Below are 70,218 nucleotides of genomic sequence, written 5' to 3' on the forward strand. Positions count from 1 at the left end.
TATTTTATTGCTTAAATCGAATTCTCTCGACGAGCTGAGCACGTTTTCTGAAATGTGCTCCTCCCGTCGCTCTGGTTGGGTGCGCGTAGTAAAAAGTGCTCCTGGCAGCTAGAGAGTGCCGCGTTGACCGCTGCGCATGAAGAAATAAGCACCTGCAACGTTTGGTTTAGGTTTTAGGTGCATTTTTAATCTTATTGCTTAAATCGCATTTTCTCGACGAGCTGAGCACGTTTTCTGAAATGTGCTCCTCCCGTCACTCTGGTTGGGTGCGCACAGTAAAAAGTGCTCTTGGCAGCTAGAGAGTGCCGCGTTGACCACTGCGCATGAAGAAATAAGCACCTGCAACGTTTGGTTTAGGTTTTAGGTGCATTTTTAATTTTATTGCTTAAATCGCATTTTCTCGACGAGCTGAGCACGTTTTCTGAAATGTGCTCCTCCCGTCGCTCTGGTTGGGTGCGCACAGTAAAAAGAGCTCCTGGCAGCTAGGGAGTTCCGCGTTGACCACTGCGCACGAAGAAATAAGCACCTGCAACGTTTGGTTTAGGTTTTAGGTGCATTTTTTATTTTATTGCTTAAATCACATTCTCTCGACGAGCTGAGCACGTTTTCTGAAATGTGCTCCTCCCGTCGCTCTGGTTGGGTGCGCGAGGTAAAAAGTGCTCCTGGCAGCTAGAGAGTGCCGCGTTGACCACTGCGCATGAAGAAATAAGCACCTGCAACGTTCGGTTTAGGTTTTAGGTGCATTTTTAATCTTATTGCTTAAATCGCATTTTCTCGACGAGCTGAGCACGTTTTCTGAAATGTGCTCCTCCCGTCACTCTGGTTGGGTGCGCACAGTAAAAACTGCTCCTGGCAGCTAGAGAGTGCCGCGTTGACCACTGCGCATGAAGAAATAAGCACCTGCAACGTTTGATTTAGGTTTTAGGTGCATTTTTAATCTTATTGCTTAAATCGCATTTTCTCGACGAGCTGAGCACGTTTTCTGAAATGTGCTCCTCCCGTCGCTCTGGTTGGGCGCGCGTAGTAAAAAGTGCTCCTGGCAGCTAGAGAGTGCCGCGTTGACCACTGCGCATGAAGAAATAAGCACCTGCAACGTTCGGTTTAGGTTTTAGGTGCATTTTTAATCTTATTGCTTAAATCGCATTTTCTCGACGAGCTGAGCACGTTTTCTGAAATGTGCTCCTCCCGTCACTCTGGTTGGGTGCGCACGGTAAAAAGTGCTCTTGGCAGCTAGAGAGTGCCGCGTTGACCACTGCGCATGAAGAAATAAGCACCTGCAACGTTTGGTTTAGGTTTTAGGTGCATTTTTAATTTTATTGCTTAAATCGCATTTTCTCGACGAGCTGAGCACGTTTTCTGAAATGTGCTCCTCCCGTCACTCTGGTTGGGTGCACACAGTAAAAAGTGCTCCTGGCAGCTAGAGAGTGCCGCGTTGACCACTGCGCATGAAGAAATAAGCACCTGCAACGTTTGGTTTAGGTTTTAGGTGCATTTTTAATCTTATTGCTTAAATCGCATTTTCTCGACGAGCTGAGCACGTTTTCTGAAATGTGCTCCTCCCGTCACTCTGGTTGGGTGCGCACAGTAAAAAGTGCTCTTGGCAGCTAGAGAGTGCCGCGTTGACCACTGCGCATGAAGAAATAAGCAGCTGCAACGTTTGGTTTAGGTTTTAGCTGCATTTTTAATTTTATTGCTTAAATCGCATTTCCTCGACGAGCTGAGCACGTTTTCTGAAATGTGCTCCTCCCGTCACTCTGGTTGGGTGCGCACAGTAAAAAGAGCTCCTGGCAGCTAGGGAGTTCCGCGTTGACCACTGCGCACGAAGAAATAAGCACCTGCAACGTTTGGTTTAGGTTTTAGGTGCATTTTCAATTTTATTGCTTAAATCGCATTCTCTCGACGAGCTGAGCACGTTTTCTGAAATGTGCTCCTCCCGTCGCTCTGGTTGGGTCCGCGTAGTAAAAAGTGCTCCTGGCAGCTAGAGAGTGCCGCGTTGACCACTGCGCATGAAGAAATAAGCACCTGCAACGTTTGGTTTAGGTTTTAGGTGCATCTTTAATCTTATTGCTTAAATCGCATTTTCTCGACGAGCTGAGCACGTTTTCTGAAATGTGCTCCTCCCGTCACTCTGGTTGGGTGCGCACAGTAAAAAGTGCTCTTGGCAGCTAGAGAGTGCCGCGTTGACCACTGCGCATGAAGAAATAAGCACCTGCAACGTTTGGTTTAGGTTTTAGGTGCATTTTTAATCTTATTGCTTAAATCGCATTTTCTCGACGAGCTGAGCACGTTTTCTGAAATGTGCTCCTCCCGTCACTCTGGTTGGGTGCGCACAGTAAAAAGTGCTCCTGGCAGCTAGAGAGTGCCGCGTTGACCACTGCGCATGAAGAAATAAGCACCTGCAACGTTTGATTTAGGTTTTAGGTGCATTTTTAATCTTATTGCTTAAATCGCGTTTTCTCGACGAGCTGCGCACGTTTTCTGAAATGTGCTCCTCCCGTCACTCTGGTTGGGTGCGCACAGTAAAAAGTGCTCTTGGCAGCTAGAGAGTGCCGCGTTGACCACTGCGCATGAAGAAATAAGCACCTGCAACGTTTGGTTTAGGTTTTAGGTGCATTTTTAACTTTATTGCTTAAATCGCATTTTCTCGACGAGCTGAGCACGTTTTCTGAAATGTGCTCCTCCCGTCACTCTGGTTGGGTGCGCACAGTAAAAAGTACTCCTAGCAGCTAGAGAGTGCCGCGTTGACCACTGCGCATGAAGAAATAAGCACCTGCAACGTTTGATTTAGGTTTTAGGTGCATTTTTAATCTTATTGCTTAAATCACGTTTTCTCGACGAGCTGAGCACGTTTTCTGAAATGTGCTCCTCCCGTCGCTCTGGTTGGGTGCACACAGTAAAAAGAGCTCCTGGCAGCTAGGGAGTGCCGCGTTGACCACTGCGCACGAAGAAATAAGCACCTGCAACGTTTGGTTTAGGTTTTAGGTGCATTTTTAATTTTATTGTTTAAATCGCATTTTCTCGACGAGCTGAGCACGTTTTCTGAAATGTGCTCCTCCCGTCGCTCTGGTTGGGTGCGCACAGTAAAAAGAGCTCCTGTCAGCTAGGGAGTGCCGCGTTGACCACTGCGCACGAAGAAATAAGCACCTGCAACGTTTGGTTTAGGTTTTAGGTGCATTTTTTATTTTATTGCTTAAATCGCATTCTCTCGACGAGCTGAGCACGTTTTCTGAAATATGCTCCTCCCGTCGCTCTGGTTGGGTGCACACAGTAAAAAGAGCTCCTGGCAGCTAGGGAGTGCCGCGTTGACCACTGCGCACGAAGAAATAAGCACCTGCAACGTTTGGTTTAGGTTTTAGGTGCATTTTTTATTTTATTGCTCAAATCGCATTCTCTCGACGAGCTGAGCACGTTTTCTGAAATGTGCTCCTCCCGTCGCTCTGGTTGGGTGCGCGTAGTAAAAAGTGCTCCTGGCAGCTAGAGAGTGCCGCGTTGACCACTGCGCATGAAAAAATAAGCACCTGCAACGTTTGGTTTAGGTTTTAGGTGCATTTTTAATTTTATTGCTTAAATCGCATTTTCTCGACGAGCTGAGCACGTTTTCTGAAATGTGCTCCTTCCGTCGCTCTGGTTGGATGCGCACAGTAAAAAGAGCTCCTGGCAGCTAGGGAGTGCCGCGTTGACCACTGCGCATGAAGAAATAAGCACCTGCAACGTTTGGTTTAGGTTTTAGGTGCATTTTTAATCTTATTGCTTTAATCGCATTTTCTCGACGAGCTGAGCACGTTTTCTGAAATGTGCTCCTCCCGTCACTCTGGTTGGGTGCGCACAGTAAAAAGTGCTCTTGGCAGCTAGAGAGTGCCGCGTTGACCACTGCGCATGAAGAAATAAGCACCTGCAACGTTTGGTTTAGGTTTTAGGTGCATTTTTAATTTTATTGCTTAAATCGCATTTTCTCGACGAGCTGAGCACGTTTTCTGAAATGTGCTCCTCCCGTCGCTCTGGTTGGGTGCGCACAGTAAAAAGAGCTCCTGGCAGCTAGGGAGTACCGCGTTGACCACTGCGCATGAAGAAATAAGCACCTGCAACGTTTGGTTTAGGTTTTAGGTGCATTTTTTATTTTATTGCTTAAATCACATTCTCTCGACGAGCTGAGCACGTTTTCTGAAATGTGCTCCTCCCGTCGCTCTGGTTGGGTGCGCGTAGTAAAAAGTGCTCCTGGCAGCTAGAGAGTGCCGCGTTGACCACTGCGCATGAAGAAATAAGCACCTGCAACGTTTGATTTAGGTTTTAGGTGCATGTTTAATCTTATTGCTTAAATCGCGTTTTCTCGACGAGCTGCGCACGTTTTCTGAAATGTGCTCCTCCCGTCACTCTGGTTGGGTGCGCACAGTAAAAAGTGCTCTTGGCAGCTAGAGAGTGCCGCGTTGACCACTGCGCATGAAGAAATAAGCACCTGCAACGTTTGGTTTAGGTTTTAGGTGCATTTTTAATTTTATTGCTTAAATCGCATTTTCTCGACGAGCTGAGCACGTTTTCTGAAATGTGCTCCTCCCGTCACTCTGGTTGGGTGCGCACAGTAAAAAGTGCTCCTGGCAGCTAGAGAGTGCCGCGTTGACCACTGCGCACGAAGAAATAAGCACCTGCAACGTTTGGTTTAGGTTTTAGGTGCATTATTAATTTTATTGCTTAAATCGCATTTTCTCGACGAGCTGAGCACGTTTTCTGAAATGTGCTCCTCCCGTCGCTCTGGTTGGGTGCGCGTAGTAAAAAGTGCTCCTGGCAGCTAGAGAGTGCCGCGTTGACCACTGCGCATGAAGAAATAAGCACCTGCAACGTTTGGTTTAGGTTTTAGGAGCATTTTTAATTTTATTGCTTAAATCGCATTTTCTCGACGAGCTGAGCGCGTTTTCTGAAATGTGCTCCTCCCGTCACTCTGGTTGGGTGCGCATAGTAAAAAGTGCTCTTGGCAGCTAGAGAGTGCCGCGTTGACCACTGCGCTTGAAGAAATAACCACCTGCAACGTTTGGTTTAGGTTTTGGGTGCATTTTAAATTTTATTGCTTAAATCGCATTTTCTCGAGGAGCTGAGCACGTTTTCTGAAATGTGCTCCTCCCGTCGCTCTGGTTGGGTGCGCGTAGTAAAAAGTGCTCCTGGCAGCTAGAGAGTGCCGCGTTGACCACTGCGCATGAAGAAATAAGCACCTGCAACGTTTGGTTTAGGTTTTAGGTGCATTTTTAATTTTATTGCTTAAATCGCATTTTCTCGACGAGCTGAGCACGTTTTCTGAAATGTGCTCCTCCCGTCGCTCTGGTTGGGTGCGCACAGTAAAAAGAGCTCCTGGCAGCTAGGGAGTTCCGCGTTGACCACTGCGCACGAAGAAATAAGCACCTGCAACGTTTGGTTTAGGTTTTAGGTGCATTTTTTATTTTATTGCTTAAATAGCATTCTCTCGACGAGCTGAGCACGTTTTCTGAAATGTGCTCCTCCCGTCGCTCTGGTTGGGTGCGCGTAGTAAAAAGTGCTCCTGGCAGCTAGAGAGTGCCGCGTTGACCACTGCGCATGAAGAAATAAGGACCTGCAACGTCCGGTTTAGGTTTTAGGTGCATTTTTAATCTTATTGCTTAAATCGCATTTTCTCGACGAGCTGAGCACGTTTTCTGAAATGTGCTCCTCCCGTCACTCTGGTTGGGTGCGCACAGTAAAAAGTGCTCTTGGCAGCTAGAGAGTGCCGCGTTGACCACTGCGCATGAAGAAATAAGCACCTGCAACGTTTGGTTTAGGTTTTAGGTGCATTTTTAATTTTATTGCTTAAATCGCATTTTCTCGACGAGCTGAGCACGTTTTCTGAAATGTGCTCCTCCCGTCACTCTGGTTGGGTGCGCACAGTAAAAAGACCTCCTGGCAGCTAGGGAGTGCCGCGTTGACCACTGCGCACGAAGAAATAAGCACCTGCAACGTTTGGTTTAGGTTTTAGGTGCATTTTTTATTTTATTGCTTAAATCGCATTCTCTCGACGAGCTGAGCACGTTTTCTGAAATGTGCTCCTCCCGTCGCTCTGGTTGGGTGCGCGTAGTAAAAAGTGCTCCTGGCAGCTAGAGAGTGTCGCGTTGACCACTGCGCACGAAGAAATAAGCACCTGCAACGTTTGGTTTAGGTTTTAGGTGCATTATTAATTTTATTGCTTAAATCGCATTTTCTCGACGAGCTGAGCACGTTTTCTGAAATGTGCTCCTCCCGTTGCTCTGGTTGGGTGCGCGTAGTAAAAAGTGCTCCTGGCAGCTAGAGAGTGCCGCGTTGACCACTGCGCATGAAGAAATAAGCACCTGCAACGTTTGGTTTAGGTTTTAGGAGCATTTTTAATTTTATTGCTTAAATCGCATTTTCTCGACGAGCTGAGCACGTTTTCTGAAATGTGCTCCTCCCGTCACTCTGGTTGGGTGCGCATAGTAAAAAGTGCTCTTGGCAGCTAGAGAGTGCCGCGTTGACCACTGCGCTTGAAGAAATAACCACCTGCAACGTTTGGTTTAGGTTTTGGGTGCATTTTTAATTTTATTGCTTAAATCGCATTTTCTCGAGGAGCTGAGCACGTTTTCTGAAATGTGCTCCTCCCGTCGCTCTGGTTGGGTGCGCGTAGTAAAAAGTGCTCCTGGCAGCTAGAGAGTGCCGCGTTGACCACTGCGCATGAAGAAATAAGGACCTGCAACGTCCGGTTTAGGTTTTAGGTGCATTTTTAATCTTATTGCTTAAATCGCATTTTCTCGACGAGCTGAGCACGTTTTCTGAAATGTGCTCCTCCCGTCACTCTGGTTGGGTGCGCACAGTAAAAAGTGCTCTTGGCAGCTAGAGAGTGCCGCGTTGACCACTGCGCATGAAGAAATAAGCACCTGCAACGTTTGGTTTAGGTTTTAGGTGCATTTTTAATTTTATTGCTTAAATCGCATTTTCTCGACGAGCTGAGCACGTTTTCTGAAATGTGCTCCTCCCGTCACTCTGGTTGGGTGCACACAGTAAAAAGTGCTCCTGGCAGCTAGAGAGTGCCGCGTTGACCACTGCGCATGAAGAAATAAGCACCTGCAACGTTTGGTTTAGGTTTTAGGTGCATTTTTAATCTTATTGCTTAAATCGCGTTTTCTCGACGAGCTGAGCACGTTTTCTGAAATGTGCTCCTCCCGTCACTCTGGTTGGGTGCGCACAGTAAAAAGTGCTCTTGGCAGCTAGAGAGTGCCGCGTTGATCACTGCGCATGAAGAAATAAGCACCTGCAACGTTTGGTTTAGGTTTTAGGTGCATTTTTAATTTTATTGCTTAAATCGCATCCTCTCGACGAGCTGAGTACGTTTTCTGAAATGTGCTCCTTCCGTCACTCTGGTTGGGTGCGCACAGTAAAAAGTGCTCCTGGGGGCTAGGGAGTGCCGCGTTGACCACTGCGCACGAAGAAATAAGCACCTGCAACGTTTGGTTTAGGTTTTAGGTGCATTTTTATTTTATTGCTTAAATCGCATTCTCTCGACGAGCTGAGCACGTTTTCTGAAATGTGCTCCTCCCGTCGCTCTGGTTGGGTGCACACAGTAAAAATAGCTCCTGGCAGCTAGGGAGTGCCGCGTTGACCACTGCGCACGAAGAAATAAGCACCTGCAACGTTTGGTTTAGGTTTTAGGTGCATTTTTTATTTTATTGCTTAAATCGCATTCTCTCGACGAGCTGAGCACGTTTTCTGAAATGTGCTCCTCCCGTCGCTCTGGTTGGGTGCGCGTAGTAAAAAGTGCTCCTGGCAGCTAGAGAGTGCCGCGTTGACCACTGCTCATGAAGAAATAAGCACCTGCAACGTTTGGTTTAGGTTTTAGGTGCATTTTTAATTTTATTGCTTAAATCGCATTTTCTCGACGAGCTGATCACGTTTTCTGAAATGTGCTCCTCCCGTCGCTCTGGTTGGGTGCGCACAGTAAAAAGAGCTCCTGGCAGCTAGGGAGTGCCGCGTTGACCACTGCGCACGAAGAAATAAGCACCTGCATCGTTTGGTTTAGGTTTTAGGTGCATTTTTTATTTTATTGCTTAAATCGCATTCTCTCGACGAGCTGAGCACGTTTTCTGAAATGTGCTCCTCCCGTCGCTCTGGTTGGGTGCGCGTAGTAAAAAGTGCTCCTGGCAGCTAGAGAGTGCCGCGTTGACCACTGCGCATGAAGAAATAAGCACCTGCAACGTTTGGTTTAGGTTTTAGGTGCATTTTTAATCTTATTGCTTAAATCGCATTTTCTCGACGAGCTGAGCACGTTTTCTGAAATGTGCTCCTCCCGTCACTCTGGTTGGGTGCGCACAGTAAAAAGTGCTCTTGGCAGCTAGAGAGTGCCGCGTTGACCACTGCGCATGAAGAAATAAGCACCTGCAACGTTTGGTTTAGGTTTTAGGTGCATTTTTAATTTTATTGCTTAAATCGCATTTTCTCGACGAGCTGAGCACGTTTTCTAAAATGTGCTCCTCCCGTCACTCTGGTTGGGTGCGCACAGTAAAAAGTGCTCCTGGCAGCTAGGGAGTGCCGCGTTGAGCACTGCGCACGAAGAAATAAGCACCTGCAACGTTTGGTTTAGGTTTTAGGTGGATTTTTAATTTTATTGCTTAAATCGCATTTTCTCGACGAGCTGAGCACGTTTTCTGAAATGTGCTCCTCCCGTCGCTCTGGTTGGGTGCGCACAGTAAAAATAGCTCCTGGCAGCTAGGGAGTTCCGCGTTGACCACTGCGCACGAAGAAATAAGCACCTGCAACGTTTTGTTTAGGTTTTAGGTGCATTTTTTATTTTATTGCTTAAATCGCATTCTCTCGACGAGCTGAGCACGTTTTCTGAAATGTGCTCCTCCCGTCGCTCTGGTTGGGTGCGCGTAGTAAAAAGTGCTCCTGGCAGCTAGAGAGTGCCGCGTTGACCACTGCTCATGAAGAAATAAGCACCTGCAACGTTTGGTTTAGGTTTTAGGTGCATTTTTAATTTTATTGCTTAAATCGCATTCTCTCGACGAGCTGAGCACGTTTTCTGAAATGTGCTCTTCCCGTCGCTCTGGTTGGGTGCGCGTAGTAAAAAGTGCTCCTGGCAGCTAGAGAGTGCCGCGTTGACCACTGCGCATGAAGAAATAAGCACCTGCAACGTTTGGTTTAGGTTTTAGCTGCATTTTTAATTTTATTGCTTAAATCGCATTTTCTCGACGAGCTGAGCACGTTTTCTGAAATGTGCTCCTCCCGTCGCTCTGGTTGGGTGCGCACAGTAAAAAGAGCTCCTGGCAGCTAGGGAGTTCCGCGTTGACCACTGCGCACGAAGAAATAAGCACCTGCAACGTTTGGTTTAGGTTTTAGGTGCATTTTTAATCTTATTGCTTAAATCGCATTTTCTCGACGAGCTGAGCACGTTTTCTGAAATGTGTCCTCCCGTCACTCTGGTTTTGTGCGCACAGTAAAAAGTGCTCCTGGCAGCTAGGGAGTGCCGCGTTGACCACTGCGCACGAAGAAATAAGCACCTGCAACGTTTGGTTTAGGTTTTAGGTGCATTTTTTATTTTATTGCTTAAATCGCATTCTCTCGACGAGCTGAGCACGTTTTCTGAAATGTGCTCCTCCCGTCGCTCTGGTTGGGTGCGCGTAGTAAAAAGTGCTCCTGGCAGCTAGAGAGTGCCGCGTTGACCACTGCGCATGAAGAAATAAGCACCTGCAACGTTTGGTTTAGGTTTTAGGTGCATTTTTAATCTTATTGCTTAAATCGCATTTTCTCGACGAGCTGAGCACGTTTTGTGAAATGTGCTCCTCCCGTCACTCTGGTTAGGTGCGCACAGTAAAAAGTGCTCTTGGCAGCTAGAGAGTGCCGCGTTGACCACTGCGCATGAAGAAATAAGCACCTGCAACGTTTGGTTTAGGTTTTAGGTGCATTTTTAATTTTATTGTTTAAATCGCATTTTCTCGACGAGCTGAGCACGTTTTCTGAAATGTGCTCCTCCCGTCACTCTGGTTGGGTGCGCACAGTAAAAAGTGCTCCTGGCAGCTAGAGAGTGCCGCGTTGACCACTGCGCATGAAGAAATAAGCACCTGCAACGTTTGGTTTAGGTTTTAGGTGCATTTTTTATTTTATTGCTTAAATCGCATTCTCTCGACGAGCTGAGCACGTTTTCTGAAATGTGCTCCTCCCGTCGCTCTGGTTGGGTGCACACAGTAAAAAGAGCTCCTGGCAGCTAGGGAGTGCCGCGTTGACCATTGCGCACGAAGAAATAAGCACCTGCAACGTTTGGTTTAGGTTTTAGGTGCATTTTTTATTTTATTGCTCAAATCGCATTCTCTCGACGAGCTGAGCACGTTTTCTGAAATGTGCTCCTCCCGTCGCTCTGGTTGGGTGCGCGTAGTAAAAAGTGCTCCTGGCAGCTAGAGAGTGCCGCGTTGACCACTGCGCATGAAAAAATAAGCACCTGCAACGTTTGGTTTAGGTTTTAGGTGCATTTTTAATTTTATTGCTTAAATCGCATTTTCTCGACGAGCTGAGCACGTTTTCTGAAATGTGCTCCTCCCGTCGCTCTGGTTGGATGCGCACAGAAAAAGAGCTCCTGGCAGCTAGGGAGTGCCGCGTTGACCACTGCGCACGAAGAAATAAGCACCTGCAACGTTTGGTTTAGGTTTTAGGTGCATTTTTTATTTTATTGCTTAAATCGCATTTTCTCGACGAGCTAAGCACGTTTTCTGAAAGGTGCTCCTCCCGTCGCTCTGGTTGGGTGCGCGTAGTAAAAAGTGCTCCTGGCAGCTAGAGAGTGCCGCGTTGACCACTGCGCATGAAGAAATAAGCACCTGCAACGTTTGGTTTAGGTTTTAGGTGCATTTTTAATCTTATTGCTTTAATCGCATTTTCTCGACGAGCTGAGCACGTTTTCTGAAATGTGCTCCTCCCGTCACTCTGGTTGGGTGCGCACAGTAAAAAGTGCTCTTGGCAGCTAGAGAGTGCCGCGTTGACCACTGCGCATGAAGAAATAAGCACCTGCAACGTTTGGTTTAGGTTTTAGGTGCATTTTTAATTTTATTGCTTAAATCGCATTTTCTCGACGAGCTGAGCACGTTTTCTGAAATGTGCTCCTCCCGTCGCTCTGGTTGGGTGCACACAGTAAAAATAGCTCCTGGCAGCTAGGGAGTGCCGCGTTGACCACTGCGCACGAAGAAATAAGCACCTGCAACGTTTGGTTTAGGTTTTAGGTGCATTTTTCATTTTATTGCTTAAATCGCATTCTCTCGACGAGCTGAGCACGTTTTCTGAAATGTGCTCCTCCCGTCGCTCTGGTTGGGTGCGCGTAGTAAAAAGTGCTCCTGGCAGCTAGAGAGTGCCGCGTTGACCACTGCGCATGAAGAAATAAGCACCTGCAACGTTTGGTTTAGGTTTTAGGCGCATTTTTAATTTTATTGCTTAAATCGCATTTTCTCGACGAGCTGATCACGTTTTCTGAAATCTGCTCCTCCCGTCGCTCTGGTTGGGTGCGCACAGTAAAAAGAGCTCCTGGCAGCTAGGGAGTGCCGCGTTGACCACTGCGCACGAAGAAATAAGCACCTGCAACGTTTGGTTTAGGTTTTAGGTGCATTTTTTATTTTATTGCTTAAATCGCATTCTCTCGACGAGCTGAGCACGTTTTCTGAAATGTGCTCCTCCCGTCGCTCTGGTTGGGTGCGCGTAGTAAAAAGTGCTCCTGGCAGCTAGAGAGTGCCGCGTTGACCACTGCGCATGAAGAAATAAGCACCTGCAACGTTTGGTTTAGGTTTTAGGTGCATTTTTAATCTTATTGCTTAAATCGCATTTTCTCGACGACCTGAGCACGTTTTCTGAAATGTGCTCCTCCCGTCACTCTGGTTGGGTGCGCACAGTAAAAAGTGCTCTTGGCAGCTAGAGAGTGCCGCGTTGACCACTGCGCATGAAGAAATAAGCACCTGCAACGTTTGGTTTAGGTTTTAGGTGCATTTTTAATTTTATTGCTTAAATCGCATTTTCTCGACGAGCTGAGCACGTTTTCTGAAATGTGCTCCTCCCGTCGCTCTGGTTGGGCGCGCATAGTAAAAAGTGCTCCTGGCAGCTAAAGAGTGCCGCGTTGACCACTGCGCATGAAGAAATAAGCACCTGCAACGTTTGGTTTAGGTTTTAGGTGCATTTTTAATTTTATTGCTTAAATCGCATTTTCTCGACGAGCTGAGCACGTTTTCTGAAATGTGTCCTCCCGTCACTCTGGTTTTGTGCGCACAGTAAAAAGTGCTCTTGGCAGCTAGAGAGTGCCGCGTTGACCACTGCGCATGAAGAAATAAGCACCTGCAACGCTTGGTTTAGGTTTTAGGTGCATTTTTAATCTTATTGCATTTTCTTATTTTATTGCTTAAATCGCATTCTCTCGACGAGCTGAGCACGTTTTCTGAAATGTGCTCCTCCCGTCGCTCTGGTTGGGTGCGCGTAGTAAAAAGTGCTCCTGGCAGCTAGAGAGTGCCGCGTTGACCACTGCGCATGAAGAAATAAGCACCTGCAACGTTTGGTTTAGGTTTTAGGTGCATCTTTAATCTTATTGCTTAAATCGCATTTTCTCGACGAGCTGAGCACGTTTTCTGAAATGTGCTCCTCCCGTCACTCTGGTTGGGTGCGCACAGTAAAAAGTGCTCTTGGCAGCTAGAGAGTGCCGCGTTGACCACTGCGCATGAAGAAATAAGCACCTGCAACGTTTGGTTTAGGTTTTAGGTGCATTTTTAATCTTATTGCTTAAATCGCATTTTCTCGACGACCTGAGCACGTTTTCTGAAATGTGCTCCTCCCGTCACTCTGGTTGGGTGCGCACAGTAAAAAGTGCTCCTGGCAGCTAGAGAGTGCAGCGTTGACCACTGCGCATGAAGAAATAAGCACCTGCAACGTTTGATTTAGGTTTTAGGTGCATTTTTAATCTTATTGCTTAAATCGCGTTTTCTCGACGAGCTGAGCACGTTTTCTGAAATGTGCTCCTCCCGTCACTCTGGTTGGGTGCGCACAGTAAAAAGTGCTCTTGGCAGCTAGAGAGTGCCGCGTTGACCACTGCGCATGAAGAAATAAGCACCTGCAACGTTTGGTTTAGGTTTTAGGTGCATTTTTAATTTTATTGCTTAAATCGCATTTTCTCGACGAGCTGAGCACGTTTTCTGAAATGTGCTCCTCCCGTCTCTCTGGTTGGGTGCGCACAGTAAAAAGTGCTCTTGGCAGCTAGGGAGTGCCGCGTTGACCACTGTGCATGAAGAAATAAGCACCTGCAATGTTTGGGTTAGGTTTTAGGTGCATTTTTAATTTTATTGCTTAAATCGCATCCTCTCGACGAGCTGAGCACGTTTTCTGAAATATGCTCCTCCCGTCGCTCTGGTTGGTCGCGCGTAGTAAAAAGTGCTCTTGGCAGCTAGAGAGTGCCGCGTTGACCACTGCGCATGAAGAAATAACCACCTGCAACGTTTGGTTTAGGTTTTAGGTGCATTTTTAATTTTATTGCTTAAATCGCATTTTCTCGACGAGCTGAGCACGTTTTCTGAAATGTGCTCCTCCCGTCACTCTGGTTGGGTGCGCATAGTAAAAAGTGCTCTTGGCAGCTAGAGAGTGCCGCGTTGACCACTGCGCACAAAGAAATAAGCACCTGCAACGTTTGGTTTAGGTTTTAGGTGCATTTTTAATTTTATTGCTTAAATCGCATTTTCTCGACGAGCTGAGTACGTTTTCTGAAATGTGCTCCTTCCGTCACTCTGGTTGGGTGCGCACAGTAAAAAGTGCTGCTGGCAGCTAGGGAGTGCCGCGTTGACCACTGCGCACGAAGAAATAAGCACCTGCAACGTTTGGTTTAGGTTTTAGGTGCATTTTTAATTTTATTGCTTAAATCGCATTTTCTCGACGAGCTGAGCACGTTTTCTGAAATGTGCTCCTCCCGTCGCTCTGGTTGGGTGCGCACAGTAAAAAGAGCTCCTGGCAGCTAGGGAGTGCCGCGTTGACCACTGCGCACGAAGAAATAAGCACCTGCAACGTTTGGTTTAGGTTTTAGGTGCATTTTAATTTTATTGCTTAAATCGCTTTTTCTCGACGAGCTGAGCACGTTTTCTGAAATGTGTCCTCCCGTCACTCTGGTTTTGTGCGCACAGTAAAAAGTGCTCCTGGCAGCTAGGGAGTGCCGCGTTGACCACTGCGCACGAAGAAATAAGCACCTGCAACGTTTGGTTTAGGTTTTACGTGCATTTTTTATTTTATTGCTTAAATCGCATTCTCTCGACGAGCTGAGCACGTTTTCTGAAATGTGCTCCTCCCGTCGCTCTGGTTGGGTGCGCGTAGTAAAAAGTGCTCCTGGCAGCTAGAGAGTGCCGCGTTGACCACTGCGCATGAAGAAATAAGCACCTGCAACGTTTGGTTTAGGTTTTAGGTGCATTTTTAATCTTATTGCTTAAATCGCATTTTCTCGACGAGCTGAGCACGTTTTCTGAAATGTGCTCCTCCCGTCACTCTGGTTAGGTGCGCACAGTAAAAAGTGCTCTTGGCAGCTCGGGAGTGCCGCGTTGACCACTGCGCATGAAGAAATAAGCACCTGCAACGTTTGGTTTAGGTTTTAGGTGCATTTTTAATTTTATTGCTTAAATCGCATTTTCTCGACGAGCTGAGCACGTTTTCTGAAATGTGCTCCTCCCGTCGCTCTGGTTGGGTGCGCATAGTAAAAAGTGCTCCTGGCAGCTAGAGAGTGCCGCGTTGACCACTGCGCATGAAGAAATAAGCACCTGCAACGTTTGGTTTAGGTTTTAGGTGCATTTTTAATTTTATTGCTTAAATCGCATTTTCTCGACGAGCTGAGCACGTTTTCTGAAATGTGCTCCTCCCGTCACTCTGGTTGGGTGCGCACAGTAAAAAGTGCTCCTGGCAGCTAGGGAGTGCCGCGTTGACCACTGCGCACGAAGAAATAAGCACCTGCAACGTTTGGTTTAGGTTTTAGGTGCATTTTTTTATTTTATTGCTTAAATCGCATTCTCTCGACGAGCTGAGCACGTTTTCTGAAATGTGCTCCTCCCGTCGCTCTGGTTGGGTGCGCGTAGTAAAAAGTGCTCCTGGCAGCTAGAGAGTGCCGCGTTGACCACTGCGCATGAAGAAATAAGCACCTGCAACGTTTGGTTTAGGTTTTAGGTGCATCTTTAATCTTATTGCTTAAATCGCATTTTCTCGACGAGCTGAGCACGTTTTCTGAAATGTGCTCCTCCCGTCACTCTGGATGGGTGCGCACAGTAAAAAGTGCTCTTGGCAGCTAGAGAGTGCCGCGTTGACCACTGCGCATGAAGAAATAAGCACCTGCAACGTTTGGTTTAGGTTTTAGGTGCATTTTTAATTTTATTGCTTAAATCGGATTTTCTCGACGAGCTGAGCACGTTTTCTGAAATGTGCTCCTCCCGTCACTCTGGTTGGGTGCGCACAGTAAAAAGTGCTCCTGGCAGCTAGAGAGTGCCGCGTTGACCACTGCGCATGAAGAAATAAGCACCTGCAACGTTTGATTTAGGTTTTAGGTGTATTTTTAATCTTATTGCTTAAATCGCGTTTTCTCGACGAGCTGAGCACGTTTTCTGAAATGTGCTCCTCCCGTCACTCTGGTTGGGTGCGCACAGTAAAAGGTGCTCTTGGCAGCTAGAGAGTGCCGCGTTGACCACTGCGCATGAAGAAATAACCACCTGCAACGTTTGGTTTAGGTTTTAGGTGCATTTTTAATTTTATTGCTTAAATCGCATTTTCTCGACGAGCTGAGCACGTTTTCTGAAATGTGCTCCTCCCGTCACTCTGGTTGGGTGCGCATAGTAAAAAGTGCTCTTGGCAGCTAGAGAGTGCCGCGTTGACCACTGCGCACAAAGAAATAAGCACCTGCAACGTTTGGTTTAGGTTTTAGGTGCATTTTTAATTTTATTGCTTAAATCGCATTTTCTCGACGAGCTGAGTACGTTTTCTGAAATGTGCTCCTTCCGTCACTCTGGTTGGGTGCGCACAGTAAAAAGTGCTCCTGGCAGCTAGGGAGTGCCGCGTTGACCACTGCGCACGAAGAAATAAGCACCTGCAACGTTTGGTTTAGGTTTTACGTGCATTTTTTATTTTATTGCTTAAATCGCATTCTCTCGACGAGCTGAGCACGTTTTCTGAAATGTGCTCCTCCCGTCTCTCTGGTTGGGTGCGCACAGTAAAAAGTGCTCTTGGCAGCTCGGGAGTGCCGCGTTGACCACTGCGCACGAAGAAATAAGCACCTGCAACGTTTGGTTTAGGTTTTAGGTGCATTTTTATTTTATTGCTTAAATCGCATTCTCTCGACGAGCTGAGCACGTTTTCTGAAATGTGCTCCTCCCGTCGCTCTGGTTGGGTGCACACAGTAAAAATAGCTCCTGGCAGCTAGGGAGTGCCGCGTTGACCACTGCGCACGAAGAAATAAGCACCTGCAACGTTTGGTTTAGGTTTTAGGTGCATTTTTTATTTTATTGCTTAAATCGCATTCTCTCGACGAGCTGAGCACGTTTTCTGAAATGTGCTCCTCCCGTCGCTCTGGTTGGGTGCGCGTAGTAAAAAGTGCTCCTGGCAGCTAGAGAGTGCCGCGTTGACCACTGCGCATGAAGAAATAAGCACCTGCAACGTTTGGTTTAGGTTTTAGGCGCATTTTTAATTTTATTGCTTAAATCGCATTTTCTCGACGAGCTGATCACGTTTTCTGAAATCTGCTCCTCCCGTCGCTCTGGTTGGGTGCGCACAGTAAAAAGAGCTCCTGGCAGCTAGGGAGTGCCGCGTTGACCACTGCGCACGAAGAAATAAGCACCTGCAACGTTTGCTTTAGGTTTTAGGTGCATTTTTTATTTTATTGCTTAAATCGCATTCTCTCGACGAGCTGAGCACGTTTTCTGAAATGTGCTCCTCCCGTCGCTCTGGTTGGGTGCGCGTAGTAAAAAGTGCTCCTGGCAGCTAGAGAGTGCCGCGTTGACCACTGCGCATGAAGAAATAAGCACCTGCAACGTTTGGTTTAGGTTTTAGGTGCATTTTTAATCTTATTGCTTAAATCGCATTTTCTCGACGACCTGAGCACGTTTTCTGAAATGTGCTCCTCCCGTCACTCTGGTTGGGTGCGCACAGTAAAAAGTGCTCTTGGCAGCTAGAGAGTGCCGCGTTGACCACTGCGCATGAAGAAATAAGCACCTGCAACGTTTGGTTTAGGTTTTAGGTGCATTTTTAATTTTATTGCTTAAATCGCATTTTCTCGACGAGCTGAGCACGTTTTCTGAAATGTGCTCCTCCCGTCGCTCTGGTTGGGCGCGCGTAGTAAAAAGTGCTCCTGGCAGCTAAAGAGTGCCGCGTTGACCACTGCGCATGAAGAAATAAGCACCTGCAACGTTTGGTTTAGGTTTTAGGTGCATTTTTAATTTTATTGCTTAAATCGCATTTTCTCGACGAGCTGAGCACGTTTTCTGAAATGTGTCCTCCCGTCACTCTGGTTTTGTGCGCACAGTAAAAAGTGCTCTTGGCAGCTAGAGAGTGCCGCGTTGACCACTGCGCATGAAGAAATAAGCACCTGCAACGTTTGGTTTAGGTTTTAGGTGCATTTTTAATCTTATTGCATTTTCTTATTTTATTGCTTAAATCGCATTCTCTCGACGAGCTGAGCACGTTTTCTGAAATGTGCTCCTCCCGTCGCTCTGGTTGGGTGCGCGTAGTAAAAAGTGCTCCTGGCAGCTAGAGAGTGCCGCGTTGACCACTGCGCATGAAGAAATAAGCACCTGCAACGTTTGGTTTAGGTTTTAGGTGCATCTTTAATCTTATTGCTTAAATCGCATTTTCTCGACGAGCTGAGCACGTTTTCTGAAATGTGCTCCTCCCGTCACTCTGGTTGGGTGCGCACAGTAAAAAGTGCTCTTGGCAGCTAGAGAGTGCCGTGTTGACCACTGCGCATGAAGAAATAAGCACCTGCAACGTTTGGTTTAGGTTTTAGGTGCATTTTTAATCTTATTGCTTAAATCGCATTTTCTCGACGACCTGAGCACGTTTTCTGAAATGTGCTCCTCCCGTCACTCTGGTTGGGTGCGCACAGTAAAAAGTGCTCCTGGCAGCTAGAGAGTGCAGCGTTGACCACTGCGCATGAAGAAATAAGCACCTGCAACGTTTGATTTAGGTTTTAGGTGCATTTTTAATCTTATTGCTTAAATCGCGTTTTCTCGACGAGCTGAGCACGTTTTCTGAAATGTGCTCCTCCCGTCACTCTGGTTGGGTGCGCACAGTAAAAAGTGCTCTTGGCAGCTAGAGAGTGCCGCGTTGACCACTGCGCATGAAGAAATAAGCACCTGCAACGTTTGGTTTAGGTTTTAGGTGCATTTTTAATTTTATTGCTTAAATCGCATTTTCTCGACGAGCTGAGCACGTTTTCTGAAATGTGCTCCTCCCGTCTCTCTGGTTGGGTGCGCACAGTAAAAAGTGCTCTTGGCAGCTAGGGAGTGCCGCGTTGACCACTGTGCATGAAGAAATAAGCACCTGCAATGTTTGGGTTAGGTTTTAGGTGCATTTTTAATTTTATTGCTTAAATCGCATCCTCTCGACGAGCTGAGCACGTTTTCTGAAATATGCTCCTCCCGTCGCTCTGGTTGGTCGCGCGTAGTAAAAAGTGCTCTTGGCAGCTAGAGAGTGCCGCGTTGACCACTGCGCATGAAGAAATAACCACCTGCAACGTTTGGTTTAGGTTTTAGGTGCATTTTTAATTTTATTGCTTAAATCGCATTTTCTCGACGAGCTGAGCACGTTTTCTGAAATGTGCTCCTCCCGTCACTCTGGTTGGGTGCGCATAGTAAAAAGTGCTCTTGGCAGCTAGAGAGTGCCGCGTTGACCACTGCGCACAAAGAAATAAGCACCTGCAACGTTTGGTTTAGGTTTTAGGTGCATTTTTAATTTTATTGCTTAAATCGCATTTTCTCGACGAGCTGAGTACGTTTTCTGAAATGTGCTCCTTCCGTCACTCTGGTTGGGTGCGCACAGTAAAAAGTGCTCCTGGCAGCCAGGGAGTGCCGCGTTGACCACTGCGCACGAAGAAATAAGCACCTGCAACGTTTGGTTTAGGTTTTAGGTGCATTTTTTATTTTATTGCTTAAATCGCATTCTCTCGACGAGCTGAGCACGTTTTCTGAAATGTGCTCCTCCCGTCGCTTTGGTTGGGTGCGCGTAGTAAAAAGTGCTCCTGGCAGCTAGAGAGTGCCGCGTTGACCACTGCGCATGAAGAAATAAGCACCTGCAACGTTTGGTTTAGGTTTTAGGTGCATTTTTAATTTTATTGCTTAAATCGCATTTTCTCGACGAGCTGATCACGTTTTCTGAAATGTGCTCCTCCCGTCGCTCTGGTTGGGTGCGCACAGTAAAAAGAGCTCCTGGCAGCTAGGGAGTGCCGCGTTGACCACTGCGCATGAAGAAATAAGCACCTGCAACGTTTGGTTTAGGTTTTAGGTGCATTTTTAATTTTATTGCTTAAATCGCATTTTCTCGACGAGCTGAGCACGTTTTCTGAAATGTGTCCTCCCGTCACTCTGGTTTTGTGCGCACAGTAAAAAGTGCTCCTGGCAGCTAGGGAGTGCCGCGTTGACCACTGCGCACGAAGAAATAAGCACCTGCAACGTTTGGTTTAGGTTTTAGGTGCATTTTTAATTTTATTGCTTAAATCGCATTTTCTCGACGAGCTGAGCACGTTTTCTGAAATGTGCTCCTCCCGTCGCTCTGGTTGGGCGCGCGTAGTAAAAAGTGCTCCTGGCAGCTAAAGAGTGCCGCGTTGACCACTGCGCACGAAGAAATAAGCACCTGCAACGTTTGGTTTAGGTTTTAGGTGCATTTTTTTATTTTATTGCTTAAATCGCATTCTCTCGACGAGCTGAGCACGTTTTCTGAAATGTGCTCCTCCCGTCGCTCTGGTTGGGTGCGCGTAGTAAAAAGTGCTCCTGGCAGCTAGAGAGTGCCGCGTTGACCACTGCGCATGAAGAAATAAGCACCTGCAACGTTTGATTTAGGTTTTAGGTGCATTTTTAATTTTATTGCTTAAATCGCATTTTCTCGACGAGCTGAGCACGTTTTCTGAAATGTGCTCCTCCCGTCTCTCTGGTTGGGTGCGCACAGTAAAAAGTGCTCTTGGCAGCTAGGGAGTTCCGCGTTGACCACTGCGCACGAAGAAATAAGCACCTGCAACGTTTGGTTTAGGTTTTAGGTGCATTTTTAATTTTATTGCTTAAATCGCATTCTCTCGACGAGCTGAGCACGTTTTCTGAAATGTGCTCCTCCCGTCGCTCTGGTTGTGCGCGCATAGTAAAAAGTGCTCCTGGCAGCTAGAGAGTGCCGCGTTGACCACTGCACATGAAGAAATAGGCACCTGCAACGTTTGGTTTAGGTTTTAGGTGCATTTTTAATTTTATTGCTTAAATCGCATTTTCTCGACGAGCTGAGTACGTTTTCTGAAATGTGCTCCTTCCGTCACTCTGGTTGGGTGCACACAGTAAAAAGTGCTCCTGGCAGCTAGGGAGTGCCGCGTTGACCACTGCGCACGAAGAAATAAGCACCTGCAACGTTTGGTTTAGGTTTTAGGTGGATTTTTAATTTTATTGCTTAAATCGCATTTTCTCGACGAGCTGAGCACGTTTTCTGAAATGTGCTCATCCCGTCACTCTGGTTGGGTGCGCATAGTAAAAAGTGCTCTTGGCAGCTAGAGAGTGCCGCGTTGACCACTGCGCACAAAGAAATAAGCACCTGCAACGTTTTGTTTAGGTTTTAGGTGCATCTTTAATCTTATTGCTTAAATCGCATTTTCTCGACGAGCTGAGCACGTTTTCTGAAATGTGCTCCTCCCGTCACTCTGGTTGGGTGCGCACAGTAAAAAGTGCTCTTGGCAGCTAGAGAGTGCCGCGTTGACCACTGCGCATGAAGAAATAAGCACCTGCAACGTTTGGTTTAGGTTTTAGGTGCATTTTTAATTTTATTGCTTAAATCGCATTTTCTCGACGAGCTGAGCACGTTTTCTGAAATGTGCTCCTCCCGTCACTCTGGTTGGGTGCGCACAGTAAAAAGTGCTCCTGGCAGCTAGAGAGTGCCGCGTTGACCACTGCGCATGAAGAAATAAGCACCTGCAACGTTTGATTTAGGTTTTAGGTGCATTTTCTCGACGAGCTGAGCACGTTTTCTGAAATGTGCTCCTCCCGTCACTCTGGTTGGGTGCGCACAGTAAAAAGTGCTCTTGGCAGCTAGAGAGTGCCGCGTTGACCACTGCGCATGAAGAAATAAGCAGCTGCAACGTTTGGTTTAGGTTTTAGGTGCATTTTTAATTTTATTGCTTAAATCGCATTTTCTCGACGAGCTGAGCACGTTTTCTGAAATGTGCTCCTCCCGTCACTCTGGTTGGGTGCGCACAGTAAAAAGTGCTCCTGGCAGCTAGGGAGTGCCGCGTTGACCACTGCGCACGAAGAAATAAGCACCTGCAACGTTTGGTTTAGGTTTTAGGTGCATTTTTTTATTTTATTGCTTGAATCGCATTCTCTCGACGAGCTGAGCACGTTTTCTGAAATGTGCTCCTCCCGTCGCTCTGGTTGGGTGCGCGTAGTAAAAAGTGCTCCTGGCAGCTAGAGAGTGCCGCGTTGACCACTGCGCATGAAGAAATAAGCACCTGCAACGTTTGGTTTAGGTTTTAGGTGCATCTTTAATCTTATTGCTTAAATCGCATTTTCTCGACGAGCTGAGCACGTTTTCTGAAATGTGCTCCTCCCGTCACTCTGGTTGGGTGCGCACAGTAAAAAGTGCTCTTGGCAGCTAGAGAGTGCCGCGTTGACCACTGCGCATGAAGAAATAAGCACCTGCAACGTTTGGTTTAGGTTTTAGGTGCATTTTTAATTTTATTGCTTAAATCGCATTTTCTCGACGAGCTGAGCACGTTTTCTGAAATGTGCTCCTCCCGTCACTCTGGTTGGGTGCGCACAGTAAAAAGTGCTCCTGGCAGCTAGAGAGTGCCGCGTTGACCACTGCGCATGAAGAAATAAGCACCTGCAACGTTTGATTTAGGTTTTAGGTGCATTTTTAATCTTATTGCTTAAATCACGTTTTCTCGACGAGCTGAGCACGTTTTCTGAAATGTGCTCCTCCCGTCGCTCTGGTTGGGTGCACACAGTAAAAAGAGCTCCTGGCAGCTAGGGAGTGCCGCGTTGACCACTGCGCACGAAGAAATAAGCACCTGCAACGTTTGGTTTAGGTTTTAGGTGCATTTTTAATTTTATTGTTTAAATCGCATTTTCTCGACGAGCTGAGCACGTTTTCTGAAATGTGCTCCTCCCGTCGCTCTGGTTGGGTGCGCACAGTAAAAAGAGCTCCTGTCAGCTAGGGAGTGCCGCGTTGACCACTGCGCACGAAGAAATAAGCACCTGCAACGTTTGGTTTAGGTTTTAGGTGCATTTTTTATTTTATTGCTTAAATCGCATTCTCTCGACGAGCTGAGCACGTTTTCTGAAATATGCTCCTCCCGTCGCTCTGGTTGGGTGCACACAGTAAAAAGAGCTCCTGGCAGCTAGGGAGTGCCGCGTTGACCACTGCGCACGAAGAAATAAGCACCTGCAACGTTTGGTTTAGGTTTTAGGTGCATTTTTTATTTTATTGCTCAAATCGCATTCTCTCGACGAGCTGAGCACGTTTTCTGAAATGTGCTCCTCCCGTCGCTCTGGTTGGGGGCGCGTAGTAAAAAGTGCTCCTGGCAGCTAGAGAGTGCCGCGTTGACCACTGCGCATGAAAAAATAAGCACCTGCAACGTTTGGTTTAGGTTTTAGGTGCAGTTTTAATTTTATTGCTTAAATCGCATTTTCTCGACGAGCTGAGCACGTTTTCTGAAATGTGCTCCTCCCGTCGCTCCTGTTGGGTGCGCACAGTAAAAAGAGCTCCTGGCAGCTAGGGAGTGCCGCGTTGACCACTGCGCACGAAGAAATAAGCACCTGCAACGTTTGGTTTAGGTTTTAGGTGCATTTTTTATTTTATTGCTTAAATCGAATTCTCTCGACGAGCTGAGCACGTTTTCTGAAATGTGCTCCTCCCGTCGCTCTGGTTGGGTGCGCGTAGTAAAAAGTGCTCCTGGCAGCTAGAGAGTGCCGCGTTGACCGCTGCGCATGAAGAAATAAGCACCTGCAACGTTTGGTTTAGGTTTTAGGTGCATTTTTAATCTTATTGCTTAAATCGCATTTTCTCGACGAGCTGAGCACGTTTTCTGAAATGTGCTCCTCCCGTCACTCTGGTTGGGTGCGCACAGTAAAAAGTGCTCTTGGCAGCTAGAGAGTGCCGCGTTGACCACTGCGCATGAAGAAATAAGCACCTGCAACGTTTGGTTTAGGTTTTAGGTGCATTTTTAATTTTATTGCTTAAATCGCATTTTCTCGACGAGCTGAGCACGTTTTCTGAAATGTGCTCCTCCCGTCGCTCTGGTTGGGTGCGCACAGTAAAAAGAGCTCCTGGCAGCTAGGGAGTTCCGCGTTGACCACTGCGCACGAAGAAATAAGCACCTGCAACGTTTGGTTTAGGTTTTAGGTGCATTTTTTATTTTATTGCTTAAATCACATTCTCTCGACGAGCTGAGCACGTTTTCTGAAATGTGCTCCTCCCGTCGCTCTGGTTGGGTGCGCGAGGTAAAAAGTGCTCCTGGCAGCTAGAGAGTGCCGCGTTGACCACTGCGCATGAAGAAATAAGCACCTGCAACGTTCGGTTTAGGTTTTAGGTGCATTTTTAATCTTATTGCTTAAATCGCATTTTCTCGACGAGCTGAGCACGTTTTCTGAAATGTGCTCCTCCCGTCACTCTGGTTGGGTGCGCACAGTAAAAACTGCTCCTGGCAGCTAGAGAGTGCCGCGTTGACCACTGCGCATGAAGAAATAAGCACCTGCAACGTTTGATTTAGGTTTTAGGTGCATTTTTAATCTTATTGCTTAAATCGCATTTTCTCGACGAGCTGAGCACGTTTTCTGAAATGTGCTCCTCCCGTCGCTCTGGTTGGGCGCGCGTAGTAAAAAGTGCTCCTGGCAGCTAGAGAGTGCCGCGTTGACCACTGCGCATGAAGAAATAAGCACCTGCAACGTTCGGTTTAGGTTTTAGGTGCATTTTTAATCTTATTGCTTAAATCGCATTTTCTCGACGAGCTGAGCACGTTTTCTGAAATGTGCTCCTCCCGTCACTCTGGTTGGGTGCGCACGGTAAAAAGTGCTCTTGGCAGCTAGAGAGTGCCGCGTTGACCACTGCGCATGAAGAAATAAGCACCTGCAACGTTTGGTTTAGGTTTTAGGTGCATTTTTAATTTTATTGCTTAAATCGCATTTTCTCGACGAGCTGAGCACGTTTTCTGAAATGTGCTCCTCCCGTCACTCTGGTTGGGTGCACACAGTAAAAAGTGCTCCTGGCAGCTAGAGAGTGCCGCGTTGACCACTGCGCATGAAGAAATAAGCACCTGCAACGTTTGGTTTAGGTTTTAGGTGCATTTTTAATCTTATTGCTTAAATCGCATTTTCTCGACGAGCTGAGCACGTTTTCTGAAATGTGCTCCTCCCGTCACTCTGGTTGGGTGCGCACAGTAAAAAGTGCTCTTGGCAGCTAGAGAGTGCCGCGTTGACCACTGCGCATGAAGAAATAAGCAGCTGCAACGTTTGGTTTAGGTTTTAGCTGCATTTTTAATTTTATTGCTTAAATCGCATTTCCTCGACGAGCTGAGCACGTTTTCTGAAATGTGCTCCTCCCGTCACTCTGGTTGGGTGCGCACAGTAAAAAGAGCTCCTGGCAGCTAGGGAGTTCCGCGTTGACCACTGCGCACGAAGAAATAAGCACCTGCAACGTTTGGTTTAGGTTTTAGGTGCATTTTCAATTTTATTGCTTAAATCGCATTCTCTCGACGAGCTGAGCACGTTTTCTGAAATGTGCTCCTCCCGTCGCTCTGGTTGGGTCCGCGTAGTAAAAAGTGCTCCTGGCAGCTAGAGAGTGCCGCGTTGACCACTGCGCATGAAGAAATAAGCACCTGCAACGTTTGGTTTAGGTTTTAGGTGCATCTTTAATCTTATTGCTTAAATCGCATTTTCTCGACGAGCTGAGCACGTTTTCTGAAATGTGCTCCTCCCGTCACTCTGGTTGGGTGCGCACAGTAAAAAGTGCTCTTGGCAGCTAGAGAGTGCCGCGTTGACCACTGCGCATGAAGAAATAAGCACCTGCAACGTTTGGTTTAGGTTTTAGGTGCATTTTTAATCTTATTGCTTAAATCGCATTTTCTCGACGAGCTGAGCACGTTTTCTGAAATGTGCTCCTCCCGTCACTCTGGTTGGGTGCGCACAGTAAAAAGTGCTCCTGGCAGCTAGAGAGTGCCGCGTTGACCACTGCGCATGAAGAAATAAGCACCTGCAACGTTTGATTTAGGTTTTAGGTGCATTTTTAATCTTATTGCTTAAATCGCGTTTTCTCGACGAGCTGCGCACGTTTTCTGAAATGTGCTCCTCCCGTCACTCTGGTTGGGTGCGCACAGTAAAAAGTGCTCTTGGCAGCTAGAGAGTGCCGCGTTGACCACTGCGCATGAAGAAATAAGCACCTGCAACGTTTGGTTTAGGTTTTAGGTGCATTTTTAACTTTATTGCTTAAATCGCATTTTCTCGACGAGCTGAGCACGTTTTCTGAAATGTGCTCCTCCCGTCACTCTGGTTGGGTGCGCACAGTAAAAAGTACTCCTAGCAGCTAGAGAGTGCCGCGTTGACCACTGCGCATGAAGAAATAAGCACCTGCAACGTTTGATTTAGGTTTTAGGTGCATTTTTAATCTTATTGCTTAAATCACGTTTTCTCGACGAGCTGAGCACGTTTTCTGAAATGTGCTCCTCCCGTCGCTCTGGTTGGGTGCACACAGTAAAAAGAGCTCCTGGCAGCTAGGGAGTGCCGCGTTGACCACTGCGCACGAAGAAATAAGCACCTGCAACGTTTGGTTTAGGTTTTAGGTGCATTTTTAATTTTATTGTTTAAATCGCATTTTCTCGACGAGCTGAGCACGTTTTCTGAAATGTGCTCCTCCCGTCGCTCTGGTTGGGTGCGCACAGTAAAAAGAGCTCCTGTCAGCTAGGGAGTGCCGCGTTGACCACTGCGCACGAAGAAATAAGCACCTGCAACGTTTGGTTTAGGTTTTAGGTGCATTTTTTATTTTATTGCTTAAATCGCATTCTCTCGACGAGCTGAGCACGTTTTCTGAAATATGCTCCTCCCGTCGCTCTGGTTGGGTGCACACAGTAAAAAGAGCTCCTGGCAGCTAGGGAGTGCCGCGTTGACCACTGCGCACGAAGAAATAAGCACCTGCAACGTTTGGTTTAGGTTTTAGGTGCATTTTTTATTTTATTGCTCAAATCGCATTCTCTCGACGAGCTGAGCACGTTTTCTGAAATGTGCTCCTCCCGTCGCTCTGGTTGGGTGCGCGTAGTAAAAAGTGCTCCTGGCAGCTAGAGAGTGCCGCGTTGACCACTGCGCATGAAAAAATAAGCACCTGCAACGTTTGGTTTAGGTTTTAGGTGCATTTTTAATTTTATTGCTTAAATCGCATTTTCTCGACGAGCTGAGCACGTTTTCTGAAATGTGCTCCTTCCGTCGCTCTGGTTGGATGCGCACAGTAAAAAGAGCTCCTGGCAGCTAGGGAGTGCCGCGTTGACCACTGCGCATGAAGAAATAAGCACCTGCAACGTTTGGTTTAGGTTTTAGGTGCATTTTTAATCTTATTGCTTTAATCGCATTTTCTCGACGAGCTGAGCACGTTTTCTGAAATGTGCTCCTCCCGTCACTCTGGTTGGGTGCGCACAGTAAAAAGTGCTCTTGGCAGCTAGAGAGTGCCGCGTTGACCACTGCGCATGAAGAAATAAGCACCTGCAACGTTTGGTTTAGGTTTTAGGTGCATTTTTAATTTTATTGCTTAAATCGCATTTTCTCGACGAGCTGAGCACGTTTTCTGAAATGTGCTCCTCCCGTCGCTCTGGTTGGGTGCGCACAGTAAAAAGAGCTCCTGGCAGCTAGGGAGTACCGCGTTGACCACTGCGCACGAAGAAATAAGCACCTGCAACGTTTGGTTTAGGTTTTAGGTGCATTTTTTATTTTATTGCTTAAATCACATTCTCTCGACGAGCTGAGCACGTTTTCTGAAATGTGCTCCTCCCGTCGCTCTGGTTGGGTGCGCGTAGTAAAAAGTGCTCCTGGCAGCTAGAGAGTGCCGCGTTGACCACTGCGCATGAAGAAATAAGCACCTGCAACGTTTGATTTAGGTTTTAGGTGCATGTTTAATCTTATTGCTTAAATCGCGTTTTCTCGACGAGCTGCGCACGTTTTCTGAAATGTGCTCCTCCCGTCACTCTGGTTGGGTGCGCACAGTAAAAAGTGCTCTTGGCAGCTAGAGAGTGCCGCGTTGACCACTGCGCATGAAGAAATAAGCACCTGCAACGTTTGGTTTAGGTTTTAGGTGCATTTTTAATTTTATTGCTTAAATCGCATTTTCTCGACGAGCTGAGCACGTTTTCTGAAATGTGCTCCTCCCGTCACTCTGGTTGGGTGCGCACAGTAAAAAGTGCTCCTGGCAGCTAGAGAGTGCCGCGTTGACCACTGCGCACGAAGAAATAAGCACCTGCAACGTTTGGTTTAGGTTTTAGGTGCATTATTAATTTTATTGCTTAAATCGCATTTTCTCGACGAGCTGAGCACGTTTTCTGAAATGTGCTCCTCCCGTCGCTCTGGTTGGGTGCGCGTAGTAAAAAGTGCTCCTGGCAGCTAGAGAGTGCCGCGTTGACCACTGCGCATGAAGAAATAAGCACCTGCAACGTTTGGTTTAGGTTTTAGGAGCATTTTTAATTTTATTGCTTAAATCGCATTTTCTCGACGAGCTGAGCGCGTTTTCTGAAATGTGCTCCTCCCGTCACTCTGGTTGGGTGCGCATAGTAAAAAGTGCTCTTGGCAGCTAGAGAGTGCCGCGTTGACCACTGCGCTTGAAGAAATAACCACCTGCAACGTTTGGTTTAGGTTTTGGGTGCATTTTAAATTTTATTGCTTAAATCGCATTTTCTCGAGGAGCTGAGCACGTTTTCTGAAATGTGCTCCTCCCGTCGCTCTGGTTGGGTGCGCGTAGTAAAAAGTGCTCCTGGCAGCTAGAGAGTGCCGCGTTGACCACTGCGCATGAAGAAATAAGCACCTGCAACGTTTGGTTTAGGTTTTAGGTGCATTTTTAATTTTATTGCTTAAATCGCATTTTCTCGACGAGCTGAGCACGTTTTCTGAAATGTGCTCCTCCCGTCGCTCTGGTTGGGTGCGCACAGTAAAAAGAGCTCCTGGCAGCTAGGGAGTTCCGCGTTGACCACTGCGCACGAAGAAATAAGCACCTGCAACGTTTGGTTTAGGTTTTAGGTGCATTTTTTATTTTATTGCTTAAATAGCATTCTCTCGACGAGCTGAGCACGTTTTCTGAAATGTGCTCCTCCCGTCGCTCTGGTTGGGTGCGCGTAGTAAAAAGTGCTCCTGGCAGCTAGAGAGTGCCGCGTTGACCACTGCGCATGAAGAAATAAGGACCTGCAACGTCCGGTTTAGGTTTTAGGTGCATTTTTAATCTTATTGCTTAAATCGCATTTTCTCGACGAGCTGAGCACGTTTTCTGAAATGTGCTCCTCCCGTCACTCTGGTTGGGTGCGCACAGTAAAAAGTGCTCTTGGCAGCTAGAGAGTGCCGCGTTGACCACTGCGCATGAAGAAATAAGCACCTGCAACGTTTGGTTTAGGTTTTAGGTGCATTTTTAATTTTATTGCTTAAATCGCATTTTCTCGACGAGCTGAGCACGTTTTCTGAAATGTGCTCCTCCCGTCACTCTGGTTGGGTGCGCACAGTAAAAAGACCTCCTGGCAGCTAGGGAGTGCCGCGTTGACCACTGCGCACGAAGAAATAAGCACCTGCAACGTTTGGTTTAGGTTTTAGGTGCATTTTTTATTTTATTGCTTAAATCGCATTCTCTCGACGAGCTGAGCACGTTTTCTGAAATGTGCTCCTCCCGTCGCTCTGGTTGGGTGCGCGTAGTAAAAAGTGCTCCTGGCAGCTAGAGAGTGTCGCGTTGACCACTGCGCACGAAGAAATAAGCACCTGCAACGTTTGGTTTAGGTTTTAGGTGCATTATTAATTTTATTGCTTAAATCGCATTTTCTCGACGAGCTGAGCACGTTTTCTGAAATGTGCTCCTCCCGTTGCTCTGGTTGGGTGCGCGTAGTAAAAAGTGCTCCTGGCAGCTAGAGAGTGCCGCGTTGACCACTGCGCATGAAGAAATAAGCACCTGCAACGTTTGGTTTAGGTTTTAGGAGCATTTTTAATTTTATTGCTTAAATCGCATTTTCTCGACGAGCTGAGCACGTTTTCTGAAATGTGCTCCTCCCGTCACTCTGGTTGGGTGCGCATAGTAAAAAGTGCTCTTGGCAGCTAGAGAGTGCCGCGTTGACCACTGCGCTTGAAGAAATAACCACCTGCAACGTTTGGTTTAGGTTTTGGGTGCATTTTTAATTTTATTGCTTAAATCGCATTTTCTCGAGGAGCTGAGCACGTTTTCTGAAATGTGCTCCTCCCGTCGCTCTGGTTGGGTGCGCGTAGTAAAAAGTGCTCCTGGCAGCTAGAGAGTGCCGCGTTGACCACTGCGCATGAAGAAATAAGGACCTGCAACGTCCGGTTTAGGTTTTAGGTGCATTTTTAATCTTATTGCTTAAATCGCATTTTCTCGACGAGCTGAGCACGTTTTCTGAAATGTGCTCCTCCCGTCACTCTGGTTGGGTGCGCACAGTAAAAAGTGCTCTTGGCAGCTAGAGAGTGCCGCGTTGACCACTGCGCATGAAGAAATAAGCACCTGCAACGTTTGGTTTAGGTTTTAGGTGCATTTTTAATTTTATTGCTTAAATCGCATTTTCTCGACGAGCTGAGCACGTTTTCTGAAATGTGCTCCTCCCGTCACTCTGGTTGGGTGCACACAGTAAAAAGTGCTCCTGGCAGCTAGAGAGTGCCGCGTTGACCACTGCGCATGAAGAAATAAGCACCTGCAACGTTTGGTTTAGGTTTTAGGTGCATTTTTAATCTTATTGCTTAAATCGCGTTTTCTCGACGAGCTGAGCACGTTTTCTGAAATGTGCTCCTCCCGTCACTCTGGTTGGGTGCGCACAGTAAAAAGTGCTCTTGGCAGCTAGAGAGTGCCGCGTTGATCACTGCGCATGAAGAAATAAGCACCTGCAACGTTTGGTTTAGGTTTTAGGTGCATTTTTAATTTTATTGCTTAAATCGCATCCTCTCGACGAGCTGAGTACGTTTTCTGAAATGTGCTCCTTCCGTCACTCTGGTTGGGTGCGCACAGTAAAAAGTGCTCCTGGGGGCTAGGGAGTGCCGCGTTGACCACTGCGCACGAAGAAATAAGCACCTGCAACGTTTGGTTTAGGTTTTAGGTGCATTTTTATTTTATTGCTTAAATCGCATTCTCTCGACGAGCTGAGCACGTTTTCTGAAATGTGCTCCTCCCGTCGCTCTGGTTGGGTGCACACAGTAAAAATAGCTCCTGGCAGCTAGGGAGTGCCGCGTTGACCACTGCGCACGAAGAAATAAGCACCTGCAACGTTTGGTTTAGGTTTTAGGTGCATTTTTTATTTTATTGCTTAAATCGCATTCTCTCGACGAGCTGAGCACGTTTTCTGAAATGTGCTCCTCCCGTCGCTCTGGTTGGGTGCGCGTAGTAAAAAGTGCTCCTGGCAGCTAGAGAGTGCCGCGTTGACCACTGCTCATGAAGAAATAAGCACCTGCAACGTTTGGTTTAGGTTTTAGGTGCATTTTTAATTTTATTGCTTAAATCGCATTTTCTCGACGAGCTGATCACGTTTTCTGAAATGTGCTCCTCCCGTCGCTCTGGTTGGGTGCGCACAGTAAAAAGAGCTCCTGGCAGCTAGGGAGTGCCGCGTTGACCACTGCGCACGAAGAAATAAGCACCTGCATCGTTTGGTTTAGGTTTTAGGTGCATTTTTTATTTTATTGCTTAAATCGCATTCTCTCGACGAGCTGAGCACGTTTTCTGAAATGTGCTCCTCCCGTCGCTCTGGTTGGGTGCGCGTAGTAAAAAGTGCTCCTGGCAGCTAGAGAGTGCCGCGTTGACCACTGCGCATGAAGAAATAAGCACCTGCAACGTTTGGTTTAGGTTTTAGGTGCATTTTTAATCTTATTGCTTAAATCGCATTTTCTCGACGAGCTGAGCACGTTTTCTGAAATGTGCTCCTCCCGTCACTCTGGTTGGGTGCGCACAGTAAAAAGTGCTCTTGGCAGCTAGAGAGTGCCGCGTTGACCACTGCGCATGAAGAAATAAGCACCTGCAACGTTTGGTTTAGGTTTTAGGTGCATTTTTAATTTTATTGCTTAAATCGCATTTTCTCGACGAGCTGAGCACGTTTTCTAAAATGTGCTCCTCCCGTCACTCTGGTTGGGTGCGCACAGTAAAAAGTGCTCCTGGCAGCTAGGGAGTGCCGCGTTGAGCACTGCGCACGAAGAAATAAGCACCTGCAACGTTTGGTTTAGGTTTTAGGTGGATTTTTAATTTTATTGCTTAAATCGCATTTTCTCGACGAGCTGAGCACGTTTTCTGAAATGTGCTCCTCCCGTCGCTCTGGTTGGGTGCGCACAGTAAAAATAGCTCCTGGCAGCTAGGGAGTTCCGCGTTGACCACTGCGCACGAAGAAATAAGCACCTGCAACGTTTTGTTTAGGTTTTAGGTGCATTTTTTATTTTATTGCTTAAATCGCATTCTCTCGACGAGCTGAGCACGTTTTCTGAAATGTGCTCCTCCCGTCGCTCTGGTTGGGTGCGCGTAGTAAAAAGTGCTCCTGGCAGCTAGAGAGTGCCGCGTTGACCACTGCTCATGAAGAAATAAGCACCTGCAACGTTTGGTTTAGGTTTTAGGTGCATTTTTAATTTTATTGCTTAAATCGCATTCTCTCGACGAGCTGAGCACGTTTTCTGAAATGTGCTCTTCCCGTCGCTCTGGTTGGGTGCGCGTAGTAAAAAGTGCTCCTGGCAGCTAGAGAGTGCCGCGTTGACCACTGCGCATGAAGAAATAAGCACCTGCAACGTTTGGTTTAGGTTTTAGCTGCATTTTTAATTTTATTGCTTAAATCGCATTTTCTCGACGAGCTGAGCACGTTTTCTGAAATGTGCTCCTCCCGTCGCTCTGGTTGGGTGCGCACAGTAAAAAGAGCTCCTGGCAGCTAGGGAGTTCCGCGTTGACCACTGCGCACGAAGAAATAAGCACCTGCAACGTTTGGTTTAGGTTTTAGGTGCATTTTTAATCTTATTGCTTAAATCGCATTTTCTCGACGAGCTGAGCACGTTTTCTGAAATGTGCTCCTCCCGTCACTCTGGTTGGGTGCGCACAGTAAAAAGTGCTCTTGGCAGCTAGAGAGTGCCGCGTTGACCACTGCGCATGAAGAAATAAGCAGCTGCAACGTTTGGTTTAGGTTTTAGCTGCATTTTTAATTTTATTGCTTAAATCGCATTTCCTCGACGAGCTGAGCACGTTTTCTGAAATGTGCTCCTCCCGTCACTCTGGTTGGGTGCGCACAGTAAAAAGAGCTCCTGGCAGCTAGGGAGTTCCGCGTTGACCACTGCGCACGAAGAAATAAGCACCTGCAACGTTTGGTTTAGGTTTTAGGTGCATTTTCAATTTTATTGCTTAAATCGCATTCTCTCGACGAGCTGAGCACGTTTTCTGAAATGTGCTCCTCCCGTCGCTCTGGTTGGGTCCGCGTAGTAAAAAGTGCTCCTGGCAGCTAGAGAGTGCCGCGTTGACCACTGCGCATGAAGAAATAAGCACCTGCAACGTTTGGTTTAGGTTTTAGGTGCATCTTTAATCTTATTGCTTAAATCGCATTTTCTCGACGAGCTGAGCACGTTTTCTGAAATGTGCTCCTCCCGTCACTCTGGTTGGGTGCGCACAGTAAAAAGTGCTCTTGGCAGCTAGAGAGTGCCGCGTTGACCACTGCGCATGAAGAAATAAGCACCTGCAACGTTTGGTTTAGGTTTTAGGTGCATTTTTAATCTTATTGCTTAAATCGCATTTTCTCGACGAGCTGAGCACGTTTTCTGAAATGTGCTCCTCCCGTCACTCTGGTTGGGTGCGCACAGTAAAAAGTGCTCCTGGCAGCTAGAGAGTGCCGCGTTGACCACTGCGCATGAAGAAATAAGCACCTGCAACGTTTGATTTAGGTTTTAGGTGCATTTTTAATCTTATTGCTTAAATCGCGTTTTCTCGACGAGCTGCGCACGTTTTCTGAAATGTGCTCCTCCCGTCACTCTGGTTGGGTGCGCACAGTAAAAAGTGCTCTTGGCAGCTAGAGAGTGCCGCGTTGACCACTGCGCATGAAGAAATAAGCACCTGCAACGTTTGGTTTAGGTTTTAGGTGCATTTTTAACTTTATTGCTTAAATCGCATTTTCTCGACGAGCTGAGCACGTTTTCTGAAATGTGCTCCTCCCGTCACTCTGGTTGGGTGCGCACAGTAAAAAGTACTCCTAGCAGCTAGAGAGTGCCGCGTTGACCACTGCGCATGAAGAAATAAGCACCTGCAACGTTTGATTTAGGTTTTAGGTGCATTTTTAATCTTATTGCTTAAATCACGTTTTCTCGACGAGCTGAGCACGTTTTCTGAAATGTGCTCCTCCCGTCGCTCTGGTTGGGTGCACACAGTAAAAAGAGCTCCTGGCAGCTAGGGAGTGCCGCGTTGACCACTGCGCACGAAGAAATAAGCACCTGCAACGTTTGGTTTAGGTTTTAGGTGCATTTTTAATTTTATTGTTTAAATCGCATTTTCTCGACGAGCTGAGCACGTTTTCTGAAATGTGCTCCTCCCGTCGCTCTGGTTGGGTGCGCACAGTAAAAAGAGCTCCTGTCAGCTAGGGAGTGCCGCGTTGACCACTGCGCACGAAGAAATAAGCACCTGCAACGTTTGGTTTAGGTTTTAGGTGCATTTTTTATTTTATTGCTTAAATCGCATTCTCTCGACGAGCTGAGCACGTTTTCTGAAATATGCTCCTCCCGTCGCTCTGGTTGGGTGCACACAGTAAAAAGAGCTCCTGGCAGCTAGGGAGTGCCGCGTTGACCACTGCGCACGAAGAAATAAGCACCTGCAACGTTTGGTTTAGGTTTTAGGTGCATTTTTTATTTTATTGCTCAAATCGCATTCTCTCGACGAGCTGAGCACGTTTTCTGAAATGTGCTCCTCCCGTCGCTCTGGTTGGGTGCGCGTAGTAAAAAGTGCTCCTGGCAGCTAGAGAGTGCCGCGTTGACCACTGCGCATGAAAAAATAAGCACCTGCAACGTTTGGTTTAGGTTTTAGGTGCATTTTTAATTTTATTGCTTAAATCGCATTTTCTCGACGAGCTGAGCACGTTTTCTGAAATGTGCTCCTTCCGTCGCTCTGGTTGGATGCGCACAGTAAAAAGAGCTCCTGGCAGCTAGGGAGTGCCGCGTTGACCACTGCGCATGAAGAAATAAGCACCTGCAACGTTTGGTTTAGGTTTTAGGTGCATTTTTAATCTTATTGCTTTAATCGCATTTTCTCGACGAGCTGAGCACGTTTTCTGAAATGTGCTCCTCCCGTCACTCTGGTTGGGTGCGCACAGTAAAAAGTGCTCTTGGCAGCTAGAGAGTGCCGCGTTGACCACTGCGCATGAAGAAATAAGCACCTGCAACGTTTGGTTTAGGTTTTAGGTGCATTTTTAATTTTATTGCTTAAATCGCATTTTCTCGACGAGCTGAGCACGTTTTCTGAAATGTGCTCCTCCCGTCGCTCTGGTTGGGTGCGCACAGTAAAAAGAGCTCCTGGCAGCTAGGGAGTTCCGCGTTGACCACTGCGCACGAAGAAATAAGCACCTGCAACGTTTGGTTTAGGTTTTAGGTGCATTTTTTATTTTATTGCTTAAATCACATTCTCTCGACGAGCTGAGCACGTTTTCTGAAATGTGCTCCTCCCGTCGCTCTGGTTGGGTGCGCGTAGTAAAAAGTGCTCCTGGCAGCTAGAGAGTGCCGCGTTGACCACTGCGCATGAAGAAATAAGCACCTGCAACGTTTGATTTAGGTTTTAGGTGCATTTTTAATCTTATTGCTTAAATCGCGTTTTCTCGACGAGCTGCGCACGTTTTCTGAAATGTGCTCCTCCCGTCACTCTGGTTGGGTGCGCACAGTAAAAAGTGCTCTTGGCAGCTAGAGAGTGCCGCGTTGACCACTGCGCATGAAGAAATAAGCACCTGCAACGTTTGGTTTAGGTTTTAGGTGCATTTTTAATTTTATTGCTTAAATCGCATTTTCTCGACGAGCTGAGCACGTTTTCTGAAATGTGCTCCTCCCGTCACTCTGGTTGGGTGCGCACAGTAAAAAGTGCTCCTGGCAGCTAGAGAGTGCCGCGTTGACCACTGCGCACGAAGAAATAAGCACCTGCAACGTTTGGTTTAGGTTTTAGGTGCATTATTAATTTTATTGCTTAAATCGCATTTTCTCGACGAGCTGAGCACGTTTTCTGAAATGTGCTCCTCCCGTCGCTCTGGTTGGGTGCGCGTAGTAAAAAGTGCTCCTGGCAGCTAGAGAGTGCCGCGTTGACCACTGCGCATGAAGAAATAAGCACCTGCAACGTTTGGTTTAGGTTTTAGGAGCATTTTTAATTTTATTGCTTAAATCGCATTTTCTCGACGAGCTGAGCACGTTTTCTGAAATGTGCTCCTCCCGTCACTCTGGTTGGGTGCGCATAGTAAAAAGTGCTCTTGGCAGCTAGAGAGTGCCGCGTTGACCACTGCGCTTGAAGAAATAACCACCTGCAACGTTTGGTTTAGGTTTTGGGTGCATTTTTAATTTTATTGCTTAAATCGCATTTTCTCGAGGAGCTGAGCACGTTTTCTGAAATGTGCTCCTCCCGTCGCTCTGGTTGGGTGCGCGTAGTAAAAAGTGCTCCTGGCAGCTAGAGAGTGCCGCGTTGACCACTGCGCATGAAGAAATAAGCACCTGCAACGTTTGGTTTAGGTTTTAGGTGCATTTTTAATTTTATTGCTTAAATCGCATTTTCTCGACGAGCTGAGCACGTTTTCTGAAATGTGCTCCTCCCGTCGCTCTGGTTGGGTGCGCACAGTAAAAAGAGCTCCTGGCAGCTAGGGAGTTCCGCGTTGACCACTGCGCACGAAGAAATAAGCACCTGCAACGTTTGGTTTAGGTTTTAGGTGCATTTTTTATTTTATTGCTTAAATAGCATTCTCTCGACGAGCTGAGCACGTTTTCTGAAATGTGCTCCTCCCGTCGCTCTGGTTGGGTGCGCGTAGTAAAAAGTGCTCCTGGCAGCTAGAGAGTGCCGCGTTGACCACTGCGCATGAAGAAATAAGGACCTGCAACGTCCGGTTTAGGTTTTAGGTGCATTTTTAATCTTATTGCTTAAATCGCATTTTCTCGACGAGCTGAGCACGTTTTCTGAAATGTGCTCCTCCCGTCACTCTGGTTGGGTGCGCACAGTAAAAAGTGCTCTTGGCAGCTAGAGAGTGCCGCGTTGACCACTGCGCATGAAGAAATAAGCACCTGCAACGTTTGGTTTAGGTTTTAGGTGCATTTTTAATTTTATTGCTTAAATCGCATTTTCTCGACGAGCTGAGCACGTTTTCTGAAATGTGCTCCTCCCGTCACTCTGGTTGGGTGCGCACAGTAAAAAGAGCTCCTGGCAGCTAGGGAGTGCCGCGTTGACCACTGCGCACGAAGAAATAAGCACCTGCAACGTTTGGTTTAGGTTTTAGGTGCATTTTTTATTTTATTGCTTAAATCGCATTCTCTCGACGAGCTGAGCACGTTTTCTGAAATGTGCTCCTCCCGTCGCTCTGGTTGGGTGCGCGTAGTAAAAAGTGCTCCTGGCAGCTAGAGAGTGTCGCGTTGACCACTGCGCACGAAGAAATAAGCACCTGCAACGTTTGGTTTAGGTTTTAGGTGCATTATTAATTTTATTGCTTAAATCGCATTTTCTCGACGAGCTGAGCACGTTTTCTGAAATGTGCTCCTCCCGTCGCTCTGGTTGGGGGCGCGTAGTAAAAAGTGCTCCTGGCAGCTAGAGAGTGCCGCGTTGACCACTGCGCATGAAGAAATAAGCACCTGCAACGTTTGGTTTAGGTTTTAGGAGCATTTTTAATTTTATTGCTTAAATCGCATTTTCTCGACGAGCTGAGCACGTTTTCTGAAATGTGCTCCTCCCGTCACTCTGGTTGGGTGCGCATAGTAAAAAGTGCTCTTGGCAGCTAGAGAGTGCCGCGTTGACCACTGCGCATGAAGAAATAAGGACCTGCAACGTCCGGTTTAGGTTTTAGGTGCATTTTTAATCTTATTGCTTAAATCGCATTTTCTCGACGAGCTGAGCACGTTTTCTGAAATGTGCTCCTCCCGTCACTCTGGTTGGGTGCGCACAGTAAAAAGTGCTCTTGGCAGCTAGAGAGTGCCGCGTTGACCACTGCGCATGAAGAAATAAGCACCTGCAACGTTTGGTTTAGGTTTTAGGTGCATTTTTAATTTTATTGCTTAAATCGCATTTTCTCGACGAGCTGAGCACGTTTTCTGAAATGTGCTCCTCCCGTCACTCTGGTTGGGTGCACACAGTAAAAAGTGCTCCTGGCAGCTAGAGAGTGCCGCGTTGACCACTGCGCATGAAGAAATAAGCACCTGCAACGTTTGGTTTAGGTTTTAGGTGCATTTTTAATCTTATTGCTTAAATCGCGTTTTCTCGACGAGCTGAGCACGTTTTCTGAAATGTGCTCCTCCCGTCACTCTGGTTGGGTGCGCACAGTAAAAAGTGCTCTTGGCAGCTAGAGAGTGCCGCGTTGATCACTGCGCATGAAGAAATAAGCACCTGCAACGTTTGGTTTAGGTTTTAGGTGCATTTTTAATTTTATTGCTTAAATCGCATTCTCTCGACGAGCTGAGTACGTTTTCTGAAATGTGCTCCTTCCGTCACTCTGGTTGGGTGCGCACAGTAAAAAGTGCTCCTGGCAGCTAGGGAGTGCCGCGTTGACCACTGCGCACGAAGAAATAAGCACCTGCAACGTTTGGTTTAGGTTTTAGGTGCATTTTTATTTTATTGCTTAAATCGCATTCTCTCGACGAGCTGAGCACGTTTTCTGAAATGTGCTCCTCCCGTCGCTCTGGTTGGGTGCACACAGTAAAAATAGCTCCTGGCAGCTAGGGAGTGCCGCGTTGACCACTGCGCACGAAGAAATAAGCACCTGCAACGTTTGGTTTAGGTTTTAGGTGCATTTTTTATTTTATTGCTTAAATCGCATTCTCTCGACGAGCTGAGCACGTTTTCTGAAATGTGCTCCTCCCGTCGCTCTGGTTGGGTGCGCGTAGTAAAAAGTGCTCCTGGCAGCTAGAGAGTGCCGCGTTGACCACTGCTCATGAAGAAATAAGCACCTGCAACGTTTGGTTTAGGTTTTAGGTGCATTTTTAATTTTATTGCTTAAATCGCATTTTCTCGACGAGCTGATCACGTTTTCTGAAATGTGCTCCTCCCGTCGCTCTGGTTGGGTGCGCACAGTAAAAAGAGCTCCTGGCAGCTAGGGAGTGCCGCGTTGACCACTGCGCACGAAGAAATAAGCACCTGCAACGTTTGGTTTAGGTTTTAGGTGCATTTTTTATTTTATTGCTTAAATCGCATTCTCTCGACGAGCTGAGCACGTTTTCTGAAATGTGCTCCTCCCGTCGCTCTGGTTGGGTGCGCGTAGTAAAAAGTGCTCCTGGCAGCTAGAGAGTGCCGCGTTGACCACTGCGCATGAAGAAATAAGCACCTGCAACGTTTGGTTTAGGTTTTAGGTGCATTTTTAATCTTATTGCTTAAATCGCATTTTCTCGACGAGCTGAGCACGTTTTCTGAAATGTGCTCCTCCCGTCACTCTGGTTGGGTGCGCACAGTAAAAAGTGCTCTTGGCAGCTAGAGAGTGCCGCGTTGACCACTGCGCATGAAGAAATAAGCACCTGCAACGTTTGGTTTAGGTTTTAGGTGCATTTTTAATTTTATTGCTTAAATCGCATTTTCTCGACGAGCTGAGCACGTTTTCTAAAATGTGCTCCTCCCGTCACTCTGGTTGGGTGCGCACAGTAAAAAGTGCTCCTGGCAGCTAGGGAGTGCCGCGTTGAGCACTGCGCACGAAGAAATAAGCACCTGCAACGTTTGGTTTAGGTTTTAGGTGGATTTTTAATTTTATTGCTTAAATCGCATTTTCTCGACGAGCTGAGCACGTTTTCTGAAATGTGCTCCTCCCGTCGCTCTGGTTGGGTGCGCACAGTAAAAATAGCTCCTGGCAGCTAGGGAGTTCCGCGTTGACCACTGCGCACGAAGAAATAAGCACCTGCAACGTTTTGTTTAGGTTTTAGGTGCATTTTTTATTTTATTGCTTAAATCGCATTCTCTCGACGAGCTGAGCACGTTTTCTGAAATGTGCTCCTCCCGTCGCTCTGGTTGGGTGCGCGTAGTAAAAAGTGCTCCTGGCAGCTAGAGAGTGCCGCGTTGACCACTGCTCATGAAGAAATAAGCACCTGCAACGTTTGGTTTAGGTTTTAGGTGCATTTTTAATTTTATTGCTTAAATCGCATTCTCTCGACGAGCTGAGCACGTTTTCTGAAATGTGCTCTTCCCGTCGCTCTGGTTGGGTGCGCGTAGTAAAAAGTGCTCCTGGCAGCTAGAGAGTGCCGCGTTGACCACTGCGCATGAAGAAATAAGCACCTGCAACGTTTGGTTTAGGTTTTAGCTGCATTTTTAATTTTATTGCTTAAATCGCATTTTCTCGACGAGCTGAGCACGTTTTCTGAAATGTGCTCCTCCCGTCGCTCTGGTTGGGTGCGCACAGTAAAAAGAGCTCCTGGCAGCTAGGGAGTTCCGCGTTGACCACTGCGCACGAAGAAATAAGCACCTGCAACGTTTGGTTTAGGTTTTAGGTGCATTTTCAATTTTATTGCTTAAATCGCATTCTCTCGACGAGCTGAGCACGTTTTCTGAAATGTGCTCCTCCCGTCGCTCTGGTTGGGTGCGCACAGTAAAAAGTGCTCTTGGCAGCTCGGGAGTGCCGCGTTGACCACTGCGCATGAAGAAATAAGCACCTGCAACGTTTGGTTTAGGTTTTAGGTGCATTTTTAATTTTATTGCTTAAATCGCATTTTCTCGACGAGCTGAGCACGTTTTCTGAAATGTGCTCCTCCCGTCGCTCTGGTTGGGCGCGCATAGTAAAAAGTGCTCCTGGCAGCTAGAGAGTGCCGCGTTGACCACTGCGCATGAAGAAATAAGCACCTGCAACGTTTGGTTTAGGTTTTAGGTGCATTTTTAATTTTATTGCTTAAATCGCATTTTCTCGACGAGCTGAGCACGGTTTCTGAAATGTGCTCCTCCCGTCGCTCTGGTTGGGTGCGCACAGTAAAAAGTACTCCTGGCAGCTAGGGAGTGCCGCGTTGACCACTGCGCACGAAGAAATAAGCACCTGCAACGTTTGGTTTAGGTTTTAGGTGCATTTTTTTATTTTATTGCTTAAATCGCATTCTCTCGACGAGCTGAGCACGTTTTCTGAAATGTGCTCCTCCCGTCGCTCTGGTTGGGTGTGCGTAGTAAAAAGTGCTCCTGGCAGCTAGAGAGTGCCGCGTTGACCACTGCGCATGAAGAAATAAGCACCTGCAACGTTTGGTTTAGGTTTTAGGTGCATCTTTAATCTTATTGCTTAAATCGTATTTTCTCGACGAGCTGAGCACGTTTTCTGAAATGTGCTCCTCCCGTCACTCTGGTTGGTTGCGCACAGTAAAAGTGCTCTTGGCAGCTAGAGAGTGCCGCGTTGACCACTGCGCATGAAGAAATAAGCACCTGCAACGTTTGGTTTAGGTTTTAGGTGCATTTTTAATTTTATTGCTTAAATCGCATTTTCTCGACGAGCTGAGCACGTTTTCTGAAATGTGCTCCTCCCGTCACTCTGGTTGGGTGCGCACAGTAAAAAGTGCTCCTGGCAGCTAGAGAGTGCCGCGTTGACCACTGCGCATGAAGAAATAAGCACCTGCAACGTTTGATTTAGGTTTTAGGTGCATTTTTAATCTTATTGCTTAAATCACGTTTTCTCGACGAGCTGAGCACGTTTTCTGAAATGTGCTCCTCCCGTCGCTCTGGTTGGGTGCACACAGTAAAAAGAGCTCCTGGCAGCTAGGGAGTGCCGCGTTGACCACTGCGCACGAAGAAATAAGCACCTGCAACGTTTGGTTTAGGTTTAAGGTGCATTTTTAATTTTATTGTTTAAATCGCATTTTCTCGACGAGCTGAGCACGTTTTCTGAAATGTGCTCCTCCCGTCGCTCTGGTTGGGTGCGCACAGTAAAAAGAGCTCCTGGCAGCTAGGGAGTGCCGCGTTGACCACTGCGCACGAAGAAATAAGCACCTGCAACGTTTGGTTTAGGTTTTAGGTGCATTTTTTATTTTATTGCTTAAATCGCATTCTCTCGACGAGCTGAGCACGTTTTCTGAAATGTGCTCCTCCCGTCGCTCTGGTTGGGTGCACACAGTAAAAAGAGCTCCTGGCAGCTAGGGAGTGCCGCGTTGACCACTGCGCACGAAGAAATAAGCACCTGCAACGTTTGGTTTAGGTTTTAGGTGCATTTTTTATTTTATTGCTCAAATCGCATTCTCTCGACGAGCTGAGCACGTTTTCTGAAATGTGCTCCTCCCGTCGCTCTGGTTGGGTGCGCGTAGTAAAAAGTGCTCCTGGCAGCTAGAGAGTGCCGCGTTGACCACTGCGCATGAAGAAATAACCACCTGCAACGTTTGGTTTAGGTTTTAGGTGCATTTTTAATTTTATTGCTTAAATCGCATTTTCTCGACGAGCTGAGCACGTTTTCTGAAATGTGCTCCTCCCGTCGCTGTGGTTGGATGCGCACAGTAAAAAGAGCTCCTGGCAGCTAGGGAGTGCCGCGTTGACCACTGCGCACGAAGAAATAAGCACCTGCAACGTTTGGTTTAGGTTTTAGGTGCATTTTTTATTTTATTGCTTAAATCGCATTTTCTCGACGAGCTGAGCACGTTTTCTGAAATGTGCTCCTCCCGTCGCTCTGGTTGGGTGCGCGTAGTAAAAAGTGCTCCTGGCAGCTAGAGAGTGCCGCGTTGACCACTGCGCATGAAGAAATAAGCACCTGCAACGTTTGGTTTAGGTTTTAGGTGCATTTTTAATCTTATTGCTTTAATCGCATTTTCTCGACGAGCTGAGCACGTTTTCTGAAATGTGCTCCTCCCGTCACTCTGGTTGGGTGCGCACAGTAAAAAGTGCTCTTGGCAGCTAGAGAGTGCCGCGTTGACCACTGCGCATGAAGAAATAAGCACCTGCAACGTTTGGTTTAGGTTTTAGGTGCATTTTTAATTTTATTGCTTAAATCGCATTTTCTCGACGAGCTGAGCACGTTTTCTGAAATGTGCTCCTCCCTTCACTCTGGTTGGGTGCGCACAGTAAAAAGTGCTCCTGGCAGCTAGAGAGTGCCGCGTTGACCACTGCGCATGAAGAAATAAGCACCTGCAACGTTTGATTTAGGTTTTAGGTGCATTTTCTCGACGAGCTGAGCACGTTTTCTGAAATGTGCTCCTCCCGTCACTCTGGTTGGGTGCGCACAGTAAAAAGTGCTCTTGGCAGCTAGAGAGTGCCGCGTTGACCACTGCGCATGAAGAAATAAGCAGCTGCAACGTTTGGTTTAGGTTTTAGGTGCATTTTTAATTTTATTGCTTAAATCGCATTTTCTCGACGAGCTGAGCACGTTTTCTGAAATGTGCTCCTCCCGTCACTCTGGTTGGGTGCGCACAGTAAAAAGTGCTCCTGGCAGCTAGGGAGTGCCGCGTTGACCACTGCGCACGAAGAAATAAGCACCTGCAACGTTTGGTTTAGGTTTTAGGTGCATTTTTTTATTTTATTGCTTGAATCGCATTCTCTCGACGAGCTGAGCACGTTTTCTGAAATGTGCTCCTCCCGTCGCTCTGGTTGGGTGCGCGTAGTAAAAAGTGCTCCTGGCAGCTAGAAAGTTCCGCGTTGACCACTGCGCATGAAGAAATAAGCACCTGCAACGTTTGGTTTAGGTTTTAGGTGCATCTTTAATCTTATTGCTTAAATCGCATTTTCTCGACGAGCTGAGCACGTTTTCTGAAATGTGCTCCTCCCGTCACTCTGGTTGGGTGCGCACAGTAAAAAGTGCTCTTGGCAGCTAGAGAGTGCCGCGTTGACCACTGCGCATGAAGAAATAAGCACCTGCAACGTTTGGTTTAGGTTTTAGGTGCATTTTTAATTTTATTGCTTAAATCGCATTTTCTCGACGAGCTGAGCACGTTTTCTGAAATGTGCTCCTCCCGTCACTGTGGTTGGGTGCGCACAGTAAAAAGTGCTCCTGGCAGCTAGAGTGTGCCGCGTTGACCACTGCGCATGAAGAAATAAGCACCTGCAACGTTTGATTTAGGTTTTAGGTGCATTTTCTCGACGAGCTGAGCACGTTTTCTGAAATGTGCTCCTCCCGTCACTCTGGTTGGGTGCGCACAGTAAAAAGTGCTCTTGGCAGCTAGAGAGTGCCGCGTTGACCACTGCGCATGAAGAAATAAGCAGCTGCAACGTTTGGTTTAGGTTTTAGGTGCATTTTTAATTTTATTGCTTAAATCGCATTTTCTCGACGAGCTGAGCACGTTTTCTGAAATGTGCTCCTCCCGTCACTCTGGTTGGGTGCGCACAGTAAAAAGTGCTCCTGGCAGCTAGGGAGTGCCGCGTTGAGCACTACGCACGAAGAAATAAGCACCTGCAACGTTTTGTTTAGGTTTTAGCTGCATTTTTAATTTTATTGCTTAAATCGCATTTTCTCGACGAGCTGAGCACGTTTTCTGAAATGTGCTCCTCCCGTCGCTCTGGTTGGGTGCGCACAGTAAAAAGAGCTCCTGGCAGCTAGGCAGTTCCGCGTTGACCACTGCGCACGAAGAAATAAGCACCTGCAACGTTTGGTTTAGGTTTTAGGTGCATTTTTAATTTTATTGCTTAAATCGCATTCTCTCGACGAGCTGAGCACGTTTTCTGAAATGTGCTCCTCCCGTCGCTCTGGTTGGGTGCGCACAGTAAAAAAAGCTCCTGTCAGCTAGGGAGTGCCGCGTTGACCACTGCGCACGAAGAAATAAGCACCTGCAACGTTTGGTTTAGGTTTTAGGTGCATTTTTTATTTTATTGATTAAATCGCATTCTCTCGACGAGCTGAGCACGTTTTCTGAAATGTGCTCCTCCCGTCGCTCTGGTTGGGTGCACACAGTAAAAAGAGCTCCTGGCAGCTAGGGAGTGCCGCGTTGACCACTGCGCACGAAGAAATAAGCACCTGCAACGTTTGGTTTAGGTTTTAGGTGCATTTTTTATTTTATTGCTCAAATCGCATTCTCTCGACGAGCTGAGCACGTTTTCTGAAATGTGCTCCTCCCGTCGCTCTGGTTGGGTGCGCGTAGTAAAAAGTGCTCCTGGCAGCTAGAGAGTGCCGCGTTGACCACTGCGCATGAAGAAATAAGCACCTGCAACGTTTGGTTTAGGTTTTAGGTGCATTTTTAATTTTATTGCTTAAATCGCATTTTCTCGACGAGCTGAGCACGTTTTCTGAAATGTGCTCCTCCCGTCGCTCTGGTTGGGCGCGCGTAGTAAAAAGTGCTCCTGGCAGCTAAAGAGTGCCGCGTTGACCACTGCGCATGAAGAAATAAGCACCTGCAACGTTTGGTTTAGGTTTTAGGTGCATTTTTAATTTTATTGCTTAAATCGCATTTTCTCGACGAGCTGAGCACGTTTTCTGAAATGTGTCCTCCCGTCACTCTGGTTTTGTGCGCACAGTAAAAAGTGCTCCTGGCAGCTAGGGAGTGCCGCGTTGACCACTGCGCACGAAGAAATAAGCACCTGCAACGTTTGGTTTAGGTTTTACGTGCATTTTTTATTTTATTGCTTAAATCGCATTCTCTCGACGAGCTGAGCACGTTTTCTGAAATGTGCTCCTCCCGTCGCTCTGGTTGGGTGCGCGTAGTAAAAAGTGCTCCTGGCAGCTAGAGAGTGCCGCGTTGACCACTGCGCATGAAGAAATAAGCACCTGCAACGTTTGGTTTAGGTTTTAGGTGCATTTTTAATCTTATTGCTTAAATCGCATTTTCTCGACGAGCTGAGCACGTTTTCTGAAATGTGCTCCTCCCGTCACTCTGGTTAGGTGCGCACAGTAAAAAGTGCTCTTGGCAGCTCGGGAGTGCCGCGTTGACCACTGCGCATGAAGAAATAAGCACCTGCAACGTTTGGTTTAGGTTTTAGGTGCATTTTTAATTTTATTGCTTAAATCGCATTTTCTCGACGAGCTGAGCACGTTTTCTGAAATGTGCTCCTCCCGTCGCTCTGGTTGGGTGCGCATAGTAAAAAGTGCTCCTGGCAGCTAGAGAGTGCCGCGTTGACCACTGCGCATGAAGAAATAAGCACCTGCAACGTTTGGTTTAGGTTTTAGGTGCATTTTTAATTTTATTGCTTAAATCGCATTTTCTCGACGAGCTGAGCACGTTTTCTGAAATGTGCTCCTCCCGTCACTCTGGTTGGGTGCGCACAGTAAAAAGTGCTCCTGGCAGCTAGGGAGTGCCACGTTGACCACTGCGCACGAAGAAATAAGCACCTGCAACGTTTGGTTTAGGTTTTAGGTGCATTTTTTTATTTTATTGCTTAAATCGCATTCTCTCGACGAGCTGAGCACGTTTTCTGAAATGTGCTCCTCCCGTCGCTCTGGTTGGGTGCGCGTAGTAAAAAGTGCTCCTGGCAGCTAGAGAGTGCCGCGTTGACCACTGCGCATGAAGAAATAAGCACCTGCAACGTTTGGTTTAGGTTTTAGGTGCATCTTTAATCTTATTGCTTAAATCGCATTTTCTCGACGAGCTGAGCACGTTTTCTGAAATGTGCTCCTCCCGTCACTCTGGTTGGGTGCGCACAGTAAAAAGTGCTCTTGGCAGCTAGAGAGTGCCGCGTTGACCACTGCGCATGAAGAAATAAGCACCTGCAACGTTTGGTTTAGGTTTTAGGTGCATTTTTAATTTTATTGCTTAAATCGCATTTTCTCGACGAGCTGAGCACGTTTTCTGAAATGTGCTCCTCCCGTCACTCTGGTTGGGTGCGCACAGTAAAAAGTGCTCCTGGCAGCTAGAGAGTGCCGCGTTGAAACCTGCGCATGAAGAAATAAGCACCTGCAACGTTTGATTTAGGTTTTAGGTGCATTTTTAATCTTATTGCTTAAATCGCGTTTTCTCGACGAGCTGAGCACGTTTTCTGAAATGTGCTCCTCCCGTCGCTCTGGTTGGGTGCGCACAGTAAAAAGAGCTCCTGTCAGCTAGGGAGTGCCGCGTTGACCACTGCGCACGAAGAAATAAGCACCTGCAACGTTTGGTTTAGGTTTTAGGTGCATTTTTTATTTTATTGCTTAAATCGCATTCTCTCGACGAGCTGAGCACGTTTTCTGAAATATGCTCCTCCCGTCGCTCTGGTTGGGTGCACACAGTAAAAAGAGCTCCTGGCAGCTAGGGAGTGCCGCGTTGACCACTGCGCACGAAGAAATAAGCACCTGCAACGTTTGGTTTAGGTTTTAGGTGCATTTTTTATTTTATTGCTCAAATCGCATTCTCTCGACGAGCTGAGCACGTTTTCTGAAATGTGCTCCTCCCGTCGCTCTGGTTGGGTGCGCGTAGTAAAAAGTGCTCCTGGCAGCTAGAGAGTGCCGCGTTGACCACTGCGCATGAAAAAATAAGCACCTGCAACGTTTGGTTTAGGTTTTACGTGCATTTTTAATTTTATTGCTTAAATCGCATTTTCTCGACGAGCTGAGCACGTTTTCTGAAATGTGCTCCTTCCGTCGCTCTGGTTGGATGCGCACAGTAAAAAGAGCTCCTGGCAGCTAGGGAGTGCCGCGTTGACCACTGCGCACGAAGAAATAAGCACCTGCAACGTTTGGTTTAGGTTTTAGGTGCATTTTTTATTTTATTGCTTAAATCGCATTCTCTCGACGAGCTGAGCACGGTTTCTGAAATGTGCTCCTCCCGTCGCTCTGGTTGGGTGCGCGTAGTAAAAAGTGCTCCTGGCAGCTAGAGAGTGCCGCGTTGACCACTGCGCATGAAGAAATAAGCACCTGCAACGTTTGGTTTAGGTTTTAGGTGCATTTTTAATCTTATTGCTTTAATCGCATTTTCTCGACGAGCTGAGCACGTTTTCTGAAATGTGCTCCTCCCGTCACTCTGGTTGGGTGCGCACAGTAAAAAGTGCTCTTGGCAGCTAGAGAGTGCCGCGTTGACCACTGCGCATGAAGAAATAAGCACCTGCAACGTTTGGTTTAGGTTTTAGGTGCATTTTTAATTTTATTGCTTAAATCGCATTTTCTCGACGAGCTGAGCACGTTTTCTGAAATGTGCTCCTCCCGTCGCTCTGGTTGGGTGCACACAGTAAAAAGAGCTCCTGGCAGCTAGGGAGTTCCGCGTTGACCACTGCGCACGAAGAAATAAGCACCTGCAACGTTTGGTTTAGGTTTTAGGTGCATTTTTTATTTTATTGCTTAAATCGCATTCTCTCGACGAGCTGAGCACGTTTTCTGAAATGTGCTCCTCCCGTCGCTCTGGTTGGGTGCGCACAGTAAAAAGAGCTCCTGGCAGCTAGGGAGTGCCGCGTTGACCACTGCGCACGAAGAAATAAGCACCTGCAACGTTTGGTTTAGGTTTTAGGTGCATTTTTTATTTTATTGCTTAAATCGCATTCTCTCGACGAGCTGAGCACGTTTTCTGAAATGTGCTCCTCCCGTCGCTCTGGTTGGGTGCGCGTAGTAAAAAGTGCTCCTGGCAGCTAGAGAGTGCCGCGTTGACCACTGCGCATGAAGAAATAAGCACCTGCAACGTTTGGTTTAGGTTTTAGGTGCATTTTTAATTTTATTGCTTAAATCGCATTTTCTCGACGAGCTGATCACGTTTTCTGAAATGTGCTCCTCCCGTCGCTCTGGTTGGGTGCGCACAGTAAAAAGAGCTCCTGGCAGCTAGGGAGTGCCGCGTTGACCACTGCGCACGAAGAAATAAGAACCTGCAACGTTTGGTTTAGGTTTTAGGTGCATTTTTTATTTTATTGCTTAAATCGCATTCTCTCGACGAGCTGAGCACGTTTTCTGAAATGTGCTCCTCCCGTCGCTCTGGTTGGGTGCGCGTAGTAAAAAGTGCTCCTGGCAGCTAGAGAGTGCCGCGTTGACCACTGCGCACGAAGAAATAAGCACCTGCAACGTTTGGTTTAGGTTTTAGGTGCATTATTAATTTTATTGCTTAAATCGCATTTTCTCGACGAGCTGAGCACGTTTTCTGAAATGTGCTCCTCCCGTCGCTCTGGTTGGGTGCGCGTAGTAAAAAGTGCTCCTGGCAGCTAGAGAGTGCCGCGTTGACCACTGCGCATGAAGAAATAAGCACCTGCAACGTTTGGTTTAGGTTTTAGGAGCATTTTTAATTTTATTGCTTAAATTGCATTTTCTCGACGAGCTGAGCACGTTTTCTGAAATGTGCTCCTCCCGTCACTCTGGTTGGGTGCGCATAGTAAAAAGTGCTCTTGGCAGCTAGAGAGTGCCGCGTTGACCACTGCGCTTGAAGAAATAACCACCTGCAACGTTTGGTTTAGGTTTTGGGTGCATTTTTAATTTTATTGCTTAAATCGCATTTTCTCGAGGAGCTGAGCACGTTTTCTGAAATGTGCTCCTCCCGTCGCTCTGGTTGGGTGCGCGTAGTAAAAAGTGCTCCTGGCAGCTAGAGAGTGCCGCGTTGACCACTGCGCATGAAGAAATAAGCACCTGCAACGTTTGGTTTAGGTTTTAGGTGCATTTTTAATTTTATTGCTTAAATCGCATTTTCTCGACGAGCTGAGCACGTTTTCTGAAATGTGCTCCTCCCGTCGCTCTGGTTGGGTGCGCACAGTAAAAAGAGCTCCTGGCAGCTAGGGAGTTCCGCGTTGACCACTGCGCACGAAGAAATAAGCACCTGCAACGTTTGGTTAAGGTTTTAGGTGCATTTTTTATTTTATTGCTTAAATAGCATTCTCTCGACGAGCTGAGCACGTTTTCTGAAATGTGCTCCTCCCGTCGCTCTGGTTGGGTGCGCGTAGTAAAAAGTGCTCCTGGCAGCTAGAGAGTGCCGCGTTGACCACTGCGCATGAAGAAATAAGGACCTGCAACGTCCGGTTTAGGTTTTAGGTGCATTTTTAATCTTATTGCTTAAATCGCATTTTCTCGACGAGCTGAGCACGTTTTCTGAAATGTGCTCCTCCCGTCACTCTGGTTGGGTGCGCACAGTAAAAAGTGCTCTTGGCAGCTAGAGAGTGCCGCGTTGACCACTGCGCATGAAGAAATAAGCACCTGCAACGTTTGGTTTAGGTTTTAGGTGCATTTTTAATTTTATTGCTTAAATCGCATTTTCTCGACGAGCTGAGCACGTTTTCTGAAATGTGCTCCTCCCGTCACTCTGGTTGGGTGCACACAGTAAAAAGAGCTCCTGGCAGCTAGGGAGTGCCGCGTTGACCACTGCGCACGAAGAAATAAGCACCTGCAACGTTTGGTTTAGGTTTTAGGTGCATTTTTTATTTTATTGCTTAAATCGCATTCTCTCGACGAGCTGAGCACGTTTTCTGAAATGTGCTCCTCCCGTCGCTCTGGTTGGGTGCGCGTAGTAAAAAGTGCTCCTGGCAGCTAGGGAGTGCCGCGTTGACCACTGCGCACGAAGAAATAAGCACCTGCAACGTTTGGTTTAGGTTTTAGGTGCATTTTTTATTTTATTGCTTAAATCGCATTCTCTCGACGAGCTGAGCACGTTTTCTGAAATGTGCTCCTCCCGTCGCTCTGGTTGGGTGCGCGTAGTAAAAAGTGCTCCTGGCAGCTAGAGAGTGCCGCGTTGACCACTGCGCATGAAGAAATAAGCACCTGCAACGTTTGGTTTAGGTTTTAGGTGCATTTTTAATTTTATTGCTTAAATCGCATTTTCTCGACGAGCTGAGCACGTTTTCTGAAATGTGCTCCTCCCGTCGCTCTGGTTGGGTGCGCACAGTAAAAAGAGCTCCTGGCAGCTCGAGAGTGCCGCGTTGACCACTGCGCTTGAAGAAATAACCACCTGCAACGTTTGGTTTAGGTTTTGGGTGCATTTTTAATTTTATTGCTTAAATCGCATTTTCTCGAGGAGCTGAGCACGTTTTCTGAAATGTGCTCCTCCCGTCGCTCTGGTTGGGTGCGCGTAGTAAAAAGTGCTCCTGGCAGCTAGAGAGTGCCGCGTTGACCACTGCGCATGAAGAAATAAGCACCTGCAACGTTTGGTTTAGGTTTTAGGAGCATTTTTAATTTTATTGCTTAAATCGCATTTTCTCGACGAGCTGAGCACGTTTTCTGAAATGTGCTCCTCCCGTCACTCTGGTTGGGTGCGCATAGTAAAAAGTGCTCTTGGCAGCTAGAGAGTGCCGCGTTGACCACTGCGCTTGAAGAAATAACCACCTGCAACGTTTGGTTTAGGTTTTGGGTGCATTTTTAATTTTATTGCTTAAATCGCATTTTCTCGAGGAGCTGAGCACGTTTTCTGAAATGTGCTCCTCCCGTCGCTCTGGTTGGGTGCGCGTAGTAAAAAGTGCTCCTGGCAGCTAGAGAGTGCCGCGTTGACCACTGCGCATGAAGAAATAAGCACCTGCAACGTTTGGTTTAGGTTTTAGGTGCATTTTTAATTTTATTGCTTAAATCGCATTTTCTCGACGAGCTGAGCACGTTTTCTGAAATGTGCTCCTCCCGTCGCTCTGGTTGGGTGCGCACAGTAAAAAGAGCTCCTGGCAGCTAGGGAGTTCCGCGTTGACCACTGCGCACGAAGAAATAAGCACCTGCAACGTTTGGTTAAGGTTTTAGGTGCATTTTTTATTTTATTGCTTAAATAGCATTCTCTCGACGAGCTGAGCACGTTTTCTGAAATGTGCTCCTCCCGTCGCTCTGGTTGGGTGCGCGTAGTAAAAAGTGCTCCTGGCAGCTAGAGAGTGCCGCGTTGACCACTGCGCATGAAGAAATAAGGACCTGCAACGTCCGGTTTAGGTTTTAGGTGCATTTTTAATCTTATTGCTTAAATCGCATTTTCTCGACGAGCTGAGCACGTTTTCTGAAATGTGCTCCTCCCGTCACTCTGGTTGGGTGCGCACAGTAAAAAGTGCTCTTGGCAGCTAGAGAGTGCCGCGTTGACCACTGCGCATGAAGAAATAAGCACCTGCAACGTTTGGTTTAGGTTTTAGGTGCATTTTTAATTTTATTGCTTAAATCGCATTTTCTCGACGAGCTGAGCACGTTTTCTGAAATGTGCTCCTCCCGTCACTCTGGTTGGGTGCACACAGTAAAAAGTGCTCCTGGCAGCTAGAGAGTGCCGCGTTGACCACTGCGCATGAAGAAATAAGCACCTGCAACGTTTGGTTTAGGTTTTAGGTGCATTTTTAATCTTATTGCTTAAATCGCGTTTTCTCGACGAGCTGAGCACGTTTTCTGAAATGTGCTCCTCCCGTCACTCTGGTTGGGTGCGCACAGTAAAAAGTGCTCTTGGCAGCTAGAGAGTGCCGCGTTGATCACTGCGCATGAAGAAATAAGCACCTGCAACGTTTGGTTTAGGTTTTAGGTGCATTTTTAATTTTATTGCTTAAATCGCATTCTCTCGACGAGCTGAGTACGTTTTCTGAAATGTGCTCCTTCCGTCACTCTGGTTGGGTGCGCACAGTAAAAAGTGCTCCTGGCAGCTAGGGAGTGCCGCGTTGACCACTGCGCACGAAGAAATAAGCACCTGCAACGTTTGGTTTAGGTTTTAGGTGCATTTTTATTTTATTGCTTAAATCGCATTCTCTCGACGAGCTGAGCACGTTTTCTGAAATGTGCTCCTCCCGTCGCTCTGGTTGGGTGCACACAGTAAAAATAGCTCCTGGCAGCTAGGGAGTGCCGCGTTGACCACTGCGCACGAAGAAATAAGCACCTGCAACGTTTGGTTTAGGTTTTAGGTGCATTTTTTATTTTATTGCTTAAATCGCATTCTCTCGACGAGCTGAGCACGTTTTCTGAAATGTGCTCCTCCCGTCGCTCTGGTTGGGTGCGCGTAGTAAAAAGTGCTCCTGGCAGCTAGAGAGTGCCGCGTTGACCACTGCTCATGAAGAAATAAGCACCTGCAACGTTTGGTTTAGGTTTTAGGTGCATTTTTAATTTTATTGCTTAAATCGCATTTTCTCGACGAGCTGATCACGTTTTCTGAAATGTGCTCCTCCCGTCGCTCTGATTGGGTGCGCACAGTAAAAAGTGCTCTTGGCAGCTAGAGAGTGCCGCGTTGACCACTGCGCATGAAGAAATAAGCACCTGCAACGTTTGGTTTAGGTTTTAGGTGCATTTTTAATTTTATTGCTTAAATCGCATTTTCTCGACGAGCTGAGCACGTTTTCTAAAATGTGCTCCTCCCGTCACTCTGGTTGGGTGCGCACAGTAAAAAGTGCTCCTGGCAGCTAGGGAGTGCCGCGTTGAGCACTGCGCACGAAGAAATAAGCACCTGCAACGTTTGGTTTAGGTTTTAGGTGGATTTTTAATTTTATTGCTTAAATCGCATTTTCTCGACGAGCTGAGCACGTTTTCTGAAATGTGCTCCTCCCGTCGCTCTGGTTGGGTGCGCACAGTAAAAATAGCTCCTGGCAGCTAGGGAGTTCCGCGTTGACCACTGCGCACGAAGAAATAAGCACCTGCAACGTTTTGTTTAGGTTTTAGGTGCATTTTTTATTTTATTGCTATAATCGCATTCTCTCGACGAGCTGAGCACGTTTTCTGAAATGTGCTCCTCCCGTCGCTCTGGTTGGGTGCGCGTAGTAAAAAGTGCTCCTGGCAGCTAGAGAGTGCCGCGTTGACCACTGCTCATGAAGAAATAAGCACCTGCAACGTTTGGTTTAGGTTTTAGGTGCATTTTTAATTTTATTGCTTAAATCGCATTCTCTCGACGAGCTGAGCACGTTTTCTGAAATGTGCTCTTCCCGTCGCTCTGGTTGGGTGCGCGTAGTAAAAAGTGCTCCTGGCAGCTAGAGAGTGCCGCGTTGACCACTGCGCATGAAGAAATAAGCACCTGCAACGTTTGGTTTAGGTTTTAGCTGCATTTTTAATTTTATTGCTTAAATCGCATTTTCTCGACGAGCTGAGCACGTTTTCTGAAATGTGCTCCTCCCGTCGCTCTGGTTGGGTGCGCACAGTAAAAAGAGCTCCTGGCAGCTAGGGAGTTCCGCGTTGACCACTGCGCACGAAGAAATAAGCACCTGCAACGTTTGGTTTAGGTTTTAGGTGCATTTTCAATTTTATTGCTTAAATCGCATTCTCTCGACGAGCTGAGCACGTTTTCTGAAATGTGCTCCTCCCGTCGCTCTGGTTGGGTGCGCACAGTAAAAAGTGCTCTTGGCAGCTCGGGAGTGCCGCGTTGACCACTGCGCATGAAGAAATAAGCACCTGCAACGTTTGGTTTAGGTTTTAGGTGCATTTTTAATTTTATTGCTTAAATCGCATTTTCTCGACGAGCTGAGCACGTTTTCTGAAATGTGCTCCTCCCGTCGCTCTGGTTGGGCGCGCATAGTAAAAAGTGCTCCTGGCAGCTAGAGAGTGCCGCGTTGACCACTGCGCATGAAGAAATAAGCACCTGCAACGTTTGGTTTAGGTTTTAGGTGCATTTTTAATTTTATTGCTTAAATCGCATTTTCTCGACGAGCTGAGCACGGTTTCTGAAATGTGCTCCTCCCGTCGCTCTGGTTGGGTGCGCACAGTAAAAAGTACTCCTGGCAGCTAGGGAGTGCCGCGTTGACCACTGCGCACGAAGAAATAAGCACCTGCAACGTTTGGTTTAGGTTTTAGGTGCATTTTTTTATTTTATTGCTTAAATCGCATTCTCTCGACGAGCTGAGCACGTTTTCTGAAATGTGCTCCTCCCGTCGCTCTGGTTGGGTGTGCGTAGTAAAAAGTGCTCCTGGCAGCTAGAGAGTGCCGCGTTGACCACTGCGCATGAAGAAATAAGCACCTGCAACGTTTGGTTTAGGTTTTAGGTGCATCTTTAATCTTATTGCTTAAATCGCATTTTCTCGACGAGCTGAGCACGTTTTCTGAAATGTGCTCCTCCCGTCACTCTGGTTGGGTGCGCACAGTAAAAGTGCTCTTGGCAGCTAGAGAGTGCCGCGTTGACCACTGCGCATGAAGAAATAAGCACCTGCAACGTTTGGTTTAGGTTTTAGGTGCATTTTTAATTTTATTGCTTAAATCGCATTTTCTCGACGAGCTGAGCACGTTTTCTGAAATGTGCTCCTCCCGTCACTCTGGTTGGGTGCGCACAGTAAAAAGTGCTCCTGGCAGCTAGAGAGTGCCGCGTTGACCACTGCGCATGAAGAAATAAGCACCTGCAACGTTTGATTTAGGTTTTAGGTGCATTTTTAATCTTATTGCTTAAATCACGTTTTCTCGACGAGCTGAGCACGTTTTCTGAAATGTGCTCCTCCCGTCGCTCTGGTTGGGTGCACACAGTAAAAAGAGCTCCTGGCAGCTAGGGAGTGCCGCGTTGACCACTGCGCACGAAGAAATAAGCACCTGCAACGTTTGGTTTAGGTTTAAGGTGCATTTTTAATTTTATTGTTTAAATCGCATTTTCTCGACGAGCTGAGCACGTTTTCTGAAATGTGCTCCTCCCGTCGCTCTGGTTGGGTGCGCACAGTAAAAAGAGCTCCTGGCAGCTAGGGAGTGCCGCGTTGACCACTGCGCACGAAGAAATAAGCACCTGCAACGTTTGGTTTAGGTTTTAGGTGCATTTTTTATTTTATTGCTTAAATCGCATTCTCTCGACGAGCTGAGCACGTTTTCTGAAATGTGCTCCTCCCGTCGCTCTGGTTGGGTGCACACAGTAAAAAGAGCTCCTGGCAGCTAGGGAGTGCCGCGTTGACCACTGCGCACGAAGAAATAAGCACCTGCAACGTTTGGTTTAGGTTTTAGGTGCATTTTTTATTTTATTGCTCAAATCGCATTCTCTCGACGAGCTGAGCACGTTTTCTGAAATGTGCTCCTCCCGTCGCTCTGGTTGGGTGCGCGTAGTAAAAAGTGCTCCTGGCAGCTAGAGAGTGCCGCGTTGACCACTGCGCATGAAGAAATAACCACCTGCAACGTTTGGTTTAGGTTTTAGGTGCATTTTTAATTTTATTGCTTAAATCGCATTTTCTCGACGAGCTGAGCACGTTTTCTGAAATGTGCTCCTCCCGTCGCTGTGGTTGGATGCGCACAGTAAAAAGAGCTCCTGGCAGCTAGGGAGTGCCGCGTTGACCACTGCGCACGAAGAAATAAGCACCTGCAACGTTTGGTTTAGGTTTTAGGTGCATTTTTTATTTTATTGCTTAAATCGCATTTTCTCGACGAGCTGAGCACGTTTTCTGAAATGTGCTCCTCCCGTCGCTCTGGTTGGGTGCGCGTAGTAAAAAGTGCTCCTGGCAGCTAGAGAGTGCCGCGTTGACCACTGCGCATGAAGAAATAAGCACCTGCAACGTTTGGTTTAGGTTTTAGGTGCATTTTTAATCTTATTGCTTTAATCGCATTTTCTCGACGAGCTGAGCACGTTTTCTGAAATGTGCTCCTCCCGTCACTCTGGTTGGGTGCGCACAGTAAAAAGTGCTCTTGGCAGCTAGAGAGTGCCGCGTTGACCACTGCGCATGAAGAAATAAGCACCTGCAACGTTTGGTTTAGGTTTTAGGTGCATTTTTAATTTTATTGCTTAAATCGCATTTTCTCGACGAGCTGAGCACGTTTTCTGAAATGTGCTCCTCCCTTCACTCTGGTTGGGTGCGCACAGTAAAAAGTGCTCCTGGCAGCTAGAGAGTGCCGCGTTGACCACTGCGCATGAAGAAATAAGCACCTGCAACGTTTGATTTAGGTTTTAGGTGCATTTTCTCGACGAGCTGAGCACGTTTTCTGAAATGTGCTCCTCCCGTCACTCTGGTTGGGTGCGCACAGTAAAAAGTGCTCTTGGCAGCTAGAGAGTGCCGCGTTGACCACTGCGCATGAAGAAATAAGCAGCTGCAACGTTTGGTTTAGGTTTTAGGTGCATTTTTAATTTTATTGCTTAAATCGCATTTTCTCGACGAGCTGAGCACGTTTTCTGAAATGTGCTCCTCCTGTCACTCTGGTTGGGTGCGCACAGTAAAAAGTGCTCCTGGCAGCTAGGGAGTGCCGCGTTGACCACTGCGCACGAAGAAATAAGCACCTGCAACGTTTGGTTTAGGTTTTAGGTGCATTTTTTTATTTTATTGCTTGAATCGCATTCTCTCGACGAGCTGAGCACGTTTTCTGAAATGTGCTCCTCCCGTCGCTCTGGTTGGGTGCGCGTAGTAAAAAGTGCTCCTGGCAGCTAGAAAGTTCCGCGTTGACCACTGCGCATGAAGAAATAAGCACCTGCAACGTTTGGTTTAGGTTTTAGGTGCATCTTTAATCTTATTGCTTAAATCGCATTTTCTCGACGAGCTGAGCACGTTTTCTGAAATGTGCTCCTCCCGTCACTCTGGTTGGGTGCGCACAGTAAAAAGTGCTCTTGGCAGCTAGAGAGTGCCGCGTTGACCACTGCGCATGAAGAAATAAGCACCTGCAACGTTTGGTTTAGGTTTTAGGTGCATTTTTAATTTTATTGCTTAAATCGCATTTTCTCGACGAGCTGAGCACGTTTTCTGAAATGTGCTCCTCCCGTCACTGTGGTTGGGTGCGCACAGTAAAAAGTGCTCCTGGCAGCTAGAGAGTGCCGCGTTGACCACTGCGCATGAAGAAATAAGCACCTGCAACGTTTGATTTAGGTTTTAGGTGCATTTTCTCGACGAGCTGAGCACGTTTTCTGAAATGTGCTCCTCCCGTCACTCTGGTTGGGTGCGCACAGTAAAAAGTGCTCTTGGCAGCTAGAGAGTGCCGCGTTGACCACTGCGCATGAAGAAATAAGCAGCTGCAACGTTTGGTTTAGGTTTTAGGTGCATTTTTAATTTTATTGCTTAAATCGCATTTTCTCGACGAGCTGAGCACGTTTTCTGAAATGTGCTCCTCCCGTCACTCTGGTTGGGTGCGCACAGTAAAAAGTGCTCCTGGCAGCTAGGGAGTGCCGCGTTGAGCACTACGCACGAAGAAATAAGCACCTGCAACGTTTTGTTTAGGTTTTAGCTGCATTTTTAATTTTATTGCTTAAATCGCATTTTCTCGACGAGCTGAGCACGTTTTCTGAAATGTGCTCCTCCCGTCGCTCTGGTTGGGTGCGCACAGTAAAAAGAGCTCCTGGCAGCTAGGCAGTTCCGCGTTGACCACTGCGCACGAAGAAATAAGCACCTGCAACGTTTGGTTTAGGTTTTAGGTGCATTTTTAATTTTATTGCTTAAATCGCATTCTCTCGACGAGCTGAGCACGTTTTCTGAAATGTGCTCCTCCCGTCGCTCTGGTTGGGTGCGCACAGTAAAAAAAGCTCCTGTCAGCTAGGGAGTGCCGCGTTGACCACTGCGCACGAAGAAATAAGCACCTGCAACGTTTGGTTTAGGTTTTAGGTGCATTTTTTATTTTATTGATTAAATCGCATTCTCTCGACGAGCTGAGCACGTTTTCTGAAATGTGCTCCTCCCGTCGCTCTGGTTGGGTGCACACAGTAAAAAGAGCTCCTGGCAGCTAGGGAGTGCCGCGTTGACCACTGCGCACGAAGAAATAAGCACCTGCAACGTTTGGTTTAGGTTTTAGGTGCATTTTTTATTTTATTGCTCAAATCGCATTCTCTCGACGAGCTGAGCACGTTTTCTGAAATGTGCTCCTCCCGTCGCTCTGGTTGGGTGCGCGTAGTAAAAAGTGCTCCTGGCAGCTAGAGAGTGCCGCGTTGACCACTGCGCATGAAGAAATAAGCACCTGCAACGTTTGGTTTAGGTTTTAGGTGCATTTTTAATTTTATTGCTTAAATCGCATTTTCTCGACGAGCTGAGCACGTTTTCTGAAATGTGCTCCTCCCGTCGCTCTGGTTGGGCGCGCGTAGTAAAAAGTGCTCCTGGCAGCTAAAGAGTGCCGCGTTGACCACTGCGCATGAAGAAATAAGCACCTGCAACGTTTGGTTTAGGTTTTAGGTGCATTTTTAATTTTATTGCTTAAATCGCATTTTCTCGACGAGCTGAGCACGTTTTCTGAAATGTGTCCTCCCGTCACTCTGGTTTTGTGCGCACAGTAAAAAGTGCTCCTGGCAGCTAGGGAGTGCCGCGTTGACCACTGCGCACGAAGAAATAAGCACCTGCAACGTTTGGTTTAGGTTTTACGTGCATTTTTTATTTTATTGCTTAAATCGCATTCTCTCGACGAGCTGAGCACGTTTTCTGAAATGTGCTCCTCCCGTCGCTCTGGTTGGGTGCGCGTAGTAAAAAGTGCTCCTGGCAGCTAGAGAGTGCCGCGTTGACCACTGCGCATGAAGAAATAAGCACCTGCAACGTTTGGTTTAGGTTTTAGGTGCATTTTTAATCTTATTGCTTAAATCGCATTTTCTCGACGAGCTGAGCACGTTTTCTGAAATGTGCTCCTCCCGTCACTCTGGTTAGGTGCGCACAGTAAAAAGTGCTCTTGGCAGCTCGGGAGTGCCGCGTTGACCACTGCGCATGAAGAAATAAGCACCTGCAACGTTTGGTTTAGGTTTTAGGTGCATTTTTAATTTTATTGCTTAAATCGCATTTTCTCGACGAGCTGAGCACGTTTTCTGAAATGTGCTCCTCCCGTCGCTCTGGTTGGGTGCGCATAGTAAAAAGTGGTCCTGGCAGCTAGAGAGTGCCGCGTTGACCACTGCGCATGAAGAAATAAGCACCTGCAACGTTTGGTTTAGGTTTTAGGTGCATTTTTAATTTTATTGCTTAAATCGCATTTTCTCGACGAGCTGAGCACGTTTTCTGAAATGTGCTCCTCCCGTCACTCTGGTTGGGTGCGCACAGTAAAAAGTGCTCCTGGCAGCTAGGGAGTGCCACGTTGACCACTGCGCACGAAGAAATAAGCACCTGCAACGTTTGGTTTAGGTTTTAGGTGCATTTTTTTATTTTATTGCTTAAATCGCATTCTCTCGACGAGCTGAGCACGTTTTCTGAAATGTGCTCCTCCCGTCGCTCTGGTTGGGTGCGCGTAGTAAAAAGTGCTCCTGGCAGCTAGAGAGTGCCGCGTTGACCACTGCGCATGAAGAAATAAGCACCTGCAACGTTTGGTTTAGGTTTTAGGTGCATCTTTAATCTTATTGCTTAAATCGCATTTTCTCGACGAGCTGAGCACGTTTTCTGAAATGTGCTCCTCCCGTCACTCTGGTTGGGTGCGCACAGTAAAAAGTGCTCTTGGCAGCTAGAGAGTGCCGCGTTGACCACTGCGCATGAAGAAATAAGCACCTGCAACGTTTGGTTTAGGTTTTAGGTGCATTTTTAATTTTATTGCTTAAATCGCATTTTCTCGACGAGCTGAGCACGTTTTCTGAAATGTGCTCCTCCCGTCACTCTGGTTGGGTGCGCACAGTAAAAAGTGCTCCTGGCAGCTAGAGAGTGCCGCGTTGAAACCTGCGCATGAAGAAATAAGCACCTGCAACGTTTGATTTAGGTTTTAGGTGCATTTTTAATCTTATTGCTTAAATCGCGTTTTCTCGACGAGCTGAGCACGTTTTCTGAAATGTGCTCCTCCCGTCGCTCTGGTTGGGTGCGCACAGTAAAAAGAGCTCCTGTCAGCTAGGGAGTGCCGCGTTGACCACTGCGCACGAAGAAATAAGCACCTGCAACGTTTGGTTTAGGTTTTAGGTGCATTTTTTATTTTATTGCTTAAATCGCATTCTCTCGACGAGCTGAGCACGTTTTCTGAAATATGCTCCTCCCGTCGCTCTGGTTGGGTGCACACAGTAAAAAGAGCTCCTGGCAGCTAGGGAGTGCCGCGTTGACCACTGCGCACGAAGAAATAAGCACCTGCAACGTTTGGTTTAGGTTTTAGGTGCATTTTTTATTTTATTGCTCAAATCGCATTCTCTCGACGAGCTGAGCACGTTTTCTGAAATGTGCTCCTCCCGTCGCTCTGGTTGGGTGCGCGTAGTAAAAAGTGCTCCTGGCAGCTAGAGAGTGCCGCGTTGACCACTGCGCATGAAAAAATAAGCACCTGCAACGTTTGGTTTAGGTTTTACGTGCATTTTTAATTTTATTGCTTAAATCGCATTTTCTCGACGAGCTGAGCACGTTTTCTGAAATGTGCTCCTTCCGTCGCTCTGGTTGGATGCGCACAGTAAAAAGAGCTCCTGGCAGCTAGGGAGTGCCGCGTTGACCACTGCGCACGAAGAAATAAGCACCTGCAACGTTTGGTTTAGGTTTTAGGTGCATTTTTTATTTTATTGCTTAAATCGCATTCTCTCGACGAGCTGAGCACGGTTTCTGAAATGTGCTCCTCCCGTCGCTCTGGTTGGGTGCGCGTAGTAAAAAGTGCTCCTGGCAGCTAGAGAGTGCCGCGTTGACCACTGCGCATGAAGAAATAAGCACCTGCAACGTTTGGTTTAGGTTTTAGGTGCATTTTTAATCTTATTGCTTTAATCGCATTTTCTCGACGAGCTGAGCACGTTTTCTGAAATGTGCTCCTCCCGTCACTCTGGTTGGGTGCGCACAGTAAAAAGTGCTCTTGGCAGCTAGAGAGTGCCGCGTTGACCACTGCGCATGAAGAAATAAGCACCTGCAACGTTTGGTTTAGGTTTTAGGTGCATTTTTAATTTTATTGCTTAAATCGCATTTTCTCGACGAGCTGAGCACGTTTTCTGAAATGTGCTCCTCCCGTCGCTCTGGTTGGGTGCACACAGTAAAAAGAGCTCCTGGCAGCTAGGGAGTTCCGCGTTGACCACTGCGCACGAAGAAATAAGCACCTGCAACGTTTGGTTTAGGTTTTAGGTGCATTTTTTATTTTATTGCTTAAATCGCATTCTCTCGACGAGCTGAGCACGTTTTCTGAAATGTGCTCCTCCCGTCGCTCTGGTTGGGTGCGCACAGTAAAAAGAGCTCCTGGCAGCTAGGGAGTGCCGCGTTGACCACTGCGCACGAAGAAATAAGCACCTGCAACGTTTGGTTTAGGTTTTAGGTGCATTTTTTATTTTATTGCTTAAATCGCATTCTCTCGACGAGCTGAGCACGTTTTCTGAAATGTGCTCCTCCCGTCGCTCTGGTTGGGTGCGCGTAGTAAAAAGTGCTCCTGGCAGCTAGAGAGTGCCGCGTTGACCACTGCGCATGAAGAAATAAGCACCTGCAACGTTTGGTTTAGGTTTTAGGTGCATTTTTAATTTTATTGCTTAAATCGCATTTTCTCGACGAGCTGATCACGTTTTCTGAAATGTGCTCCTCCCGTCGCTCTGGTTGGGTGCGCACAGTAAAAAGAGCTCCTGGCAGCTAGGGAGTGCCGCGTTGACCACTGCGCACGAAGAAATAAGAACCTGCAACGTTTGGTTTAGGTTTTAGGTGCATTTTTTATTTTATTGCTTAAATCGCATTCTCTCGACGAGCTGAGCACGTTTTCTGAAATGTGCTCCTCCCGTCGCTCTGGTTGGGTGCGCGTAGTAAAAAGTGCTCCTGGCAGCTAGAGAGTGCCGCGTTGACCACTGCGCACGAAGAAATAAGCACCTGCAACGTTTGGTTTAGGTTTTAGGTGCATTATTAATTTTATTGCTTAAATCGCATTTTCTCGACGAGCTGAGCACGTTTTCTGAAATGTGCTCCTCCCGTCGCTCTGGTTGGGTGCGCGTAGTAAAAAGTGCTCCTGGCAGCTAGAGAGTGCCGCGTTGACCACTGCGCATGAAGAAATAAGCACCTGCAACGTTTGGTTTAGGTTTTAGGAGCATTTTTAATTTTATTGCTTAAATCGCATTTTCTCGACGAGCTGAGCACGTTTTCTGAAATGTGCTCCTCCCGTCACTCTGGTTGGGTGCGCACAGTAAAAAGTGCTCTTGGCAGCTAGAGAGTGCCGCGTTGACCACTGCGCATGAAGAAATAAGCACCTGCAACGTTTGGTTTAGGTTTTAGGTGCATTTTTAATTTTATTGCTTAAATCGCATTTTCTCGACGAGCTGAGCACGTTTTCTGAAATGTGCTCCTCCCGTCACTCTGGTTGGGTGCACACAGTAAAAAGAGCTCCTGGCAGCTAGGGAGTGCCGCGTTGACCACTGCGCACGAAGAAATAAGCACCTGCAACGTTTGGTTTAGGTTTTAGGTGCATTTTTTATTTTATTGCTTAAATCGCATTCTCTCGACGAGCTGAGCACGTTTTCTGAAATGTGCTCCTCCCGTCGCTCTGGTTGGGTGCGCGTAGTAAAAAGTGCTCCTGGCAGCTAGGGAGTGCCGCGTTGACCACTGCGCACGAAGAAATAAGCACCTGCAACGTTTGGTTTAGGTTTTAGGTGCATTTTTTATTTTATTGCTTAAATCGCATTCTCTCGACGAGCTGAGCACGTTTTCTGAAATGTGCTCCTCCCGTCGCTCTGGTTGGGTGCGCGTAGTAAAAAGTGCTCCTGGCAGCTAGAGAGTGCCGCGTTGACCACTGCGCATGAAGAAATAAGCACCTGCAACGTTTGGTTTAGGTTTTAGGTGCATTTTTAATTTTATTGCTTAAATCGCATTTTCTCGACGAGCTGAGCACGTTTTCTGAAATGTGCTCCTCCCGTCGCTCTGGTTGGGTGCGCACAGTAAAAAGAGCTCCTGGCAGCTAGAGAGTGCCGCGTTGACCACTGCGCATGAAGAAATAAGCACCTGCAACGTTTGGTTTAGGTTTTAGGAGCATTTTTAATTTTATTGCTTAAATCGCATTTTCTCGACGAGCTGAGCACGTTTTCTGAAATGTGCTCCTCCCGTCACTCTGGTTGGGTGCGCATAGTAAAAAGTGCTCTTGGCAGCTAGAGAGTGCCGCGTTGACCACTGCGCTTGAAGAAATAACCACCTGCAACGTTTGGTTTAGGTTTTGGGTGCATTTTTAATTTTATTGCTTAAATCGCATTTTCTCGAGGAGCTGAGCACGTTTTCTGAAATGTGCTCCTCCCGTCGCTCTGGTTGGGTGCGCGTAGTAAAAAGTGCTCCTGGCAGCTAGAGAGTGCCGCGTTGACCACTGCGCATGAAGAAATAAGCACCTGCAACGTTTGGTTTAGGTTTTAGGTGCATTTTTAATTTTATTGCTTAAATCGCATTTTCTCGACGAGCTGAGCACGTTTTCTGAAATGTGCTCCTCCCGTCGCTCTGGTTGGGTGCGCACAGTAAAAAGAGCTCCTGGCAGCTAGGGAGTTCCGCGTTGACCACTGCGCACGAAGAAATAAGCACCTGCAACGTTTGGTTAAGGTTTTAGGTGCATTTTTTATTTTATTGCTTAAATAGCATTCTCTCGACGAGCTGAGCACGTTTTCTGAAATGTGCTCCTCCCGTCGCTCTGGTTGGGTGCGCGTAGTAAAAAGTGCTCCTGGCAGCTAGAGAGTGCCGCGTTGACCACTGCGCATGAAGAAATAAGGACCTGCAACGTCCGGTTTAGGTTTTAGGTGCATTTTTAATCTTATTGCTTAAATCGCATTTTCTCGACGAGCTGAGCACGTTTTCTGAAATGTGCTCCTCCCGTCACTCTGGTTGGGTGCGCACAGTAAAAAGTGCTCTTGGCAGCTAGAGAGTGCCGCGTTGACCACTGCGCATGAAGAAATAAGCACCTGCAACGTTTGGTTTAGGTTTTAGGTGCATTTTTAATTTTATTGCTTAAATCGCATTTTCTCGACGAGCTGAGCACGTTTTCTGAAATGTGCTCCTCCCGTCACTCTGGTTGGGTGCGCACAGTAAAAAGAGCTCCTGGCAGCTAGGGAGTTCCGCGTTGACCACTGCGCACGAAGAAATAAGCACCTGCAACGTTTGGTTTAGGTTTTAGGTGCATTTTTTATTTTATTGCTTAAATCGCATTCTCTCGACGAGCTGAGCACGTTTTCTGAAATGTGCTCCTCCCGTCGCTCTGGTTGGGTGCGCGTAGTAAAAAGTGCTCCTGGCAGCTAGAGAGTGCCGCGTTGACCACTGCGCACGAAGAAATAAGCACCTGCAACGTTTGGTTTAGGTTTTAGGTGCATTATTAATTTTATTGCTTAAATCGCATTTTCTCGACGAGCTGAGCACGTTTTCTGAAATGTGCTCCTCCCGTCGCTCTGGTTGGGTGCGCGTAGTAAAAAGTGCTCCTGGCAGCTAGAGAGTGCCGCGTTGACCACTGCGCATGAAGAAATAAGCACCTGCAACGTTTGGTTTAGGTTTTAGGTGCATCTTTAATCTTATTGCTTAAATCGCATTTTCTCGACGAGCTGAGCACGTTTTCTGAAATGTGCTCCTCCCGTCGCTCTGGTTGGGTGCGCACAGTAAAAAGAGCTCCTGGCAGCTAGGCAGTTCCGCGTTGACCACTGCGCACGAAGAAATAAGCACCTGCAACGTTTGGTTTAGGTTTTAGGTGCATTTTTAATTTTATTGCTTAAATCGCATTCTCTCGACGAGCTGAGCACGTTTTCTGAAATGTGCTCCTCCCGTCGCTCTGGTTGGGTGCGCACAGTAAAAAAAGCTCCTGTCAGCTAGGGAGTGCCGCGTTGACCACTGCGCACGAAGAAATAAGCACCTGCAACGTTTGGTTTAGGTTTTAGGTGCATTTTTTATTTTATTGATTAAATCGCATTCTCTCGACGAGCTGAGCACGTTTTCTGAAATGTGCTCCTCCCGTCGCTCTGGTTGGGTGCACACAGTAAAAAGAGCTCCTGGCAGCTAGGGAGTGCCGCGTTGACCACTGCGCACGAAGAAATAAGCACCTGCAACGTTTGGTTTAGGTTTTAGGTGCATTTTTTATTTTATTGCTCAAATCGCATTCTCTCGACGAGCTGAGCACGTTTTCTGAAATGTGCTCCTCCCGTCGCTCTGGTTGGGTGCGCGTAGTAAAAAGTGCTCCTGGCAGCTAGAGAGTGCCGCGTTGACCACTGCGCATGAAGAAATAAGCACCTGCAACGTTTGGTTTAGGTTTTAGGTGCATTTTTAATTTTATTGCTTAAATCGCATTTTCTCGACGAGCTGAGCACGTTTTCTGAAATGTGCTCCTCCCGTCGCTCTGGTTGGGCGCGCGTAGTAAAAAGTGCTCCTGGCAGCTAAAGAGTGCCGCGTTGACCACTGCGCATGAAGAAATAAGCACCTGCAACGTTTGGTTTAGGGTTTAGGTGCATTTTTAATTTTATTGCTTAAATCGCATTTTCTCGACGAGCTGAGCACGTTTTCTGAAATGTGTCCTCCCGTCACTCTGGTTTTGTGCGCACAGTAAAAAGTGCTCCTGGCAGCTAGGGAGTGCCGCGTTGACCACTGCGCACGAAGAAATAAGCACCTGCAACGTTTGGTTTAGGTTTTACGTGCATTTTTTATTTTATTGCTTAAATCGCATTCTCTCGACGAGCTGAGCACGTTTTCTGAAATGTGCTCCTCCCGTCGCTCTGGTTGGGTGCGCGTAGTAAAAAGTGCTCCTGGCAGCTAGAGAGTGCCGCGTTGACCACTGCGCATGAAGAAATAAGCACCTGCAACGTTTGGTTTAGGTTTTAGGTGCATTTTTAATCTTATTGCTTAAATCGCATTTTCTCGACGAGCTGAGCACGTTTTCTGAAATGTGCTCCTCCCGTCACTCTGGTTAGGTGCGCACAGTAAAAAGTGCTCTTGGCAGCTCGGGAGTGCCGCGTTGACCACTGCGCATGAAGAAATAAGCACCTGCAACGTTTGGTTTAGGTTTTAAGTGCATTTTTAATTTTATTGCTTAAATCGCATTTTCTCGACGAGCTGAGCACGTTTTCTGAAATGTGCTCCTCCCGTCGCTCTGGTTGGGTGCGCATAGTAAAAAGTGCTCCTGGCAGCTAGAGAGTGCCGCGTTGACCACTGCGCATGAAGAAATAAGCACCTGCAACGTTTGGTTTAGGTTTTAGGTGCATTTTTAATTTTATTGCTTAAATCGCATTTTCTCGACGAGCTGAGCACGTTTTCTGAAATGTGCTCCTCCCGTCACTCTGGTTGGGTGCGCACAGTAAAAAGTGCTCCTGGCAGCTAGGGAGTGCCACGTTGACCACTGCGCACGAAGAAATAAGCACCTGCAACGTTTGGTTTAGGTTTTAGGTGCATTTTTTTATTTTATTGCTTAAATCGCATTCTCTCGACGAGCTGAGCACGTTTTCTGAAATGTGCTCCTCCCGTCGCTCTGGTTGGGTGCGCGTAGTAAAAAGTGCTCCTGGCAGCTAGAGAGTGCCGCGTTGACCACTGCGCATGAAGAAATAAGCACCTGCAACGTTTGGTTTAGGTTTTAGGTGCATCTTTAATCTTATTGCTTAAATCGCATTTTCTCGACGAGCTGAGCACGTTTTCTGAAATGTGCTCCTCCCGTCACTCTGGTTGGGTGCGCACAGTAAAAAGTGCTCTTGGCAGCTAGAGAGTGCCGCGTTGACCACTGCGCATGAAGAAATAAGCACCTGCAACGTTTGGTTTAGGTTTTAGGTGCATTTTTAATTTTATTGCTTAAATCGCATTTTCTCGACGAGCTGAGCACGTTTTCTGAAATGTGCTCCTCCCGTCACTCTGGTTGGGTGCGCACAGTAAAAAGTGCTCCTGGCAGCTAGAGAGTGCCGCGTTGAAACCTGCGCATGAAGAAATAAGCACCTGCAACGTTTGATTTAGGTTTTAGGTGCATTTTTAATCTTATTGCTTAAATCGCGTTTTCTCGACGAGCTGAGCACGTTTTCTGAAATGTGCTCCTCCCGTCGCTCTGGTTGGGTGCGCACAGTAAAAAGAGCTCCTGTCAGCTAGGGAGTGCCGCGTTGACCACTGCGCACGAAGAAATAAGCACCTGCAACGTTTGGTTTAGGTTTTAGGTGCATTTTTTATTTTATTGCTTAAATCGCATTCTCTCGACGAGCTGAGCACGTTTTCTGAAATATGCTCCTCCCGTCGCTCTGGTTGGGTGCACACAGTAAAAAGAGCTCCTGGCAGCTAGGGAGTGCCGCGTTGACCACTGCGCACGAAGAAATAAGCACCTGCAACGTTTGGTTTAGGTTTTAGGTGCATTTTTTATTTTATTGCTCAAATCGCATTCTCTCGACGAGCTGAGCACGTTTTCTGAAATGTGCTCCTCCCGTCGCTCTGGTTGGGTGCGCGTAGTAAAAAGTGCTCCTGGCAGCTAGAGAGTGCCGCGTTGACCACTGCGCATGAAAAAATAAGCACCTGCAACGTTTGGTTTAGGTTTTACGTGCATTTTTAATTTTATTGCTTAAATCGCATTTTCTCGACGAGCTGAGCACGTTTTCTGAAATGTGCTCCTTCCGTCGCTCTGGTTGGATGCGCACAGTAAAAAGAGCTCCTGGCAGCTAGGGAGTGCCGCGTTGACCACTGCGCACGAAGAAATAAGCACCTGCAACGTTTGGTTTAGGTTTTAGGTGCATTTTTTATTTTATTGCTTAAATCGCATTCTCTCGACGAGCTGAGCACGGTTTCTGAAATGTGCTCCTCCCGTCGCTCTGGTTGGGTGCGCGTAGTAAAAAGTGCTCCTGGCAGCTAGAGAGTGCCGCGTTGACCACTGCGCATGAAGAAATAAGCACCTGCAACGTTTGGTTTAGGTTTTAGGTGCATTTTTAATCTTATTGCTTTAATCGCATTTTCTCGACGAGCTGAGCACGTTTTCTGAAATGTGCTCCTCCCGTCACTCTGGTTGGGTGCGCACAGTAAAAAGTGCTCTTGGCAGCTAGAGAGTGCCGCGTTGACCACTGCGCATGAAGAAATAAGCACCTGCAACGTTTGGTTTAGGTTTTAGGTGCATTTTTAATTTTATTGCTTAAATCGCATTTTCTCGACGAGCTGAGCACGTTTTCTGAAATGTGCTCCTCCCGTCGCTCTGGTTGGGTGCACACAGTAAAAAGAGCTCCTGGCAGCTAGGGAGTTCCGCGTTGACCACTGCGCACGAAGAAATAAGCACCTGCAACGTTTGGTTTAGGTTTTAGGTGCATTTTTTATTTTATTGCTTAAATCGCATTCTCTCGACGAGCTGAGCACGTTTTCTGAAATGTGCTCCTCCCGTCGCTCTGGTTGGGTGCGCACAGTAAAAAGAGCTCCTGGCAGCTAGGGAGTGCCGCGTTGACCACTGCGCACGAAGAAATAAGCACCTGCAACGTTTGGTTTAGGTTTTAGGTGCATTTTTTATTTTATTGCTTAAATCGCATTCTCTCGACGAGCTGAGCACGTTTTCTGAAATGTGCTCCTCCCGTCGCTCTGGTTGGGTGCGCGTAGTAAAAAGTGCTCCTGGCAGCTAGAGAGTGCCGCGTTGACCACTGCGCATGAAGAAATAAGCACCTGCAACGTTTGGTTTAGGTTTTAGGTGCATTTTTAATTTTATTGCTTAAATCGCATTTTCTCGACGAGCTGATCACGTTTTCTGAAATGTGCTCCTCCCGTCGCTCTGGTTGGGTGCGCACAGTAAAAAGAGCTCCTGGCAGCTAGGGAGTGCCGCGTTGACCACTGCGCACGAAGAAATAAGAACCTGCAACGTTTGGTTTAGGTTTTAGGTGCATTTTTTATTTTATTGCTTAAATCGCATTCTCTCGACGAGCTGAGCACGTTTTCTGAAATGTGCTCCTCCCGTCGCTCTGGTTGGGTGCGCGTAGTAAAAAGTGCTCCTGGCAGCTAGAGAGTGCCGCGTTGACCACTGCGCACGAAGAAATAAGCACCTGCAACGTTTGGTTTAGGTTTTAGGTGCATTATTAATTTTATTGCTTAAATCGCATTTTCTCGACGAGCTGAGCACGTTTTCTGAAATGTGCTCCTCCCGTCGCTCTGGTTGGGTGCGCGTAGTAAAAAGTGCTCCTGGCAGCTAGAGAGTGCCGCGTTGACCACTGCGCATGAAGAAATAAGCACCTGCAACGTTTGGTTTAGGTTTTAGGAGCATTTTTAATTTTATTGCTTAAATCGCATTTTCTCGACGAGCTGAGCACGTTTTCTGAAATGTGCTCCTCCCGTCACTCTGGTTGGGTGCGCACAGTAAAAAGTGCTCTTGGCAGCTAGAGAGTGCCGCGTTGACCACTGCGCATGAAGAAATAAGCACCTGCAACGTTTGGTTTAGGTTTTAGGTGCATTTTTAATTTTATTGCTTAAATCGCATTTTCTCGACGAGCTGAGCACGTTTTCTGAAATGTGCTCCTCCCGTCACTCTGGTTGGGTGCACACAGTAAAAAGAGCTCCTGGCAGCTAGGGAGTGCCGCGTTGACCACTGCGCACGAAGAAATAAGCACCTGCAACGTTTGGTTTAGGTTTTAGGTGCATTTTTTATTTTATTGCTTAAATCGCATTCTCTCGACGAGCTGAGCACGTTTTCTGAAATGTGCTCCTCCCGTCGCTCTGGTTGGGTGCGCGTAGTAAAAAGTGCTCCTGGCAGCTAGGGAGTGCCGCGTTGACCACTGCGCACGAAGAAATAAGCACCTGCAACGTTTGGTTTAGGTTTTAGGTGCATTTTTTATTTTATTGCTTAAATCGCATTCTCTCGACGAGCTGAGCACGTTTTCTGAAATGTGCTCCTCCCGTCGCTCTGGTTGGGTGCGCGTAGTAAAAAGTGCTCCTGGCAGCTAGAGAGTGCCGCGTTGACCACTGCGCATGAAGAAATAAGCACCTGCAACGTTTGGTTTAGGTTTTAGGTGCATTTTTAATTTTATTGCTTAAATCGCATTTTCTCGACGAGCTGAGCACGTTTTCTGAAATGTGCTCCTCCCGTCGCTCTGGTTGGGTGCGCACAGTAAAAAGAGCTCCTGGCAGCTAGAGAGTGCCGCGTTGACCACTGCGCATGAAGAAATAAGCACCTGCAACGTTTGGTTTAGGTTTTAGGAGCATTTTTAATTTTATTGCTTAAATCGCATTTTCTCGACGAGCTGAGCACGTTTTCTGAAATGTGCTCCTCCCGTCACTCTGGTTGGGTGCGCATAGTAAAAAGTGCTCTTGGCAGCTAGAGAGTGCCGCGTTGACCACTGCGCTTGAAGAAATAACCACCTGCAACGTTTGGTTTAGGTTTTGGGTGCATTTTTAATTTTA

This window comes from Syngnathus floridae, chromosome 6 (genome assembly GCF_059516105.1).
Source record: "Syngnathus floridae isolate MCC-2025c chromosome 6, RoL_Sflo_1.0, whole genome shotgun sequence".
Lineage (NCBI taxonomy): Eukaryota > Metazoa > Chordata > Actinopteri > Syngnathiformes > Syngnathidae > Syngnathus > Syngnathus floridae.